Genomic DNA, 72,089 nt, shown 5'->3' on the forward strand with positions numbered 1-72,089 from the left:
CCGAATTTGGTTTATGTTATGGCCAGATTTATCTTGTCCAGCTACAGACCAGCTGTACTGTGACAGAATTGAACACGAGGTCTGTGAAAACTGTATAAAAATGAGTTATGTGAATAAAAAATAGGCTTTTCCTGCATAAAGAAACTGAGTCTTGTTTGCTTTATTGCAACACTGATCTACATAAGAACAACAATCAGTGTTAATGATTTTGTGGCTAATAGGAAATTGAGAGCCATTCTGTTCTGCAAAACTATACCAGACAAATCATGGATGACTTCTTGCAAGGCCGAAATTGCATCTGAAGTTTACTTTTCAATATGTTTCCTAATCCTTAATGTGATCAAATATTATGTTTGGAATGACAGTCCCATGGGCCCAGGCCTGATCTTTACCTACAGGCTGAACTTACCAGGCCTCATGTTCACATATCCAATATCACCCTGACAAGCTGTTCTTATGAAGAGTTTTTGAATACATTTTGGACTAAAGCCACATGGAAATTTTGGGGCCAAACCTGAACCATGGTTACTAACTGTGAAGATAACAGGTACAAAAAGAAAAATTTAAATCACATCACCCTGATTTGTATCAATCTGTTTTCCAGTTGTTTCAGAAGCAGACGTCTTCTTGACTTTGGAGTAGTGAATTCAGGGTCCTCTTCCAGCAACTCTGGCTTCAGAGAAGGTAGTCAGGACTTGGAACGATCCTCTTCGCTTAGCTTGCAAGGGTCATTGTCCCACCATTTAACATAGACCAAATCTCCAGGCTGGAACAGATGAGCAGGTGTGTCTAGTCCTACAGGTCTGGATAACATAATGAATGTCTGGAGCTTTTGCTAAGTGGAACTTAAATCTATTAAATACCTCTGGAAGTTAATATGCAAAGACTAACTTCCCCTCATATGAATTTCTCCCATAATATACACAATTTGATATGGCCTGCCATGCAATATTTCATAAGGACTTTATGTTGTCTCTCTGCCTTGGATGTATGTGGATTCTCAGTAAGGCTACAGGCAAGGCCTGAACTCATGTCCTGGATGTTTCTTGACCAATTTTGCTAACCTGTATTTTGAGAGTTTCATTCACATGTTACCACTTGCTTGGGGCTTGTAGGGAATTTTCAGATCCCAAAAAATTCCCAACATTTGACTTACTTCCCTGATCACTGGGGGACCAACCCCAAAAGAGCCCCAAACCTTGGAATTATATGATTGAACAAAACTTTCTCCACCTCTTTTGCTGTGTTAGTGAAACAGGGGTAAGCCTCAAACCATCCACTAAAGGTGCCAACCAACACCAATACATACCTGAATCCTTCTTTGCTTGATAACTCAGCAAAATCTATTTGCCAGTACTCTCCAAGAAAATGCCCTACCTCTGTTATTTCTAACATAACTCTTTTGCTCATGTTTAGGTTGTTTCTGTAGCAGATTTCACATTTGCTTGTTATAGACTGCACAATATCAGTAATTTCCCTTCCTATTACTAGGTTCTTCAGATGTTTTAAAAGGTTCTCTGTTCACCTATGGGTGCTTTCATGTTCTTGCTGAGGTGGGACTACAGTCTGTCCCATTGGCAGCCCATTCACTTTCTTATATTTCAACTGATGCATATTTCAATCTAGAAATGAAACTTGAGATAATTTTACTATAGGAGGTAATATAAAAGTGGATCTTTATTGAAGCTTCAGCACCAGTTCTGGAAGAATGTCCACAAAAGCCCATCCACACTGGGGGGAATATATTTTTATAGGTTTTAGGAAATTAGCATAACTGATAAAAAGCACCAATTAGGAGGAAAAGTGGTGATACAATTCCTCCCAGGTCAAGCCCCTTCTCTAGAGCGCACACACACACACACACACACACACACACACCCCGCCGCCCTTGGTACTAGCTGTACTTTGTTTCTTGAAGAGCTGTTTTCAACCTTGGTTCTCAGGAAGAACCAAGATAGGATAGGGCCTTATACCCTGCAGGGCTTGGAGCTCTGGAATTTGTTTTGTGTTCCTGTCTAGAAAAGAGCATGGAAAACTAATGGGAAAACTAGCTATGAATGCAATAATACGCTACAGAGCTCCAAATATATGTGTAAAAAATACAGAGAATATATAAAAGAGAAAAGGCAATCACAGCTTTAAGACCACTCAACTGGTGGTCTTTCTGATCATTCTTTGGAACAAAATTGACAAATCAGTTTCCTCTCTGTGGCATCACTGTTGAGATGCCTTTTTCTGCAGCCCATCTTACTACTTCATCAGCAAAATGATTCTCTAATTTGGGAGTTGTTTCCCCATTTTGATGAGCTTTGCAATGCATAAAAGCTACTGTGAAAAACAGAGTTCACTCTTTAGAATTTTTAAAAGTTTAATAAAGGATAAAAGGAGGACAAACAATTAATCCAGTGCTGGGGTGCTTTTGTCAAATGGCCAAAGAGCACAGAAGTAGCTTAAAATAATGTTCTCTCTATATGGTTACATTGCTGGGGTTACATGCATATTCATTAGCATATACATTATTCAAACATTCCTTTGAGTTTTTGATGTTCCAGGTGTTGGAGTCTGAGACACAGAGTGTGTGCACTTGTTTCTGATGCTTAACTGAGATCCAGAAAAACATTGAATTTCATACAATATGAAATTCATGAGCATGTTTCCATGGTGATACATGAAAACAATTGTTAAAGTTAGATAGAAAAGCTAAAAGTGTGAGTGTGTAGATTAGAGTTTTCTTAAGTCACTGGGTGAAAAAGTTAGAGTTTAAGCTAGTTTAGAAAGCAGAAAGCAAGATGAAGGGTTTAGACTGTTGTTTCTTTTCCTTCTTTCTTCTTTATGTTCTTCTTCTAGAGGTTTTTGTGTAATAGTAAATGATTGGTTAGAAAATGCCTCAGTGCAGCACACAGGTGTTGGGTTATTGGGTCATTAAGAAAAATAATATACTTGTCTATTGTTAATCGGATAAGAATAAGTATAAAGATAAAAGAACTGCGTAGTTCTGGGCCATTTTGTGCTTTCAAAGCCAAAGTGAGCCACAAGGCCATTTTGTACCATCAGAAAGAAATGAACCAGATTGCAGTGAATTGAACTTGTGCAGATAGTCTGGAGAGACCTGCCAAGTTTTGTGATAACATCCTAATAAATACAAGAAACAAGATCCTAACAGGCTTTGGAGTTTTTGTCCTGACCCGGAGGACTGTGATAAGCGGGACTCCCCATGAAGGAGTATCCCAAAGGAGCTCAGCTCAGAGGAGACTGGATAATCCAGAAGTGGAAAAAAAGTACAGAAGAAGTGCAGCAGAATCAGAAAGTGAAAAAAGAAACAAAAAAGAATTTTTTTTAAAAAGTTACACCAGGAACTCTCTTGTTTGGTTTAATCTCTGACTTGTTTTCAGGACATTCTGTAAATTAGGTTCATATATTTTACTTCTTCCTGTAGTTTTATCCTGTTGGTTCATACTCCCTGATAGTGCCGAGAGTCAATACATCCTTCCTGAATGCTTATGCTCTGTTTCTTGTCATTGTTATCAGTTGGAGAGGCCAGTCTGCAGATGTAAGAAATAGAATAATTCCTTTACACCATTCTCTGAGTTACACAGAAGTATTTTAGTCTCTGTTTTAACATTTTGCTAAAGCCTACAATATATTTATCACACTACTATTCATATGAACTATAAAGTGCATACATAAACTGACAGATTATATAAAGCAATTAAAAGAAAGTATTAGTTGTATTATATCAAAACACTTGTGATGCAAAAAGCTAATCTATGAATGCAAAAGCCAATATTATTTTATCATCTACAACACTACTTTGCTAGACTTCCATATATTCTGTAGCAGCACATGGATCTGTTCAGTATGTTCGATTCCATTACCTTGAACAGTTGCCAGACCTCTTTCCTTCCAGATGACTCCATGGACACACACAACATTAAATGCATATTCAGAATTAGTCCATATTTTTACCTTCTTTCCTCTGCTCATTTCCAGAGCTCTCATTGACATAATCAGTTCAGCTCTCAGTGATGATAGATCTTGATGGCAAGGCCTTTGTCACAGTTATCTGGTTTGTGGTTGTCGGTGCATAACTTGTCATCTTTTCACCATCTTGCATGAAGCTGCTCTTGTCTGTATACAGCTCCCAGTCTGGATCTTCTGGAGGCACATCCTTCAGGTCTGGTCTGCTGGAAGAGGCCTCTTCGATGGTGTAGTAATGGAAAACTGCTCAGAATATTCACAGAGTCCTCATGGAGGTAAAAGTGAACTTCTCTTTATTTCTATCTTTAGCGCACTCTTATAGGGTCCTACAGGGTTCACACGGCTTAACAAGCTACTATTGGCTAATACATTTTGTTTATCATTCCTTTTCTTGTACACAACATTATTGTTTTTCTTCATTATCGCTGCTACAAGAAAGTTCCAAGGACACTGTCTTTGGAATTGTCATCTGGGTTGAAAGCTGGGTTGTGCAGACAGGCTTTGACTAAAATATCATGCTTTTGCTCTGTTAAAATGTTTTCCTACAGTGTAGGAGGTTGAGCACTGCCCAAATGTCAGTGCACCCACTAAAATTATTTACTCATTTTCTGCTGTGAGATAAGGATTAAGAGAAGGGCAAAGCAGGCTCAAACTTTTAAAATGTATATAGGAAGTTTTATTAAGAGAATTAAAAGAAAAATAATAAGAATCAGAATAAACCATTAGAACACTTTTCCTCCTCCCAATTCTTCTTTCCTTTTCCACTGACAACGTAAAGAGACAAAACCTGGGATTAGTGTCAGTTTACTATGTCTAAAATAAATATTTTCCTCAGTTCATTTAGGGACAGGAGTGTCTCTTGCTATGCCATGGAAACTTTTTCACAAGAAACAGTTTTCTAGTGGCTTTGATTTCATAGCAAACCAATCTGGCCGGGAAAAGGAAATCTGTTCACTATGTGAAAGTCCCTCTCATTGATTTACAGTTTCTCCCACAACTCTTTTCAAGGGCCATCTTAGCTTATGGGGTGCAATTTTTAAGGATGAACTGTTACCTTACCGGGAAGAGGCGGAAAATACTTTCACTATTTGAAGAAAAGCAGGAAGTAAAAGAGAACTTTTTGCACTTATCTTTTCTTAAATATGGTTCATAGGTGCGTGTCCAGCTTCTCTAATTGGTTCTGTCAGGCATGAAAGAAGTTGTAATGTTCCTTACAGGCAAAAATCACTTTGTGGCTGATGGATTCTTTCTTTAACTAAAAACCAAGCTATGTCAAACCACAACAGATGGTCTGTAAACAGTCAGATACATTATCAGTTAGTGTCGAGAGCAGAGAGATACCAGGATTTACAGGAAACATTCTCAGAATGAAATTAACATGTTCCAGTAACATGGCATTGGATACTTGTCATCGATTTTCACAGAACAGTCTTACAGTGAGTTGGATGCAACTCTTAGATGCAGCAATTCTTGACTGCTCGTCAAATGCACCCATTCTTAGCAGCTGCCTTTTCCAGTTCTCCAGTTCCTTTGCCAGCTAATTTCTGAATATAGTTGGGCTGCTCTTTAAACCCTCAGGTAGGACTGCCTTGGTGAGCTGGCTCCTTTTCCCTGTTTCAGGATTCTTCCACTTAACTGCAAAGAGTTCTTGGCCTTTCTTATTTGCAGGAATGCAGAAGAAGGTATTTTTAAAATTTAATACAGTACACCCTCTTAAGTTATCTGCTATTCTCCTGTCTACAGAATTTCAATAGATTCTTCTTAGAAGAATTTGGCAGCGAGAGAAACTTATGTCTCACCTAGTGTTTTCCTAATTCATGTTTCAAAGTTTGGAAGAAAGGTCTTATTTCACCCCTGTGGCACTAATAAAACTTACAGTACCTTGACTCAGTTTCCCTTCTAATGTGTTCATTAAAACAGGACCCTGTTTGCCTTTAGCCTGTCTTAATGGAGACTGAAATGTAGCTTCTTTGTCTTTGGACCCAATATGTCTTGAAAAAGGCTCACTGATCCTGCCAGACCAGGCAACTGGCCCATAACTGGACCCTGCCTTTCCCTCTTGGGTAGCAAAGAGGAGAGGGGAAGATAGGATAGCCCCATTCCCACAGACCGTACATATAGCGGGCACACACTCACCTGGGGATACTCCTGGCACCACAGGTGCCATGTGTCCTCATTTGCCCATGCTGGCCCCTTCTCACCATCCACACCCACTTCAATTTCGAGCCAAACAAAACTCGTTACTATGGAAACCACGAGAGAGCTGTCCATTTTAGTGTTGCCAGAATGATTTTTGCTGTTATTTATTCTCTATATTCTTTACACATATATTTGTAGCTCTGTAGCTTATTACTGTATTTGGAGCTGCCTGCCTGCCACCCCTGGTCCCAGTACTTTTCCCTACCCTGATAGGCAGAAAGACAAAATATGGATGCTGAAAGCAGGCAAGGATCACAAAACCTGTGTGAAATTAAGTCACACAGGCTTCACTCTGGTCTGAGAAAGCGTAAGGAAAAATCTAAACAGTCCTTGGAGAAGGACAACCTTTGCAGGTGCTGTTTAGATCTTTGTTGTTTACTTGTAAGAAACAGTCAAGGGGCGGTGCTCCAATTGTCCAGTGATGGTGATGTGTTGGTTTAATAACCAATGAGGGTTTTACCTCTCAGACCTTCTCGGACCTCTCTATAAAAGAAGATCTGGAATAATAAAACTTATTCTCTTGTGCGACCCAGCAAAGAGGGTCTGTGTCGTACTTTGCCATTCCTAATATAGTGCAACATCTGGTGGACCCTGATGTGATTGCAGCTGAGCCTGAAAATGTGCCACACACTTTTCCTCCGAAGAAAGGTAAGCGAAAAAATTCTCCCGCGCTCTCCTGGAGGAAGCTGGTCTCTTTGACCACGGGATAGAGGGCCTGGCCAGTGAGCGGGCCTGGAATGGCAAATCTCAACGAAGCTATAGCTTACATTTCTGGGATAAGCCACTGCATTTGCCTATTGCATTTGCGGGCCGCTGAGATAAAAGGTTCCTACAAAGGGGAATTGAAGTTCTGCAGAGGAACAAGTTGTCCTCTCTGAATTGGATGTAAGCAGCGCTTAGGACTTGCTCTATCAGAAGGCTTTAAAGCGTTACAGCTGTGGCCATCTGGGCATGGTGAGGTGAGAGTGGATCAGCCGTGGTGGGTCTCCGTTTGATGGATCCCCAGATAGCCTGGTTCCAGCCAGAGCAGCTCGGCCCCTCGAATTGCCTTTGGATGGCCTCCCTGCCCAGCATGTACCATGCTCCCCATGCCAGCCCATCCAGACTTCTGCAGATTTGGACTAGCTCTGCTGATATAACTTTGGATGGAACACTGTGGTTCTGAAGCTGACAGAAAGTTGGACAAAAGATGCTGTAACAGAGGGTTTTCCCCAGGGTCCCACCCCTTGAGTTTCAGGGTGAAAAGTTTGCTTTCTGAGGGTTTTATGCCTTTAACTTTTCCTATGTTTGTTTTAAGGATTGCCTGTGTGCTCTCCTCATGGCCGCGGGTGGCAGCCCCCCACCGCACCAGGGTTGGAGAGGCTGGGGCGGTGGCCGGGGGGGGGTTGAGAGGCAGTGGCTCGGGTTTCCCCCCCTCCCGCCGGGCTCTCACCAGCACTGTGGGATTAGCATGCGACACAGCACGGCCAGGGATGGGCTCAGCTTCCCTGCTCTACGGAGTGGCTCTGTCATCACACCCCCCCTCCCCCTTCCCCTGGGGGTGACGAAAGAAAGGGTACTGATATATTGATTACAGAATGTGAATCTACTGATATGACATGATATTGTTGATAAGTTACAATTTTAGGGGTTCATTTGGGTTTTACACCAGGATTTTGGGGAATCTTATTTTAAAATTATATAATGTAGGAGATTATTTTCCAGTTAGGGTGAGCACTGGCCACGCCTTAGCTCTTTCTGGACAACAACTACCAACAGGCTCAGATATTTCTGCAGCAAAACTGACATGCAAGTTCTTTGATTTGACAATTTGACCTGTAAATATAACAGCTGAATTGGACTTTGGAATGAACCTGAAACCCTTGCCATGGAGAGGTGTTCAGGTCTTTTCACTGGAAAGAAACACTTCAGCTGTTTGCCGTTTCTGACCTGATTAAAAAAAAAAAAAAGAAAGAAAAAAAAGAGAAAGGCATATTTGTATTAGAAATTTGAGAAATGAATTATCAAATCTAAAATTTGATTGAATAACAACAGTAAAGCCTAATTGATTTATTAATTTGGGAGAAAATATGCCTGTGTTTTATTATCAGCAGTTTCAAGCAGTCACATCAAACACCCATCACCTTTGAGGAGTGAAAAGGGACACGTGTTTCAGGATTCAAGAAGACATCTAGTGATGCTAAAGATCAGTGTCTTCAGCTGATGGACTTTTAATGAGAGACCACCAGCTTATTCATGACTCTTCACAGAAGTAAAAGTGAACGCTGTTTATTTCTATCTTTAACGACACCTTTTATAGGTTTTGCCAGGGTCCGCGGGCTAAGCAAGTTACGATTGGTTAATACACACAAGTTTACATTTTTTCTCTTGTACACAAAGATATTGTTTTGCCTTATTCTCTCTCCTGCAGGAAAGTTCCAAGGACTTTAGACATTAATATCACGACTTATTCCAAAGGAGGGTTTGTGCAGACAGGCCTTTATTAATATATCATGTCCACCTTCTCTTAAAATATTAACTACAATTCCCCCTTTCTCTTTTTGCACAAACCAGGCTTTGGATGTGACTCGTTCTACACTTCTACGAAGACAAGATAACATACAACTTAAAAGCATCATCCCAATTAACACTATAAGTAAAGTCCGTCCCCCTTCTAGCACAAGAGACCTCAACCATCCAGTGATACACCAGCTGGCGAACCAACTTCCAATGGGGTCACTATCTTCTTTTAGGGCATGTAACCCATCTTGCAGCTGTTATAGTTGCATATGGATGGAAACTTGATGAATAGATCACACGAACATAGCTCAAGGTGTGGTGAAAGGAAGGGAGCGTTTATTTTTTCTCCCAGGATTTATAGGTTTCTGACCACAGCCAGGGATTGGATGGTCAGGATAACATTTTCCCACTCCACTGTCCATAAGAGATGTCCATCACAAGACGTGTAACAGAAGGAATATATACATATCTCTATGTTTACAGATACTATCCTGGGAAACTCTTAGAAAACTATGTCAGCAAGCTCAGAAGCTGAGTTTTCACGGCGACAGAAACTGAATGATCAGTAAGATTCAAACAGCACATGCCTTCAAACTCCTCACAACCATGTCCTTGTGCTAAGAGCAAAAAATCAATTGCAGCTCGATTTTGTAGTACTGCATGACATACATTACTCACATCGGCTGAAAGTTCACTTAGCATTGTTGATGTTAAGTTTAATTCTTTTCTAGTCCAGCAAGCAAGCCTTTTTAGAGCTGCTAAGCCTTTAGCGGCAGCTGCTCCTGGAATGAAGAAGGAGGCTGCCCATATTATACCACAATTCCAAAAGTCTGGGTCTCTAACATCATTACATTGTAATTCATTCAGGCTTCGCTTTGACTGTTTGATGTTTTTTATTTTGTTAGCTACATTTAGAAATTGTTGTAAGCTTGGGTGGAACAAAGTAAGTTTCCCAAGATAACAGGGTCCTCCATGTGGACTAGCAGGAACTCCATTCCATGCTCTATCTCTACAGATTAGGAATATGGAACTAGGTAATTGCTTTGGTAATTGTCCTGTGAGATTGCACTGTGAATAAAAGGCTTTACTTTCAGTGGTAGTAACGAGATCAACTATAGGGTTGACTGTAGCCCAGTGCTGCATTACTTTGTTAAAATGACTTTTCGTCAGGGGTTCAAACATTATCCATCCATCTGAGGTATTGGTGGAACCTAACAAATCCAGTTCTCTGGGGGCTCTATGGTAACACTGAGAACTTCGATAATTTTTTTGCTTGCCAGCAGGCTTCAAACTGTCTAGATGTGAAGCCAATAGTGCAATTGCACTCTTGCAACATTGCCAATCGATTCAGTCGAGTCTCGTTACTAATTAAACCTTTAAATGCTTGAGGATTCCATTCAGGGACTCCTATGAGACAGGTGTGAAAAGGATCTTCAGGTGTGGCTAGGCTCAAACACATTGATTTTTGACCTGTCAAGTGTGCCAGAGTGACCCATATGTTCTGTCACTTTTGGATGTTAGTCAGCAGACAGTTGTCTGGGACTATACACAGAACAATTACCATAAGCAGTTTGTTCCATGTAAATGACACCATCCTTGCAAACTCACAGCTAAAACTTTAACGTTAAATGAACTTTCAAAGTTGCTTACACTAGCTCTTGTGGGGGGGGAATGCTTATAATTTATACTAATATAACTATTACTACACAGGCTAAATTCTTTATCTTAAACTATTATTTAACTACCTTTAACACACGTGCTCTGGTATATATATTGTCTAAGCATGAAAGCAATTTTCTGAAAGGGTAAATACACAACTACAATTTGTTTTATATACAGTTAGATAGAGTCTCTGTACTCTTCTCAGATCTTTTACAGAATTTCTCTCACAAACAGACTATGATTTAACACGATTCAGTCTTGAAACCTCTGTTGCTCTCCTGATGTCAGCCCGCAGCCGATCAGAGACTGACTGAGGGCATCAATGTTCTGATTGTTCTTCAGATCCTACGTGGCTGGTTTGGTGCATCGACTAGGCATTCATAGTGGCCCAGCATCTGTGGCAACACAACTGTAACCACGCCCATTAAATAGCAATGGATTTGGTCCTTCCCAGATACCTGTCTTCGGGTTTGTCCTAGTTTAGGGCAAATTAGGGAGGAAAACTCCAAATGGGGATTTCCTCAGGGAAATGTCCCTCTTCACTTTCTGGTCCGGGAAAAGAGAGGAAAAGAAAAAAAAAATTCTTTGGAGAGAAGTGGAAAAAGCTGTTTATTTAACAGAAATTGAGTAATATTAAATAATAGTAATAAAACCTCTTGCTGTTCGATGGGGTGGCAAATCTAGGAAGAAAAGTCCTTTTCACGTGGTGAAGCTCGGCTCGCTCAGGTTCTTATCAGTCCCTCCGGCGCTGGAAAAGTGCCGAGGCCCAGGGCCCGGTGGGCCACAGGCTTGTGAGCTCCCGGGGTTTGGCTGGGTGTTCAGTCCAGAGCAGGCTTGCACAGATCCAGAAAAAAAGGAAAAAACAAAAGTCCGGGGAACTCTGCCTCAGCTAGCTAAAACTAACTAAAAACCAGGGAGAAGCTCTGTCCCGCTGTCTGTCCGTGCTGCAGACAACACAGTCCAGGAGCGAGATGTGTGGGAGTGATGTTTTCTTTAACACAAACTGCGGCTTCTTCTACCCCCCTCTCTTGCTCTCAGAGTCATTCTTAAAGGTGCAGAACTTAATATATAACATAAACCAGACGATTGGGGATACCAGTATCATAAAGTCACCCCAGGACATTCCACCCCTTATCCCCATATCGTCAACTTATTATCAAAATTAATATATATATATATTAACTCTACAACACATACATTATATACAGACAAGGGAATTAAGTCATGATCTTCGCTTAACTATCAGATCTCTCTGAGGTACACATTGTGTTGTTTCATCTTTCCGCATTATCCACCATGTGCAACCCGGTCTCTGAGCAAAAACAGCCCCACGTTAGGCGCCAAAAACTATATTTGTCCTAGTTTAAAGCAAATTAAAGAAGAAAACTCCAAATGGAAATTTCCTCAGAAAAATGTCCCTCTTCACTTTCTAGTCCAAGAAAAAAAAGAAAAAGAAAAAAAAAATTCTTTAAAAAAAAGTAAAAAAAGCTGTTTATTTAACAGAAATTAAGTAATATTAAATAATAGTAATAAAACCTCTTGCTGTTCGATAAAGTAGCAAATCTAAAAAAAAAAGTCCTTTTCACGTGATAAAGCTCGGCTCGCTCAAGTTCTTATCAGTCCCTCCGGCGCTAAAAAAGTGCCGAAGCCCAGGGCCCGGTGGGCCACAGGCTTGTGAGCTCCCGAAGTTTAGCTGAGTGTTCAGTCCAGAACAGGCTTGCACAGATCCAGAAAAAAAAGAAAAAACAAAAGTCCGAAAAACTCTGCCTCAGCTAGCTAAAACTAACTAAAAACCAAAGAAAAGCTCTGTCCCGCTGTCTGTCCGTGCTGCAAACAACACAATCCAAGAGCAAGATGTGTGAAAGTAATGTTTTCTTTAACACAAACTGCAGCTTCTTCTACCCCCCTCTCTTGCTCTCAGAGTCATTCTTAAAAGTGCAAAACTTAATATATAACATAAACCAGACGATTAGAGATACCAATATCATAAAGTCACCCCAAGACAGGGTTCTTATAATATAATTTAATTTCTGGGGTAGCTTACATCTTTACTTGACTATTATGAATTACCACTGGGGGTTGCTCTAAATCTCCAACTAAACTGAGGACATTTAGAGTGAATAACACTTGTTGTAATCGAATGGTTGGGTCTAATTTTTCAGGTGTTTTTTGTTTACTTAAATACTCTTTTAGGGTCCTATGGGCTCTCTACAATGGCCTGTCCAGTTGACACATGGGGAATTCCAGTTACATGTTTGACTCCCCGTTTTTGTAAGAACCGAGAAACTCGTGTTCCTACATATGCAGGCCCATTGTCTGTTTTTATTTCTTTTGGAACTCCCATTACAGCAAAGCACGCTACCAAATGTCGAATTACATGTATGCTTTTTTCTCCTACTTGTGCAGTGGCCCAAATAATTTTTGAAAAGGTATCTACTGTGACATGTACGTATTAGAGGCGACCAAATTCAGGCACATATGTTACACCATTTGCCAGATTTCATAGGCTTGAAAGCCTCTAGGGTTAACACCTAAGCCTAGAGTGGTTCCATATTGACTGCACTGTGGACAGGATTTTACAATGCCTTGTGCATCTATTGAGCTGATGTTGAATTGTCTCTGTAAGGCTTTTGCAGTTTGATAAATGAGAGCGTGACTCTCTCTTGCAGCTGCGAAAGAGTCTTTTGGTGCTGCTACAACAGGCCTGACAAGCGTATCAGCTTTTGCATTGCCTTCTCCGAGACCTAATTCTGTTTGATGACTGCAGATGTGAATGATGCAACAAGACTCTTTTCTGTCCTCTTGTCATGGGGTAGCTTAACCTTTAAGACAGCTTGGAAAGAAGGGAAGTTGAAGCTGCTGGTGGCTGATGGGAGTTTTTCCTCCTGACCAATTATCAGTCATTTCCAAGAACTGACAGTCATTCTGACCATTAAAAAGTGAATTCAACTTGTAAACACCCCTTTAAAAGTACAGACAGAGTTCTCTTGCCCTCTTTGATTTCCAGCTTTTGACGAGGTAACAGGCTCTGTCTTGGCCTTCCCCCCCCTCTTCCAGGCCGACAAAGCCGCGGGGGGGGGGGGGGGGGGGGGGGGGAAGAAGCAGAGCCGGTTAGCCGAGCTTGGTTTTTCAGTTTCTGCTGCTGGACTGAAACCTGACACCATAGGCTCTTGCAGCTTTCCTAAAGCTTTTAATTCTTTTACTACCTGAATAGACGTACAGATTACTTTTTTTCTCAAAAAGACAAAGAAAGAGAGACAATCAACATGCAAAAGACATCATAGAACTTCTAAAAACAGTGAGGAAAAGAGTTAAGTTTAAATAAGAAAGAGGGAATAAGAAGATGCTTTACAGCTGAAATATCTTTCTGTTACAGCTATGGAGATGGACAATAGTAGTTTAAAAGACTCCTTTAATTCATGACTAGACTATGGGAGGAATAGAGTGTTCAAAGTGTGGACTTTGGAGAGGGAGAGAAAGTGGTTGTGATACTGTGGGTTGCTGGAAACGAGTAAAGTGAAGATTTTGAAGCCTTGAGGGGGCAAGAGGAAAGCTGTTTTCCAGGAAGGCTCACAGAAACAGATGAAGAGGACTTCTACCTTTGAATAACTTATCCTTAAAATAGCATCCCTAGAGTCATTGACCCATGCACACCTCGGAGTAATGTGAAATGGGAGGAGTGAACTTTAAAAACTCCATGGATTAGCAGAAAGAGACTTCTGTTTCTCTGCAAGGACTGATGAAAAGACTCTAGCAAGGAATTAAGACTGTTTTTGACCACCAAGGTTCTAAAGTTTTTGTCTCTGTGTTATCATGTGTGCAAAAAATGGTCAAGTAGTGAAAGATAAAAGGGTTTTCTGAAAGTTTATTCTTATGTTCTTATTCTTGTAGTTTGTTAATAAACTGTCTTTATTCCTTTTAAGTTTTAAGTCTGTTTTGCTCTTATTCTAATCCATATCTCACAGCAAGAAATAAGTAATTTTTAGTTACTGGTTTAAAACCACGACACCTCTACAGCTCTTTTGATTCGAAAAAATAGTTGACACAGTCGCTTATTATCTGGTGGCTTGATGAGAGCATCTTCAATACGTTGTACCACTCCTACCACATATAATGAATCTGACACAATGTTCATCTTACTGTCTCGCCAATGAGACTGTGCCCATGCGACGGCTGTAAGTTCTAATGTCTGCAGTGAGTCATGTGCATCTCAATTATGGTTTTGCTTCGCCAACTCGAGCCTTCTCGCCACGTACAGACTGCTTTTTTCTGTCAATTTCCTGCGTCAATATACACTGTAAGGCCTTTTACTGGCTGCTTCACAACTTTGGGCTGTTGCAACCATTGCTGCTTTAAGAGGATCTGTAGGCATGGATCTTTAGGTTGCCTGTTGTGTACAGTTCCTGGATAGTTGAGCAGCGCTAATTGAATTGGTTCTGAGTGTCTCAGCATCCACTCAAAGTTTTCTATTTTTATCGGTAGACTGATATGTTCCAGCTCAGCACCACTAATTTCCACAATTCTTGTTCTCGCTTTTTTGATGAGATAAGCAATTGCTTCTGTCCTCTGCCAAATACTCATTGATGGCGTATGCAGCGTAAAAATACACTCAAGGATCGCCAAAGGCTCTGCACATTTCTTTGCTAATTGCACTGACTGTATCTTCTTGTCAGGCTGCTTGGCATCTTGACAGCTCTCAGGCAGGTCTTCTCCCCCTTTCTCTTTTTGCCAAGCAGGCCACTGAAATATGATAGCACATGGGGCAACAGAGTGGTTGCAAATCAGAAGTCCTAAAGGCACATCTGGCAATCTTCTGTCTGCTAGTGTTGAAAGCAGTTTCTTCCCTAGGTATTGGAGACATTTCCTCTGTTTTACAGAAAAGGTAATTGTAGTTTGTGGATCTGTGCCTTTTAAAAGGTCCATTAAAGGTGTCATCTCATCATTTCGGACACCAGCAATGGATCATACCCATTGCAGATCTCCAATAAGTCTTTGTGCATCATTAAGGGTGTTGATCTCAGTGGTCAATTCTAATTTTTGTGGGCGGACTGATGAAGATGTCAGAATTCACCCTAGATACTTCTATGGAGCTTGTTTTTGAATTTTTCCTGGAGCAACTACCAAGCCTTTTGCTGCGAGTTGAGCGGTGATAAATGTAAGATCTTCATCTTGGAATGGATCACGTTGACAAAACAAGATGTCATCCATGTAGTGATAAATAATTGTCTGGGAGAGTTTGCCACGCACAGGTGTCAGTGCCCAGTGCACAAAAAGTTGGCACATTGTTGGAGAATTTTTCATCCCCTGTGGAAGGACCACCCACTCAAATCTCTGAGATGGACTTTCTTTGCTGACTGATGGTAAGGTGAAGGCAAACCGCAGTGTGTCTTCTTTCTGCAGGGGTATTGTGAAGAAACAGTCTTTCAAATCTATAACTAGAAGATGCCATTCTTGTGGCAGCATTGTGGGAGAGGGCATCCCTGGTTGTAATGCTCCCATTGCCCACATCTGGTCATTTACCTTGCTCAGATCATGCAGCAATCGCCATTTTCCAGATTTCTTTGGGATGACAAAAATTGGAGTATTCCATGGGCTGAGCGATGGTTGGATGTGTTTCGCTAGTAGTTGTTCTTTAAAAAGTTCATGTGCAATTGCCAGCTGCTCCTGAGAGAGAGGCCACTGCTCAACCCACACAGGCTCATTAGATTTCCACTGAATCCTTGGGGTCAGCGGCCTGTCACCAGTGACGACTACTGAAAAAGCGATTGATTGGGAAGAGTTAGTGTTGCCCCGAACTGGCTGAGAACATCTCGACCAACGAGCCCTCCAAGGCTCCCAGGCAAAGGCATGACGTATGGACATAAGGTGGTAGTCTGTCCTTCAGGAAATCGAAACTGAATTGGATGTACGCTTCTCAGCAGTGTGGAGTATCCTCCTACACCTTGTACTGAGCTTAAGGCTCTGTGGAGAGGCCACCCTTTTGGCCACCAAACTCGGCTGACGATGGTAACATCAGCTCTTGTGTCTAGCATCACCTTGACTCTTTGCTGTTCTGATCTTTGGCACAGGGTGATTTCAACTACTGGTCAATTGTTGTAGTGTATCAAAAAATCATGGTATATCCCAAAGGTAAAACTCACCTTCGGTCTGTGTAATTTTAGTTCCTACCTGAGAACTTTTTCCCTTTCCCCTGTCCCATTGGCTGTAACTTTCCTGTATCCCCCAATCACCCCCGCCCCCAAGTATAAGAGATAAGACCCAGGGCATTTTCGGTCTCTTTCCTGCCCCGGATGCCCTGGATGGATGACATGCAATAAACTTGGGATTATTCCAAGCAAGTTTGGGCCTCCTGTGTCTAGATACTTTGAGTCCGTGTTGTATCCACTCCAGGACCTCTCCCCCACCTGTGTTCCGTGAAGAGCAGGACTCTCACCATGGGGGGTAGGACAGAGGGGTCCCCTGGGAGCGGATTGAAAGAGTGGCGCCCAGCTGTCGGGCTGAACAAGCCCACGTTCAAAGGCTAATTATAGGCAGGGACAGCCGTTCTTTGGAGACTTTTGGACGCCGTTTAAAATACAGCAAAAAAAGCCAGATATTGAGACGCCGCCAGCTTATTCACAACTCTTTACAGAAGTAAAAGTGAACGTCGTTTATTTCTATCTTTAACACACCTTTTATAGGTTTTGCCAGGGTCCGCGGGCTAAGCAAGTTACGACTGATTAATACACACAAGTTTACATTTTTTCTCTTGTACACAAGGATATTGTTTTGCCTTATTCTCTCTCCTGAAGGAAAGTTTCAAGGACTTTAGTGTTTAATATCATGACTTATTCCAGAGGCTGGTTTGTGCAGACAGGCCTTTACTAATATATCATGTCCACCTTCTCTTAAAATATTATCTACAGACTTTTCCCTGAGTTTCATTTATTTGGACTCTAAGCTAAAATTTATTAATTTTCCAAAAGGATATATTTGTACCTCATGTAATAGCGGACATTCTTTTGGTTTGTTTGTAGTTATCAAGGGCTGTGGTTCAACTTTGTGGTAATTTGGATCATGTAGATCTTTGGGAATCAGGTTCATCAAGCAAATTCCTCCACTGATATTAATGTTTTCAATTCAAATTATCATCCTACAGGTATCATTGGCAATTAAGTGAGGAATGGCTCAATCCTGCAATGGGTCTTTCTAAAACATAAAAGCTGCAAAGCCTATACAGCTTACTCTGGTATTTTTACCACACTTTCTGCAAAAGGAAAAAGTGTAAATGCAATACACAGATATCCAAATACTCTGAAAGGCCTTTGGAGCTTCAAGATTAAATATTTAAGTTTAAATAAATATAAACATGCATTTGCCTTAAAAAAAAAGCAACAATAAATCCAAACAAACAAACAAAAAAAAGAAATTAAAAAGAAAAAAAAAAAGAAAAAAGCAGCACCCATGCTGTCTGAATTAATTGCTCATTTGAAACAATTTGAAAATTGTGAAAAGCAATAAAAGCTATTGATACCTGCAAGGATGAATCTGTCTGGCAAATTGAAGCAATCTTCCCTTTGCCCCCCGAAGTAATCCAGGCAAGCTCTGTCGAGGGGGGTCAGGGAGATTCTTCACGACCAAGAAAAAGACCAAAAAGAGCTGCTTCTCCCTCCGGGGTAATGAAGGATGTTTATTTGGCTGGCTTCCAGGGGAGAGAAGAGACCAGGTATCTCTTTCCCAGACTCTTTCAAACCTCGGGACAGGGGCGGGGAGACATATAACACCAACCAATGGGATAACATTTCAGGGACAGGGAGAGGAGGGGAAAAACACGTCACAGCTGCCTAGAGGGTTTACACAGAGACCAGGTAACTCCCAGAAATATGCACTACCACATCTCCACCTATTTTGATATATATAATTAAATGAAAGGTAATGAGCTTATACAACTTACTGACCTGAAGTGGCCCACCAATTCCCATTTGCAGGCTGGTGAGGGTTACTCCGGTCTGTCAACTCTATATGGTTGACATCTGAGGTAGCTGAGACTAGCTTAATTATGCTTCTGTACAGTATTTTGCTTAGCACTCCGAACACTAACACCGTTAGCAAAACAATGACTAGCAGCGACAGAATAGTCTTCACTACCGAAGCCCACCACCCCAAGAGTCCCCAGTTTTTAAACAGTCCATTGAACCAGTCATCTGCTTCTTGCTTGACTTGGCCGATCATGCTTTTCATCTCTCGGAGCATGGCATGGATGTTAGGAGCTTTCGATGTCAGATTCATGCAGCAGAGACCCTCGAACTCCTGGCACTCGTGCCCGTGGAGCAATAGGAGAAAGTCTATTGCAGCACGATTTTGAAGTGTCGCCTGCCTGGTAATTTCCTCATCTTCTAGGAGGGCACTTATGGCATTAGATGTTAAATTCGCTTGTTTTACCACCCAGCATTCTAGGTGTCCCAATTCACCTAGGGCTTTGGCTGCAGCCACCCAAGAAAGGAAAATGGATGCAGCAATTCTTTTTGATTTGGACCAATGGAAAATCTCTGAGTCACATTTTTCATCTAATTTTGTAACACTTCTCTTGAATTTTTTTGGTCAAATTGTTTTTATGGGTCCACTCGCCAATTAATGTTTGATTGGGCGCTAACAGTGATAGACGCCCTATGGTACACGGCCCTCCGAGAAGACGGGATGGAATTCCTGCCCATGCACGATCCCCACAAATGAGGAACAGTCCTCTGGGGAGGCTTTTGGGATGTGTATGAGCTGAGGAGTGCACTTTGATGTAGCTTAGCACACGGCACCACCTTTTTGCTGTGAACTCTTCTCGATGTTGTATTATATGGTGGAATGTTTCTTTATGAGTTGGAGGACTGACCCTAAAGTGTACACAGTATGATGCTGGAGAGGAACCCAGTAGCTCTAACTCCTGGGGTTCCTGGGTTGCCTTAGGAAAATGGGGCAGCCATTCTTTGACAGGGTTTCTTAACTCTGCTTCTACATGAGTGCTGTGTAGTTTATTACCTGCTTCAGGAGTCAGTGTACTAAACCTGTGTGTGAATTCATCATGCTGCAAAGGAATTCCTACCAGGCATGTAGGCAGGATTTTTCGCTGCTGCAGTAGATAGACATATGTTTTCTTGCTGGTGTGTTTGTGCCAGGGTCACGCAGATGTTCTGGCGTGGCTGTGGGATGATCCAGGCCGCTGTCAGGCTGCTCAGTGTGAGCAGGATGACAGCAGGGTTAAGGCTCATCATGGATTTGAGTAAGAGGTAGGTTATTTCTAAAAAAAAGGAAACAGACATTTTTTAAAACATATTCACAGTTACAGCATGCAGGTCAGAGGCTAGAGAGGTTTCTTCTTGCTCTCTTCAGCGGCATCTTCTTTTGGAAGCAACAGCCACTTGCTTCTCTTTTTTTCTTGCTGGTGCTGGATTCTTTGGAACAAAAGGTTTTACCCATTTCTGAGGAATCCATCGGGGGCCTGTGGGAGTGGATACACACGCATAACCACGCCTCCAGGTGACAAGTTCATAGGGGCCCCTGGTTTGCCAAGTTTCAGGGTCCCTGATTCAAACCAGTGGACGCTGCAACAATTTAAACTGATCACCACTGTTAAAATGCCGAGAAACTGGAGGATTCATGTTTTCAAATGAGCAGTTTAGGAAGCTAATGGTAAACAGAGCTTTAGAGAGTTTCTGTTGTGGAGACATCCACACCGTCTTGCTACCTTGCCTGGCTAGGACTTGTTTGAGCATCTGGTGTGTACGCTCGATTACAGCCTGACCTGTGGGACAGTGGGGGATGCCAGTTCTATGTTCCACTCCCCACTGCTGGACAAATTCCAGGAACTCCTTGGATTTATACGCTGGGCCATTATCTGTTTTAATTTCTTTAGGGATTTCCAATACGGAAAAGGCCTGTACTATGTGTCGTTTAGCATGTACAGATTTTTCTCCTGCATGAGCAGAGGCATACACTGCTCTTGAGTATGTATCAATACTCACGTGTACATACTTAAGGCAACCAAAACTGGGGATGTGAGTGATATCTGTTTGCCACACTTCACAGCTCTTAAGGCCTCAGGGATTAACCCCAATGCCTAATGATGGCACTGCCTGGAGCTGGCAATTGGGACAGGTAGCCACAATGGCTTTAGCCTGACCCCGAGTCAGCTGGAACTGACGCATCAGTCCTGGCACATTTTGATGGTATTGCTGGTGACTTATCTTTGCCTGCTGAAAAACATCTGGGAGACATACCTTTTCAGCTGGGGCAGCAAGGGAATCCGCCTTCCGGTTCCCCTCAGCGATTTCACCTGGCAACGGGGTGTGCGATCTTATATGCATCACATAGAAAGGTTGTTCCCGATTTGAAACCAAATAAATCAGTTTTGAAAGAAATCTAAAGAGATGTTCATTCTCAGTGTCCTTGAGACCTGCCTGTTCCACTCTGGACACCACTCCTGCTACGTAGGCTGAGTCTGTAACCAAATTAATCGGTTCTGAAAATTTCTCAAAGGCTCTCACGACCGCAGCCAGTTCAACTATCTGGGGTGGCCCCTCTACAAACTCAACATCAGCTTCCCAAAGCTGATTCTGTGGATTTCTCCAAGTCATCACCGACTCGTGGGATGTCCCAGATGCATCAGTGAACACTGTGAGAGCTTTCAGTGGCCTTCGGCTCCTTTTCTCACGAGGAATGAGGTGGAATTCCTCATGAAACAATTTGTGTGATGGTGCATGAACTGAAATTTGCCCACTATAGCTGTCCAGAGCTAACTGGAGGTTAGCATTGCCCTGCAGAAGGTGCTCAAACATCTCTTTGGTCAGTCTCTCAGGGGAGTTTTTGCCTTCTCCAGAGAGCCTGACTGGGAGGTGAATACACATCAAATCACAACCAGCCAGTTCCCGCAGCCTTACCCTGGCCTTTTGAATCAGCTGAGCCATCAGCTCTTGTAGCTTGGTGATAGTTTTGGGTTTTTGATGGGAGAGGAAAACCCATTCTATTATTAAGAGTGGGTCTCTCTGCCCCTCAGCCCATTGGAATATTAACGCATGTAGATGTGGCAATTTCCCCAGGACAATAAATTTGAAAGGCAGCTCCGGTTTGAAGCGGTGTGCCTGTCTTTCTGTCAAGGCCTTTTGTGCCTTTTCAATTACAGTTTTTGCTTCTGGAGTCAGCTCCCTGGAAGACAGTAACTCTCTCTCCCCTTTCAATAAATTGAGTAGGGGACTCAGGTCTTCATTAGTGAGACCTAGCCATGGTCTGAGCCAGTTTAGTGACCCTCATAGAGAATGGAGATCTGTTAGAGTTTTAGGATTACCAATAATTTCCAATTTTTGTGGAACAACAGTCCGTGCAGTAATTTCCAGGCCCAGGTATTTCCAAGGTGGCATCCTTTGAACTTTGTCTTCCTGCAATTGGAATCCAGCAGAGGTTAAAACTTTAACCACTAGGTCAAGGGTGTCTTTCAGTATGTTGTTATTGGGACAGCATATTAAAATATCGTCCATGTTATGCAAAATTATAGCCTCTCTCTTTTCAGCACGCACTGAGGACAGCAATGACCCCACATACCACTGGCAGATGAAGGGGCTCGCTTTCATCCCCTGAGGTAATACTGTCCAGTGGTACCGTTTCATTGGAGCTTCCCTGTTAATTATAGGAATGGAAAAGGCAAACCTTGGTGCATCCTCTGGGTGCAGGGGAATTTGAAAAAAACAATCTTTAATATCCAGTACTGCTAGTAACCAATTTTGTGGTAACATAGTTGGGGATGGCATACCTGGTTGGAGAGATCCCATGTCCTGTATTTTTTTGTTTATTTCTCTTAAATCTTGAAGGAGGCGCCATTTATCTTTCCCTGGCTTTTTTATTACAAACACCAGGGAATTCCAAGGGCTGGTTGTTTCTACTATGTGTCCTTTGGCCAATTCTTCTTCTACCAATTTTTCTAGCGCCCCGAGTTTTTGTTTGCTGAGAAGCCACTGATTCACCCAAAATGGATTATTATCTAGCCAAGATAACTTTTGGACAGGACTGTCGCTCTATTATGGAACGGCCGGAAAGAGACGACACAGACTCTCGTGGAGTCAGAACAGGAGAATTCCTTAGTTTATTGCTTCAGCTTTGTTTTATAGACTGGTTCGTGGAAAGTACAGAAAGGAAACTCTTATTGGTTAGTAAATCACTACATCACCATTATTGGTCAGTGGTGTATAACACCCTCTGACCTTCTCTTGCCAAGAAAACAATGGGCAGACAAACAGCTCCTGGCGCGGCTGTTTTCTGTCTTTGAAGATTGTTTTCAAATCCTCCCATGAATTTCTCAGGCTAGCTTTCAGGCAGGACTGAGAAGCTATGGAGCCTGCAGTTTCTGCAGGCTCCCTGCAGCCTGCTCTAAAGCTAGCATCCATAATTCACCCTTTCTGCTTAGGAAAAAATAAAAAATGCACGGTGTTTGTAATTTTTTGTTGAGCTCTTACAGGAAAGAGAACAAACACAGCACAAGAGGTTTCTTTTAACAGAACTTAGAATGGATGGTGATTTAGAATGTTGGTCTATGTTTTGATGTTTAAGGATTGTTTTCTTTGCAAGGATTCGATGGTTGACTCCAATATCCTTAATTCAGTGAACTAATACACACACCACACAAAATACTGTTAGTCTGTTTAAACTGATAGTCTAACATGTCAATAGAAAAGTTTTAAAGAACACCAAAGTGATAAAACTCACATTAAGAACACTTAGATTTAAACTCAGTTAAAGTTCACTTAGTTCTACTATGTAAAATCTACTTTTTTGCTGAAAGGACAATTCAGCTGACTCTGCTAATTGCAGCAGTTTGTGGTTGGGTAGATGATAAACAATTTGTCATGAAGAGTTTTGCAGTGTACTCTGTAATCAGTGAAGTAAATAGGAAAGTCATTTGCGGTGTGGAGATGGCTGCTCCATTAAGTTCAGGCTGCTGTTGCTGCTTCTAGCAGGTTGCCGTGGTAACAAGGTTGCAGCAGTTGATCTGGGCAGGCGCTTTGCCTGCGGCTCTACCTGCCCCCCCCGTGCCGGCCGGGTACGGAGAGGAGGAACTGCACCCGCCTCCGCTGCGGCAGGCGGCACCGCTGCTGCCAGGGGGCTGTCCAGAAGCGGCGATGAAGCCGGGAGGGATGTCCCCGATGAGAATGGCAGCGACGGGGCTGGTAGAACTCGGCCCGGCGCTCGCAGTACGGTTCGCACATGCGCGGGCCGCGCAGGGTGAGCGCAGGGGGAGCGAGATTGCCGTTTCCCCCCCTCTCTTGCCGCTTCTGTCCGCCAGCGCGGCCGAGCGCAGGGGGAGCGAGGTGAGCGCAGGGCTAGCGCGGCCCGCGCACGCGCGGGGCGAGCAAGGCCACCGCCCGCCCCGCCGCCTCCTCGCCGGCACTTTGGACGCTGGGGGGGCGAGTTCTCCCCGCGGCGCTGGCAGGCTCTGTGGGTGGCTGTGAGGGGTTTGCTCCCCCCGCCGCGACGCGGGGGGTTTGCTGTTTTCGCTGTGGGTTTGGCCCTAGCTCCGGCTCTAGAGCTGGGTTTGGGCTCGGCTCTCGCGGCCGGCCGGCGGCCGCGGCCGGGGGGCTGGCGGCGGCAGGCAGTGGTGCCCCGGACTCGCTTTTTCTTCCTTCTTTTCCATTTCCTTTCTTGTTTTCTTCTCGCTGTTGCTGCCGCCGCCGCCGCTACGGCGGCGGTGCGTCTGTGTGTTCGGGTTTTTCAGCAGGGCCCTGCACGCTGGGTGCAGGGAGGGCCGAAGAGAGGGCTTTTCGCGGCTGCACTGGCAGGTTTCGCTGATGGGCGCAGAGCAGTCTCTCCCCCCGCTGCTGCAACGGGTCGCGCCGCGAAGGGCCCTCTCTTCGGCCCTCCCTGCGCCCAGCGTGCGGGGCCGATGAAGGTGCCGTGGAGGGCGCGGCGGAGCTGGAGAAAAGGTTCTCCGCGGCTGTGCTGGCAGGTACTCGCGGCGCCGGCCGAGGGTCCACGGCGGCCACTGACGGCAGTGCTCGCAGCGCCGGTCCTGGAGGGGCCGGCGGAGGCTCCGCGGCGGCCGCTGGCGGCAGTGCTCGCAGCGCCGGTCCTGGAGGGGGAGATTTCTGCTCGCGGCTAAAGTTTTCCAAGGGTCTGGGCAGAGCTGAGGGAGCGCTACGCCGCTCATCCAAAGTTCCATCCCCCAGTCTCTCATCTTGCACAAAGGAGGTACTCCTGGCATCTATGTTTTTCATCTCGGTTTCACTGTTTTCAGGCTGGCACTGTGCCAGCACTTTAAAAATCACTCCCCAGGTTGCTGCCAAGCTGTACGCATTGGTATTTTCCGCAGCTAGCTCAGTCCACAAGTGATCTCTCATTGATAGCCAAATTTCAAGGTTAAATGCATTATTTATAGTTATAGTAAACTCTTGCGCTTTCACCCAGTGGAACAAAGCATGCATATCTTCTTCAGGAATACAGAGTCTTATGCTCAGCAAGGCATCCTGCCATGCAAGGCAGGTAAGCTGTTCATTAGGTGAAATGCAGTTCTCCATTATGAAAATCGTATATCTTAACGGCTCTGCGAATGCAGTTGCGAACGCTATCGGCTCAGACACGGGATTTTTGAGCTTTGCTACGCTAAGATAAGCCGTTCCAAGCCCGCTGTCATGGTTTTAAACCAGTAACAAAGATTACTTATGTTTTGCTGTGAGATATGGATTAAAATAAGAGTAAAACAGGCTTAAAACTTAAAAGGAATAAAGACAGTTTATTAACAAACTACTAGAATAAGAATACCAGAATAAACTTTCAGAAAACTCTTTTACTTCTCGCTACTTGACTATTTCTTTGTACACATAACAACATAGAGACAAAAAATTTTAGAATCTTGGTGGTCAAAAACAGTCTCAATTTCTAGAGTCTTTTCATCAGTCCCCGTAGAGAAACAGAAGTTTCTTTCTGCCAATCTATGGAGTTTCTAGAGTCTACTCCCATCCCACACTACTCCGAGGTGTGCATGGGTCAAATGAGTCCAGGGATGTTATTTTTAAGGATAAGTTATTCAAAGGTAGAAATCTTCTTCATTTGTTTCTGTGAGCCTTCCTGGAAAACAGCCATCCCCTTGGCTCCTTTAAGGCTTTAAAATCTTTACTTCACTCGTAAGTTCCAGCAACTCACAGTATCACAACCACTTTTCTTTTCTCTAAAGTCCACACTGTGAATACTCTATTCCTCCCATACTCCATGAATTAAAGGAGTCTTTTAAACTATTGCCCATCTCCATAGCTGTAACAGAAAGATATTTCAGCTGTAAAACATCTTCTTATTCCCTCTTTCTTATTTAAACTTAACTCTTTTCCTCACTGTTTTTAGTAGTTCTATGATGTCTTTTGCATGTTGATTGTCTCTCTTCCTTTGTCTTTTTAAGAAAAAAGAGTAATCTGTACATCTATCCAGGTAGTAAAAGAATTAAAAAGCTTTAGAAAGCTACAAGAGTTCATGGTGTCAGGTTTCAGTCCAGCAGCAGAAACTGAAAACCAAGCTCAGCTGGCCGGCTCTGCTTCTCCCCCCCCTCCCTGCGGCCTTGTCCGGCCTGGAGTGGGGGGGGGGGGGGGGGGGGAAGGCCAAGACAGAGCTTGTTACCTCTCAAAAGCCGGAAACCAAAGAGAACAAGACAGCTCGGAATGTACTTCTTAAGGAGGTGTTTACAAGTTGAATTCACTTTTTAATGGTCAGATCTGCTGTCAATTCTTGGAAATGACTGATAATTGGTCAGGAGGAAAAACTCCCATCAGCCACCAGTAGCTTCAACTTCCCCTCTTTTTACTCTGTCTTAAAGGTGAAGCCACCCCATAACACCCGCTCACTGGCAGGGTTCCACTATCCCGTTGGTTAAAATACCAGCTCCCTCCAGGAGAGCCCGGGAGAAGTCCACTTACCCCTCTGGGGGGAAGGGCTGTTTTTTTTCCCGCTCGCTGCTTACCCTCAGGGGTTTAGCAGATGTACATCACATCGGTTTTCTTCAGACCTCAGGGGTAATAAGATGCACTTCACGTCGGGTCACCAGATGTTGCTCTATTATGGAACGGCCGGAAAGAGACGACACAGACTCTCGTGGAGTCAGAACAGGAGAATTCCTTAGTTTTTTTCTTCAGCTTTGTTTTATAGACTGGTTCGTGGAAAGTACAGAAAGGAAACTCTTATTAGTTAGTAAATCACTACATCACCATTATTGGTCAGTGGTGTATAACACCCTCTGACTTTCTCTTGCCAAGAAACCAATGAGCAGACAAACAGCACCTGGCGTGGCTGTTTTCTGTCTTTGAGGATTGTTTTCAAATCTTCCCATGAATTTCTCAGGCTAGCTCTATGGCAGGACTGAGAAGCTATGGAGCCTGCAGTTTCTGCTCCCTGCAGCCTGCTCTAAAGCTAGCATCCATACAGGATGCTCTCCATTGGCCTTTATTAAAAATCCTGAGGTGTCTCAGGAATTGTTAATTTCACCCCCCACTGCGACATGGTGTCTCTTCCCCACAGGGGGCACTTGTAGTCACTTACAAAAGGTCAGACACCAGCTATCCTACCATCCGGTCCTTCAATCTGGACGATATCTTTAGCGATTTTAGCCAGTTTCATCCCTCCAACACCCTGTATTTTTCCTGCCACCGGTTGTAGTTCCCAATGTGAGGGCCACACCTTCTCCGGTATGATAGTCACATCTGCCCCAGTATCAATTAACCCTTCTACATGGAGATGTTCTGATTTATGTGTTAAATTACATCCCATAATGGGCTTGTCTTCACCCACTACTTCTGCCCAGTAGACTCCTGGTGCTTTGTCATCTACTGGGACTTCTGTTGGAACAGGTGTCATGGGGTTACTTTACCTTTAAGGAAGTTGAAGTTGCTGGGGACTGAAAGGAGTCTTCTCCTGACCAATTATTGGCCATTACTGGGAATTGACAGCAATTTTAACCATTTAAAAGGGGGATCAACTTGTGAACCCTACCTTAAAGTGTAAAACCAGAGCTCTCTTGTTCTCTCTTTGTTTCCTGGCTGTGAAAGGTAACAGAGCTCCGGCCTCACTCTCTGCCCGGCCATGCGGCCGGGCGGGGGCTGGGCTGGGCCTGCCGCGTCTCCCGGCTGGGAGATGGGGGGGACCTGCGGGGCTTGCCCCGGGCTCTGGCCAGGCCAGGCCGGTCCCTGGCTCCGCTGCAGTTTTTGCCGTGATGGAATTCACCAGAAACTGCCGAGTGAAGAAGGAGAGAGGCTCTGGACCTGCAGTGGGCTGGGGCGGCGACTACACTCTCCAGAGCAGCCATGAGGAACTTTCTATCGCAGACAGCTCCAGCTCCTGCACCGGCCAAGGCCACAGAACTATCTACAAAAGCCTGGGCAAAATTTTAACTCTTTCATTACCCAGATGAGACTTGCAGATTAATCTTTTTATCCAGAGAGAAAAAAGGAGAGTGATCAACATGAAAAGAGACTTTATAAACAACCAGTGACAAGAAAGAAAAGAAGCTTCAGGAAAGGTAGAGAATTAAGAAGATGCTTTAATTAAGCTGAAATATCTTTCTGTTAAAACTATGGGGATGGACAATGAAGTCTTGAAAAGAACTCCTTTAATTCATGACAGAGTATGGGGAGGAATAGAGTGTTCAAGGTGTAAAATTTGAGTAAAAAGTAGAGTAATTGTGATATAGTGAAGTGCTGGAAACAGTAAAGCAAAAATTGGAAGCCTTGGGGGGGCAATGAGAAAAACTGTTTTCTGGTAAAGCTCACAGAAACAGATGAAGAAGACTTTTGCTTTTGAATAACTCATCCTTAAAATGCCATCCCTAGACTCATGGCCCATAACACACCTCAGAGTGATGTGGAATGGGAGGAATGAGCTCTGATAGCAGCAGCTCTGGGCAGCTGATATCAGGGAAAAGGAAAACTATAACAAAAATATTTTTCTTGTGAGAAACTCCGTAAATTAACAGAAAGAAACTTCTGTTTCTCTACAAAGACTGGTGAAAAGACTGTAGAAGGAATTGGGACTGTTTAAACCATCAAAGTTCTAAAGTTTTTGTCTCTGTTGACATGTGAACAAAGGAATGGTGGGTAGTAAGAGATGAAAAGGTTTTTTCTGGAAGTTTATTCTGGTGTTCTTATTATTGTAGTTTGTCAATAAACTTTCTTTATTCCTTTTAAGTTTTATGCCTGTTTTGCTCTTGTTCTAATCCATATCTCACAGCAAGAAATAAGTAATTTTTTTTGTTGTTGTTAGTTACTCGTTTAAAACCACGACAACAGGGATCACCTGGGCTATTACCTGCCCTTTGTCTTTATAGAAAGGTGGTTGGGGGCACCTAGCTAAGAGAATGAGGTGTGTTAGGTCTCCCTTAATTGTCATGGGAGCCACCTCAATCTCTATTGGTGTGTGTGTTGTGTCTCCAATAACAAAATACCTACTATCCAGTCCAGCCAGGTCTTGTGAATTATCCTGTAAGTCTACTCCCACGACTGTCCAACGGTCAGATCTGAAACAAAAAGCTTTAGAAGTTACAAGTCTGAATCGCTTTTGCGGTTGACAGACCTTATTAGGCAAACGTTTTTCACAATTATATTTCTGCAGTTTTTCACCCCCTTCCCCCCTTTTTATTAAAGGACAGAGATTTGTCTCCGCTTCATTTATGTCTGCGCGCTGAGTGGGTAAGCGCTGAGACCTAAGTTTTTTGGCAAGCTTGTATCAGTCTGTTTCTGTTGTTTTAAAGGACAGTTTTTAGCAAAATGTCCCGGTTTTCTGCAGTGAAAACAAATTCGCTGTTGCTGGTCAGACGTCATCTGTTCACTCCTTCTCTCAGATGAAATTGCAACAACAGGTCTTTGGGTGGTCCACAGAGGTCTCTTTTCCTGCGAAAACATCTCTGCTTTCCTAGCACAGGCTTCTGCCATCTGTGCGAGTGTCGGAGGTGGGTCCATAGGCAAACCTAGAATGACTCTACGGCAAGACTCATTAGCATTTCTCTGAGCAATTTCCTTGATTAACTCTGCCTGTACCACAGGGTCTTCTACCTGATGGGAGACTTGTTCTCTTAATCGGTTTAAGAATTGCAGGAATCCTTCTGAAGGCATTTGTTTTACATTAATATAACTGCCCTTAGTCTCAGCTGTTGGTAGCTGGGTGAAAGCTTTTTCTGCAGCTGCAGTGATTTTATCTATCACAGCTTTTGGCAATGCCATAGTTTGGTCCTCAGGTTTTTCCCATACTCCTTCACCACATAAATGCTCAAAAGTAATAGCATTATTTAATAAATCTACATTTTGGTGATTGGTTTTTAATAATTCCACCAGTATGTTTTTTAGAAATCGTTTCCATGTGTTTTCCCATAAATCAAATTCAGATGGTGTAAGCAAACACCTAAAAAGATCTTTAATATCTGTAGGAACTAAATCATTTGAGGTTAATGTTGTTTTAACAATGCTTTTAAATATCTCACTATTACGGCCAAATTCTCTTTGAACTTTGCAAATTTCTTTTTTGTCTTGGTATGAGAAGGGCTTGTAATGCCGGTTCTGTGGTCTTGTTCCAGTAAAAGTTACTGGAGCAGCAGTAGGGAAAAAAGCTGAGTCCCAAATTCCAGGTTCTGCATTCTTGGGGTTTGTATTGAACCGGCAGGGGAAAGAGGCTTGTCCTGCCCAGGAACCGGGAAGGCTCACATTCCCCCATCCCCCAGGGGCACCACGTGGTTCTACAGGGGTAGCAGGCTGAGGGGATCCACCCTCCCATCCCCCAGGGCGTCCCCCGGGGCCAGCAGGGCAGATTGCAGCAGCACAACCACACCTGCCTTTGGAATGCTGTGAGGCAACCTCACCTCCCTGCTCACTCCCGGGCCTGCCTCCTGGACTGTGGGAACTGGGAGGGGCTCCACCCCTCACCCCCGTCCTGGCCCAGCCCCCAGCCCCGCCCCTGGCTCCCACCCTATTTCCAGCCCCTGCCCCGACTCCCGCCCCGTCTCCGCCCCCCGAACCGCTCCCCGTCCCATAAGAAGCAGGCAGAGGGGAGGGGTTATGGGCGGGGAGAGGCTTGGGAGTGGGGACCTGTGGGAGGAAGGGGTTATGGGAGGGGTATGGGGGGGGGAAGGAGGGCACGTGGTCGGCACCATGTTTGCTCGGCACATGTTCTTGAGTAAGTTCAGCCAAGCCCCCTCTCCTTGCAGGGAAGATTTTAAGTTATGCTTTTCAGGGTGTTCTGCGAGGAGGAAAGGGTATGGGGAGGAGTTTTTGTCTGCCTGCACAAGGCAGTCAGGGTCGGTACAGTCCGGGGATTGTCTGAGCCCCAAGAGGTAAGCATCTGCAACTCTCAAAGAATATGCTTCAGACGCACCCTCTGACCGGGGAGCTGAGGGAAGGGGGGGAGGGGAAGGAGCCAAAGGCTTTTGCCTCTGTAGAATTGCTTTCCGAATTAAAAGGAGCAGTGGGATGCATTTTCCAGCCGTGTTATCCCCCAGTTCAACGTGCACAGTGAGTGTTTGCCCAATATTTTCCCAGTCAGACAGGGAATCAATATTCAAATCCGGAAAATGCAAAAAAACACATTTTACGAATTTCGTCAGCTTATTTTTTGAGAAATTGATATTTCGAGCCTTTAAAATATTCTTAATATGGGAATATTTATTCCTTTGCTGTGCAGAAAAATGAGAACCCATGGCCAATAATAAGGTTTTACTACACAGATTGGTCTAACTTTTTTTTTACCACCGAGAAAAGCAGAAAAGATCCAAACTGCAGTCAGGGTTTAAAAACCACCACGGAGCCCGGGACGCGCCGCAGGTACAACCCCCCCACACACCACGTGTAGTGCCACGTGGGCTCCCCCGGTCCTGATACCGGGGAGAGGCTCTGGCACCGGCACCACACCACACCACCGTGATTCGCAAAACCCCACAACAACCACCGGATCTCCCGCACCCCCCGCACCCCCCCCAGTACCTGTTTCCTGAAGGACACGTGGTGTTCGAAGAAAAAAATGTTCTCGGTCCGAGTTGACTCGTGTTCTTACGGAGCTACCAACCCGATCCCCGTCAGTAAAGACTGCGGGGTAGGTGGCGTTCCCTAGGCTTGTTAAAACACCAGTGGGGTGTTTTCCAGCCATCCCAAAAGGGTTCTGAAGCCCCACGTTGGGCGCCACCTGAAGTAATCTTCCCTTTGCCCCCCGAAGTAATTCTGGCTAGCTCTGTCGAGGGGGGTGGTCAAGGAGATTCTTCAAGACCAAGAAAAAGACCAAAAAGGGCTGCTTCTCCCTCCAGGGTAATGGAGGATGTTTATTTGGCTGGCTTCCAGGGGAGAGAAGAGACCGGGTATCTCTTTCCCAGACTCTTTCAAGCCTCGGGACAGGGGCGGGGAGACATATAACACCAACCAATGGGATAACATTTCAGGGACAGGGAGAGGAGGGGAAAAACACGTCACAGCTGCCTTGAGGGTTTACACAGAACTAAGTAACTCCCAGAAATATGCACTACCACAGCAAATGCTAGAAGGTCACGAACCAAGTTTGGTCCAGTTAGGTACTCCTGAATTTGGTCATTGAATCTGCTTATATAGCAGACATAACCAGATGTTTGAATTACTCACTTTTGAAAGAGGTCAGTGGTACAACCTTGTTTCATTATTGAAAAATTTTTCCTGTGCATTCAGAGTCACTCAAATTTACCAAATTTTACTGACTCCTTCCAAGAATGAATAACAAGATTTGATGGTAATGTGCTATAATTTCTAAGGTCTTCTGCCTCTCTGCTACCATTTTCTGCCCGCAGCAGTCAGGGATGCAGGGGAGGTAGATTAGCTTGCCAAAGAAGAACCTAAAAACGAGCTCTTTCCCTTTGCTGAGATGGCAGTCACAGCTTTATTTCTTGGGATCCTTCGGGGTGAGATGGCACGAGGGAAAGAAGAAGAGGTATCGATAAACACCCCTTTTTGAAGTCAGGGGAAAAGGGTGGAGGGAATTCACACAACCAATAAGGGGAACTGGGGAGAATAAGATAAGGGAAAGAACTTACACGTCTACATTTTTGGGGGTACATTTTTTGGGTCATACCATTTTTCCTAACTGCCTTACAACAGTAATGCATAAAAGATTAGATAGCATGTGACAAAGAATCTCCCTGACCATTCTAAGTCAGTGTCCAAGCAAGGTCTCATCTGGTAATTGACAAGTTACTAAAAGGACCTTTAATGCTATGTTTGTTCTCCTTCCTGCTAGGGCCCAGCAGGAGATAACAAACGCTGCCTTTCTTCCCTAAAACAAAAAAGAGGAATTATGGATGCTGAAAGCAGGCAAGGAGCGCAGAGCCTGTGTGAAACTAAGTCACACAGGCTTCTCACTCTGGTCTGAGAAAGCATAAGGAAAAATCTAAACAGTCCTTGGAGAAGGACAACAAGCTTTGCAGTTGTTTACTTGTAAGAAACTGTCAAGGGGAGGTGCTCCAATTGTCCAGTGATGGTGATGTGTTGGTTTAATAACCAATGAGGGTTTTACCTCTTGGACCTTCTCGGACCTGTCTATAAAAGAAGATCTGGAATAATAAAACTTATTCTCTTGTGCAACCCAGAAAAGAGGGTCTGTGTCGTACTTCGCTGTTCCTAATACAGTGTGACAGACAAAACACATTCCAGAGGCTCCAAACCCGAGGGTCCAAGGCCCCTATCCTATCTTGGTTCCTCCTGGAAACCAAGGCTGAAACCAGTTCTTCAAGACAAATTTTCATAAAATTTAGTTCCATCCTAAATGGGGGAAGATTCAGAGAGGGTTGAACCTGGAGGAATCATCTCACAATTTCTGTCTCTAATTGGTGATTTTTCTCAGTTAGGCTAATTTGATAAACATATAAAAATGTATTCACTCCATGTGGGGGTGGGAATTTAGGCATTTTCCATATCTGCCCCCTGGAGGTCTCCAATAAAGACCAGACTTTATATTACCTCCTATACTAATATTATCTCAAAAGTGTGTTGTTTCATTCCTAGCTTTTATAAGGCATCTGTAGGAGCTGTGTTCCCACCCACAAGGGATCTGAAAGGTGCAACTCCATGTTGAGAGTTAGGTGTCCTTTTTTTCTTTAGTTCTGGCTTGCCCGTGGAATTTTTACCCATTAGTTGTGGGGGCAACCTAACTGTGGGTACTTGGTGGGTGCTTGAGAAAAGACCGGGCCCAGGGGGGGAGGGGGCAGGAAGAGGGGAGGGTGGGGACAGTTTGGCCGGCTTTCTTCAGCTTCGGAGAAGGACACTTGGGGCGCGGAGCTGTTATGGTGGGGAGAAGGGAATTTCGCCATCACCCAGACAGAGCTGCTGCTTCTTCCCCTTCTTCCCTCTTCGTTGGTGGCCTCTCACCCCCTGTCCTGCCGGGACGTGTGGCAGTGCCAGCCACCACCGTGGAGCTGCTGATAAACCTCAGCCACTGGCCGGGCATCTCAGCTCATCCCTGCTGTTCCAGCTGAGTATTCCTCAGAGCCCTGCAGGAGCACCGGGACTGCCAGCCAAGGGGGTTTGTGAAGCAAAGCCTCTCCTCCATCCCTTCCCGTCTCAGCCGAGAAAGCTGTCACAGGGTCCCTGGTTCTGTTTTCTTGCTAATGCTGTAGTTATTGTTGTTTGTTTGCCTTGTTATACTAGTAAAGAACTGTTATTCCTATCCCCAGATCTCTGCCTGAAAGCCCCCTTGATTTCAAAATTATAATAATTCAGAGGGAGGGGGTCTACATTTTTTCATTCCAAGGGAGGCTCCTGCCCTCCCTAGCAGACACCTGTCTTCTAAAACCATGACAGATTTTGGCGCCCATCTGTGGGGCACTGAGAGAAAAAGGGCAAAAAAAGGAATAACAGTTCTTAAATAACCTAACTTTTGTGTGCTGGATTTAGAAACCTTGTTAGGTAGAACCATGTTGTTTAGCTTACCCAGGTTCAGGTGGCATGTGGTCACGGCTATATTTCTCACATTTGCTGCACCTTACCTAAATACGGGTCCTATAACTAAGGGTACTGTGGCTATTATCCAGCTTGTTTTGTGGGTTGATAAGGTGAGGAATTCATGTATGTTTAACATCCTCTGGAAGGCGGGCTCATGGATTCAGAGCTATCACACACTAACTGGATGGTTTTGGGGTTGCTGTAATAATGGTACCTACTGAGAGAAAAAGAAAGCTGGGGAAATTTTCTCCCGACCTTTCACCCCGTTCCTTGGGCCTACCCCACCAGTTTTCGACGGGTTAAAATCTTCTCTGAATGCTAATGACATCATACAGTGGCTGGTGTTGCTGATAGGCCTGTTCTACTTAGCATTCAGAGACAAAGGGAAATTGACTGGGGATGCTGCCCCAGAACCTGACAGCCCCAGAGACAGGGCATGCTGCTCCAGAGCCTGCCCCTGCCTCACAGCCCACCTCAGAAATGAACCACCCAGAGTGGGTGGGGGTTCTGGTGAGGAAGATGCATGAGATGGGCCAGATGCTAAAAGAGGGCATTTCCTCAGCTGCTGGGAAACCCTCCCCCTGCCTCAAAGAGGGAGAGTCTGATGGTGCAGCAGTGGAACCCACAGACGTTACAACCGTCCAGGTTCCAGCTGAACCACAAGGGCAGTCACTGCCAGCAGCAGTTGCCCCTGTGGAAACGAGGAAGTCTAAGATGAAATCACAGCACCCTGTTGATAAGGATAAGAAAGGAAGGCCCTCACAACCCACAGGGGAGCCAGAAGTTAAAATCATTACAGAGTCCCTGACATATGACTGTCTCCGTAATCTGCAAAAAGACATTGTGAGGCGGGGGACTGAGGCTTATACAACCTGGTTACTATGGGTCTGGGACCTTATGGGTACAGACGTACAACTGGATGGTGGTGACGCAAGGAATGTGGGACCCTTGACCCAGGACTCACTTGTGAATCAGGTGAGTCAGGGCCCCTTTCCCTCTGGGAGTGGCTTTTGATGAGTGTAAGAGAGAGGTTTGTCCACAGAGAGAGAATGGAAGAGCACTATCATAGAAAGGGATGGAAAACCATTGAGGAAGGGATCCAACAGCTGAGAGAAGTGGCGGTATTAGAGGTCCTTTTTGGGAGGAGTGGACAGCATGATAGTGACCCCAACAAAGTCAGGTGCACTGGGCAGATGTTGTGGAGTCTGGCAAATCTAGGGCCATGTGAATACACCACCTTCATTGCAATGATTAATGCTGATAACAACCGAGACACAGTGGGTTCTATGGCCAACAGGCTTAGAAATTTTGAGAGTATGGTCCATAGCCAGCAGCAGGCTCGGGTTTCTGCTGTGATTAAGGAACTCAAAGAGGAGATGAGGGAAATGAGGGAAGAGATGAGGAAGAGCAGTTCCCATATGGCAACAGTGCGAGTCACAAGCCCAAAACTCCAAGCCCAATGTTCCCCAGCTAGAGAGAGAGGGTACACCCCATGAGCTGAGCTGTGGTTCTTTCTATGTGACCATGGGGAAGACATGGGAAAGTGGGATGGGAAACCCACTTCTGCCCTGGCAACACCAGTGCATCAACTCAGGGAGGGAACCATTAACCAGAAAGGTTCCACTAAAGTGAAGGTAGCCTCAACCTCCCATGACCAAACTGCCAGATATTACAGAAAAGAAGATGATCCCCTTGAAGGAACCTCTAGCATGTATGCCCAGGGAGGAGAGGATGACCAGTGCTAGAGGGGCCCTGCCTCTAGCCAGGAAGAGGCACGGGAAAACTGGATCTTTTGGACGGTGTGGATCCAATGGCCTGGCACATCAGATCCACAAAAATACGAAGCTTTAGTTGATACTGGTGCAGTGTACCCTAATGCCATCGGGACATGTGGGGGAAGAACCTGTTTACATTGCTGGGGTGACGGGGGGATCGTAGCAATTGACTCTGTTGGAAGCTGAGGTGGGCCTGAATGGGAAAGAGTGGCAGAAACATCCCATTGTAACTGGCTCAGAGGCCCCGTGTATTCTGGGCATAGACTTCCTTTCGGAATGGCTATTACAAAGACCCAAAGGGACTCAGGTATGCTTTTGGAATAGCTGCTGTGGAGGCAGAGGACATTAAGCAATTGAACACCTTGCCTGGACTATCAGAGAACCCATCTGCAGTAGGACTCCTGAAAGTAGAAGAACAGCGAGTACCAATTGCCACCTCGACAGTGCACCGCTGAGAGTATAGGACAAATCAAGATGCTGTGATCCCCATCCACAAGATGATCCAAGAACTGGAGAGCCAAGGGGTAGTCAGCAAAGCCCACTCACCCTTCAACAGCCCCATTTGGCCTGTGCACAAGTCTGATAGAGAATGGAGATTGACTGTGGACTATCGTGCATTGAATGAAGTTACTCCACCGCTGAGCGCTGCCATGCCAGACATGCTGGAGCTCCAGTATGAGCTGGAGTCCAAGGCAGCGAAGTGGTACGCCACTATTAACATTGCCAATGCATTTTTCTCCATTCCCCTGGCAGCAGAATGCAGGCCTGTTTCCCTTCATGTAGAAGGGAGTGCAGTACACCTGGAACTGACTGCCCCAGGGGTGGAAGCACAGCCCCACCATCTGCCATAGACCGATCCAGGCTACCCTGGAAAAGGGTGAGGCTCCAGAACATCTGCAGTACATGGATGACATCATTGTGTGGGGGAACATGGCAGTGGAAGTATTTGAGAAAGGAGAAAAGATCATCCAGATTCTGCTAGAAGCCGGCTTCGCCATCAAGAAGAACAAAGTCAGAGGACCTGTTCGAGACATCCAGTTCCTGGGAGTAAAGTGGCAAGATGGACGGCGTCAGATTCCCACTGAGGTCGTCAATAAGATCACTGCAATGTCTCCACCCACCAGCAAGAAGGAAACGCAAGCTTTCCTAGGTGCCATAGGTTTTTGGAGGATGCACATTCCTGAGTACACCCAGATCGTGAGCCCTCTCTACCTGGTTACCCAAAAAAGAATGATTTCCACTGGGGCCCTGAACAACAACAAGCCTTTGCCCAAATCAAGCAGGAGATCACTCATGCAGTAGCCCTTGGCGCAGTCAGGATAGGACCAGACGTGAAGAATGTGCTCTACTCTGCAGCCAGGAACAATGGTTTGTCCTGGAGCCTTTGGCAGAAAGTGCCTGGGAAGACTCGAGGCTGACTACTGGGATTCTTGAGCTGAAGCTACAGAGGGTCCAAAGCACACTACACTCCCATAGAGAAAGAAACCTTAGCCGCCTATGAAAGAGTCCAAGCTGCCTCAGAGGAAACTGGAACAGAAGCACAACTCCTCCTGGCACCCCGACTGCCAGTGCTGGGGTGGATGTTCAGAGGAAAGGTTCCTGCTACCCACCACGCTACCAACGTGTCATGGGGTGACTTTACCTTTAAGATAGCTTTGAGAGCTAAGGAAGTTGAAACTGCTGGTGGCTGATGGGAGTCTTTTCTCCTGACCAATTATCGGTCATTTCTAAGAATCGACAGCATTTTTGACCATTGAAAAGTGAGATCACCTTGTGAACACCACTTTAAGATGTAAAGCCAGAGTTCTCTTGCTCTCTTTGGTTTCTGGCTTCTGAAAAGGTAACAAGGCTCTGTCTCAGCCTCTTCCCCCCCCTCCAGGCCGAACAAGGCCGCGGGGGCAGGGAGAGAAACAGAGCTGGCCGGCCTGGCTTGGTTGGTAGTTTCTGCAGCTGGACTGAAACCTGACACCATGAACACTTGCAGCTTTTCCAAGACTTTAATTTTTTTACTACCTGGATAACACGTACAGATGACTCCTTTTTCTCAGAGAGACAGAGAGAGAAACAATCAACATGAAGAAGACATCATAAAACCACCAAAGACAGTGAGGAAAAGAGTTAAGTTTTAGATGGGGAAGAGAGAATAAGGAGATGCTTTATAAACTGAAATATTTTTCTGTTAAAGCTATGGAGATGGACAATAGTGTTTTGAAAAGACTCCTTTAATTCATGACAGAGTATACTGGGAGGAATAGTGTGTTCAAAGTGTGGATTTTGAGCAAAAGGTAGAGTAATTGTGATACAGTGAGGTGCTGGAACAGAGTGAAGCGAAGATTTGAGGCCTTGAGGGCAAAGAGAAAACTGTTTTCCAGCAAAGCTCACAGAGACAGATGAAGAAGACTTTTTCCTTTGAATAACTCATCCTTAAAAATGACATCCCTAGACTCATGGCCCATACACACCTCAGAGTGATGTGAAATGGGAGGAGAAAATCTGATGACAGATTTCTGGGCAGCTGGCATCGGAGAAATAGAAAGCTATAATAGAAATAGTGTTCTCATGAGAAACTCCATAGATTAGCAGAAGAAGACTTCTTTCTCTCTACAAAAGCTGATGAAAAGACTCTAGCAGGAATTGGGACTGTTTTAAACATCAAAGTTACAAAGTTTTTTTGTCTCTATGTTGTCATGTTGAGAGGAATGACGAGTTTGTCTTTACAAACAATCTGTGGGTCTGCTGATAAGATGCAGCTATCAGTGAGAGACAACAGAAACAATGGGATGGATTCCACTAAAAGTTCAAAGAAGCACTGAAAGAGCCCCATGAATTCCACAAAAGTTAAGAATTAAGAAGGGATTATGCGTGGGGGGGGGAAAGGTATCGCAGGTATCAGGCGTTCCGGGAAGCCTGTACCTCTCAAGTACCTCAGCCTATGGGGAAAGAGAGAAGGGACAAGCGGCCAGGAATTAGGATAAAAAGGAGGCTGTGCCCTCCAAAAATTTGAGAGACCCCAGGGGAATGCCCCATGGCCTCTCCCTTTATTCGAATAAAGTAAAAGGACTCCTCTGTCTCCTTTTTGGACATAAACCTCTGGTGTTTGTGGATTAATTTTCCTGACAATGTGAACAAAGGAATGGTGGGTAGTGGGGGATAAAAGGGTTTTCTAGAAGTTTATTCTGGTGTTCTTATTCTTGTAGCTTTGTTAATAAACTTTCTTTAATTCCTTTTAAGTTTTAAGCCTGTTTTGCTCTTGTTCTAATCCATATCTTACAGCAAGAAATAAGTGATTTTTTAGTTACTGCTTTAAAACCACAACACCCTGCCAAAGTCCTGTTGGATCTTACAAATTACCTTGATATTGTGGTAAGAGAAAGGTTGGTATTGTCTATTAGTTCTTTTTTTACCAGTAAATATCACAGGTGCAGCTGTAGGCATATCCTTGTCTTCCCCAGAGCCTTTGTCTCCAGGGTTTCCCCACCCACCCCCATCGGGCCCAGGGGGCCCTGCCTCACCACTGGGTCGGTGGAGGGACCGAGCTCCACCTCCCCAGGAGCTGGGTGGGGACTCATCTCCCCCCTCCGGGGGGCAGGGCCAGGACACCCCTCCCCTGGCCCCCCCATGGGAGCAGGGGGTAGGACTATCCCTCCCTCCCCTCCCCTTCTCGTGGGGACAGGGGGTGGGGGCATGGGGAGCAGGGTTACAACATTTGGATGTGAGGATGCAGGGTGATGTCATGCAGGGCAAGGTCATGATGGAGGGAGGGGGAATGTGTGAGGGAAGGGAGGGGTTATTGGAGGAGTAGGGGTCATGGGGGGAAAACAGGTGGAAGGGGTTATGGGAGGGGAAGAGAAGTATGATGGTGGTTTCCCTACATGGCTATATGGCACATGGCCAGCGCCATTTTGGATCCCAGCCACGTGGGGGTAGGTGGGTTCATTGCCTTTAACAGTCGGGATAGGAGAGTACAGGGAGAGCCCTCTGATAGCTTGCGCCACTCCATCAGAGATGGGGGGCTGAATGAGACACATGGAACCAGGAATCGCATTGTCAAGATGCAGTTCCTGAGTTTCTGGATCTGTTCTATGCGTCTTTTTCAGCTCAGGAGCAGAGGGTTCAGGGGAAGGGTTAGGGGGAACTAATGGAAACTGCAGTGGCTGTTCTTTTATTTCTTTTTCTCTGTTAATCGATTCTTTCTGAATTATAAGAAAAATCGGGAGATACTTTGAAGCAAATTTGTCTCCCTCCTCCACTTTAAGTGTTAAGAAATTGCCAATTCTATCCCATGCAGGGATAGAATCTACATCTAGCATGTCAAGCTGTGGAGTGTTATGGGACAGCCATGAGATAAAATGTTTCAGTTTTTTTCTAGAAATCTTAACATCTGTGGTGTAATAAATTATTGTTGTATTAAAAATTCGGAGTGTATATAAGAAAGATATGTTTTGTAGGAACAAAACAAAATATAAAGCATAGAAAAGCCTCTCCTCAAAGTAGGATGAGGCTTTTCTCCAAGGAGTTGCTGATTGCCAGCAACGCCCAAGATAACTAACCCAAACCGGCCCATCAACTCAAACAAACAGACAGGACACGGACCATCAAGAAGACAATGGAACTGGCTCGGGAAATTATCTACCTCCGGACCCAAGCAACGCCCTGCAGATTCCAGTGGGTACAGAAACTGATCAGTGAAAAAGACAAGTTCCAAAAAGAAAGACTTCGCCAGACTTAAACATTTCTGTGTTGAAAAAGCAATCAGGAGAGACAAAGGAGAAAACCCGGCCGAGATACCCATCGGCACCAGCCCGGATTCCACCACCCTGTCATGAAAAACCTAACATTGCAACACACACAGAAACTCCTTTACATATGAGGAGATTCTGGCCAGACAGTAGTTAATGTCTTTATTCTATGCCAGGAAATCCATTCACTGGACAATCAAGGACACTTGGTGAATGGAACCGGCCTGGAATTTTAGCCTGAGGACTTAAAAATCCTATAAAACCCCAAGCCTGAGAGCGCTCAGGTGTGGACTTGGGAAACCTACACCTCGGGTGTAGGTCCTGTCCACCCAGCGCTGCGCTGATCATTTTTATTGTGGTTTTTCTCTCTGTTTTTTCCTATGTTGTTTATTAATAAATTTCTCTTTAATTTTATCCAAAAATTGCCTTTGCATTTATAACAGATTGGTGCCGTGGACTCGGATCGGAAAACTGTGGGAGAACCTCGCTGTCCAGGAGGGTACCCCCGCTGATTTCAGCGGCCTGGGAAGCCGAGAACCTCCGCAGTTCACTCCGATATCCGAACCAAATTTAGGCTGAGGTAAAAACCACAATAAAAGAGGATACGGATCCAAGAAGAGCTCGGGAAAAAGCCATGGCTTGGTAGCTCATAAAAAGTCAGTCGTGCACGAAGACATCCTCGCAAGAAAATTGCTGTAAGTACTGCGAGGTTGAGCAGGGTGATTGGGCGAGCGTGTGTGAGACGTGATCTGATCACGGAGCGAGTGCGGACTCCAAAGCCGCGGTTCCATCCTCCCGCGAGGGAATTGGCCGGCCACGGAGGAAGCGAATCGGTGTGAGAGGGCTCTCTCTACGCGTTTGTAAAGCCTGGGGCCAAAGGGGTGCTCTGGGGGACCGATCACAAAGGGCTGGAAGAGGAAGAGGACGTCCAGTAGAGCTCGGGAATGAGTAAACTCTTCTAGCAATCAGGGCCCAAGGAGAGGTCCGGAGGAGAGATCAAAGCGCTAAGAAAGACCCCGGTACAGCAAACCGCGAAGGTGAGTATTAGCAGACTTTTGTCTCTCAAAACACAAACACAACGCAGAGAAACAGGTAAGACTCCCTTTTTCACCATGGGACAGAGAAAGAGTAAAATACAAAAGCCAGTAGATAAGAAGAATCCTTCCATAGAAACGAAGGAATTGTTAGACATCCCACCAGAAAGTCCTTTTAGGTTGGTTGTTAAAATATTGAGAAAATTGCCCTGAGAGAAAAAGAAGTCCAAGGCAAAAATGATCTACTATTGTGCCGAGGTTTGGGGTGGGCAGGAACTGAGACCCCATCTCATTTGGCCAATATTAGGAACGTTTGAAAGGTGGACGTGTAATGAATTGCTCTCTTATGTAGAGAGCAAGGTTTCCTCAGACTCTGAGGAGAAGGAATACGCCAAACTCTGGCTAAAGGCCAGAGTAGGGCTATTTCCAATGAAACTAAAAAGCGAAACAAAAACAGAAACCTGGGAGCCCCTTGATCATTTACCCCCTCCGTACCACGGGCCGGCAGGACCTCCCGTGGTGGATCAAGTGGTGCCATCAGCTCCCACGAGCTCGCCGGCACAACCAGGTGAAGCACACACATCGCAAACAGGGGAGCCGGCACCAGCAGTGGTTCCGGTGGCCCCCCCCTCTGGCTCCTCCTGTGGGGACCGCAGCCGCCGCCGCTTCTCCAGAATCCATGGTGGTGCAAGGTCGGGGATCTCCTTATCCCCCATTGCCCGTCCCGCTGCCACAGCCAGGTCCCTCAAATTTGACAGGGGGAATCCTTCATAATAACCTGGTGGCAACGGACTTTACATCAGTAATAAAGGACCAGACTCTCAAAAACCCCTATTCCCCCCCGCAAGCAGGACTCGTTTTAAGTCTAGGCAGATAAGTGAAGAATGGGAAGAGAATGAGAGTAGGCACAGAATGTTCCCTCTCAGGGAAGTGCCTACTGCTCCGGGAGTGATTGGGTTTGTGAATGTACCCCTAAACTCAGGGGATGTGCGAGCGTTTAAGAAAGAGATGAGACGATTGTTAGATGACCCGTTTGAGGTAACTGAGAGGTTGGACTTTTTTTTAGAAGTAGTAAGCAAGTTGGTATCAGGGATTGAGAACGGCGTAACCCACAGGGGATGCCAGGCAGAAAAATGGCCTAGCGTAAACCCGAGCTGGAACGGCCAGACAGAGGAAGGTAGGAGAAGCATAGTGAACAAAGAATAAGAGAAGCAGTCCCCCGAGGACAGAATATTAGCAAAGTATTTGAGGAATGCCAAAGAAAAGAGGAATCACCCACTGAGTGGTTAGAGAGATTAAGGAAAAGTCTGCAGATATATTCTGGGACTGATCCTAGCCCTTCAGTGGGGGAAGTTTTGCTCAAAAACCAATTTGGGGAAAAGTCATGGGAGGATATTAGAAAGAAATTAGAAAAGATTAAAAGGTAGCAAGAGAAAAGTCTCCAAGAGCTTCTAAGGGAAGCTCAAAAGATTTACATGAGGAGAGAGGATGAGAAACAGAAACTCCAGGCCAAAATACTAGTGGCCGCAGTAAAGGAGGCTCAGAAAACAAGAACAGGCACAGGGCAAATTTAAAACAGCGCCGAAAAAGCCGCAGGAGTCTCAAAAGGACGGCTCCGCCCCGCGGAAAGATCCCCCAGAATGTTTTTACTGTAAGAAAGTAAGACACATTCAGCGGAACTGCCGTCAGAAATTAAAAGATAAACAAGTATTTCAAGAAGATTAGAGAAGTCTTGGACTCTTTCAGATAGGAATGGTAACAGCAAAAGAACCCTTGATAAAATTAAAAGTAGGTCCCCATCACCAAGAAATAGAATTTTTGGTTGACACGGGAGCTGAGAGAAGCACCCTGCAGAAATTACCCAGGGGGTGCGTGGCAAATAAAGAAAAAGTAGTTGTAATTAGTGCTAAAGGAGATCCCTTCAAAGTTTCTGTAATAAAAGATGTGGAAATCGAATCTCAAAATAGAATATGCCTAGGAAATTTATTATTAGTAGAAGAAGCCGATTACAATTTATTAGGAAGAGATATGATTGTCGCATTGAGTATAAACATTGTTGTAAAGAATTCTGAATTAGTAATAAAGATATTCCATTTAACTCCAAGAGATGAAAGGGAGATTGATCCCAAAGTATGGCATTCAAAAAGGGAGGTGGGGAAATTAGATATTACCCCCATCAAAATTGAAATAGAAAACCCAGAGGATCCGATAAGGATCAAACAATATCCCATCCCAATAGAAGAGAGAAGAGGTTTAAAATTAGTAATTGATGACCTCCTTAGAGGGGGTACCCTCGAACCCTGCATGTCCCAACATAACACCCCCATCCTGGCAGTAAAGAAAGCGGATGGGAGCTTCCGACTGGTTCAGGATCTCAGGGCAGTAAATGCTAGAACCCGAACCAGGTTTCCAGTGGTGGCAAATCCTTATACTTTACTTAACAGACTCTCACCTGAGGATGTATGGTACAGTGTAATTGATCTAAAAGATGCATTCTGGACTTGTCCTTTGGATGAAGGGAGTAGGAATTTCTTTGCCTTTCAGTGGGAGGATCCTGACACGAACAGAAATCAACAGTTAAGGTGGATGGTCCTCCCCCAGGGATTCGTAGAATCACCAAATTTATTCGGACAGGCATTGGAGAAATTACTTACTGAATTCATTCCAGAGGAAGGGACAAAGCTCTTGCAATACGTAGATGATTTGCTAATTGCCGGAACCATGGAAGAACAGGTCAGAAAGAGTACAATATCGTTGCTGAATTTTTTGGGAAAAAAGGGTTTGAAAGTATCAAAATCCAAACTGCAGTTCACAGAGCCCGAGGTAAAATATCTGGGACATTGGATTTCTCAGGGAAAAAAGAGGTTAGACCCTGACAGAGTGGCCGGGATTCTAGTACTCCCAGCCCCAAAAACAAAAAGACAAATCAGGCAATTTTTAGGGCTCCTGGGATATTGCAGACAGTGGATTGAAGGATACAGCGAAAAAGTAAAATTTTTTTGTATGAAAGATTAAACACGGATAGATTGAAATGGACTACTCAGGATGAAAGCAAGTTTCAGGAATTGAAAACTGCACTCATAACTGCGCCTGTTCTAACCTTGCCAGACACTAGCAAAGAATTCCAGCTATTTGTCGATGTAAGTGGACAAACAGCCCAAGGAGTTCTGACCCAGGAGTGGGCAGAAAAGAAGAAGCCCATAGGATTTTTATCAAAAATCCTAGAGCCAGTCAGTCGAGGGTAGCCTACTTGCTTGCAAGCAATTGTTGCAGTAGCTCTGTTAGTTGAGGAAGCAAAAAAGATAACTTTTGGAGTCTCTCTAACAGTCTACACCCCACACGATGTAAGGAATATCTTACAACAAAAGGCCGAGAAATGGCTAACTGATTCAAGACTTCTGAAATACGAAGCCATGCTAATCAGTTCGCCAGGCCTCAAGTTAAGGACAACTACTGCCCAAAACCCGGCGCAGTTTTTGTTTGGGGAACCAACAGGTGAGCTACTTCATAATTGCATTGGAGCGGTAGAATTGCAAACTAAGGTAAGACCGGACCTGGAAGATCAAGAGTTAGAAGGGGGGGAGAAATGGTTCATTGATAGTTCATCAAAAATAGTAAAAGTAAAAAGAAAGTCAGGTTATGCCATCATAAATGGTATGACCGGACAGATCATTGAATCCGGTCCCTTGCAGGCATGCTGGTCGGCTCAAGCCTGTGAACTATTTGCGCTCTTAAGAGCCCTCAAAGGCCTGAAGGGAAAAAGGGGAACGATTTTCACGGATTCAAAGTATGCATTTGAAGTAGTGCATACTTTCGGAAAAATATGGGAAGAAAGAAGTTTAATAAATACCAAGGGAAAAAAAATTAATACATGGAGAGATAATTAAACAAATTTTAGAAGCTGTCAGGGAGCCCCAGGAGATATCGGTAGTCCATGTAAAAGGACACCAAACTGGGTGGCAGTTTCACACCAGGGGAAACAATTTAGCGGACAAAGAGGCGAAACGAGCTGCATTGCTGGCGGTAAGTATTCCTGAGATTAGTCCCAAGGAACCCCCAGAAGTATCCGTGCTTCCTTCGGAGAAGGAGCGAGAAGACTTCAAGAAGGTAGGTGGATATTTCAAAGAAAATAAATGATGGTTGCCAGACGGGAGGGAGCTAGTTCCAAAAAGTATAGCGAGAGGAATACTCCGGAGATTGCATGAACAAACCCACTGGGGAACCAGAGCACTGGCTGAACAATTTTTAAAATTTTTCGGATGTAAAGGAATTTTTGAACTTGCCAAGCAAGAGGTACAGGGGTGTGTGATATGCCAGAAAGTAAACCGTTCAAATTCAAAACAAACAAATTGGGGTGGCCGACCGCTTTCGTATAGGCCATTTGAGAGAATCCAGGTGGATTTCACAGAATTACCGAAGACTGGAAGACAGATCAAGGTACTCACTTTACCTCAAAAATCATTAAACAACTGTCAGAAGCATTGGGAATCAGATAGCAATATCACACTCCCTGGCATCCTCAAAGCTCGGGACAGGTAGAAAGGATGAATCAAACATTAAAATCACAATTGTCAAAATTATACATTTTAAGTGTGCTTGCTGTAAGCAGATTTGGGTAGCTCATTGCATAAGGGGTAATAAACCGAGGGAATTGTGCTCTAGGTGCCACGAGAGAGAACTAGACCAGACAAACAGATTCCTGATACTTGCAACTCGAGCGGGCCTTTTAGAACTAGACTCTCCGGAGTAGTTCTTGTTTTATCAAAAAGGATTAGGGGGTCAGCTTGATTGCAAAGCAGAACCCTTGGAAATTGAGTGCCGTAAGACCGTGAAAGTACCGTGCAGATTTGAACCGGTTAAAGCGTCTCGGTGGGCAACCTTGAAGCGGAGGTTTGCCATCAGGACATCAAGGGCCCCTGAAGACAGTCCTTGCTGCCGGGAAGATGGTTATCCCCGCCGTATACTTTTGTACGGGCGGAGGGAATGGCAGAGGGATGCAATTGTGGGGAATCCTGATGTCCCTGAGCCTAGTCATGTGCTTGATCAAGGGAATAGAGCCCGAGGTACCCCCAGGGGAGGTTCCCCAGGGGAAGTGTGAGCAGTGTCAGACTGCCACAAAAATCGAGCGCTTGACCGAGTGCCCTTTAGAACTACACGCAGGTATTTGTTGGTTAAACGGCACTCAGTTCAAATTGTGTAAATCAAAAGAGAAAATCTGGTGCTCGAATTCGAGAGCAAGTATCAAGGAAAAACCCATTCGGAACTTGGAAGAAATAGGGGTTGCAATGACCCACTTCCGAAACAAAAGAGAAATAAAGGGAACTCCCCCAATCGAAGTCTGTGAACAGTGTAATAAAACTGTCTGAATTGGGGGAAAGAAACACTCGACATTTCTGGCTTACCACCGAGTTAACCCTACCTGCTACAGTAAAGCAAACTTAAAACCATGCATGATGGGGGGAAAATTGTACTGGGAAGGGAAGAATGTGAAGCACGAGGCAAAGCTGACATTCAATAATGAACCCATAATTTTAGAACTATTGAAGTCAGATGACGAGAACTCATGTCTTCAATTTAACCCAGTGTTCTGTTTTTCAAAAAGATGAAGAAGGATTAGACCCAGAAAGTAAAATAAAAGAAAAAAATGATAATGAAAAAGAGTAAGAAAAGGATACTTTTCTTTAAAAGAAAGTGTGAAAGTAACGAATTTTTAAATGTGATAAATTATTAGGTGGGGGACTGTAATAAATTATTGTTGTATTAAAAATTCGGAGTGTATATAAGAAAGATATGTTTTGTAGGAACAAAACAAAATATAAAGCATAGAAAAGCCTCTCCTCAAAGTAGGATGAGGCTTTTCTCCAAGGAGTTGCTGATTGCCAGCAACGCCCAAGATAACTAACCCAAACCGGCCCATCAACTCAAACAAACAGACAGGACACGGACCATCAAGAAGACAATGGAACTGGCTCGGGAAATTATCTACCTCCGGACCCAAGCAACGCCCTGCAGATTCCAGTGGGTACAGAAACTGATCAGTGAAAAAGACAAGTTCCAAAAAGAAAGACTTCGCCAGACTTAAACATTTCTGTGTTGAAAAAGCAATCAGGAGAGACAAAGGAGAAAACCCGGCCGAGATACCCATCGGCACCAGCCCGGATTCCACCACCCTGTCATGAAAAACCTAACATTGCAACACACACAGAAACTCCTTTACATATGAGGAGATTCTGGCCAGACAGTAGTTAATGTCTTTATTCTATGCCAGGAAATCCATTCACTGGACAATCAAGGACACTTGGTGAATGGAACCGGCCTGGAATTTTAGCCTGAGGACTTAAAAATCCTATAAAACCCCAAGCCTGAGAGCGCTCAGGTGTGGACTTGGGAAACCTACACCTCGGGTGTAGGTCCTGTCCACCCAGCGCTGCGCTGATCATTTTTATTGTGGTTTTTCTCTCTGTTTTTTCCTATGTTGTTTATTAATAAATTTCTCTTTAATTTTATCCAAAAATTGCCTTTGCATTTATAACATGTGGTACTTAAAAATTCTTGTAATTTGGATTCTAAATTTGGTTGGGGGGTAGATAGCTTTTTTTGTTGTTAAAAGCTGTTAGCAGAAACTCTTTTTAGTTTGTTTTCTTTACACCGCAAAAGGAGCAAAGTCAGGCAGGCTTCTGTCAGTTTGCCCCCCCCCCACTCTCTCATTGAGGTACGGCACAAACTGCTAAGCCCAGAGGCAGTGATTCCTGCCAAGCTGCTAAAAACACGTGGCCAGGCTGTGGGGGATGGGAAGGAACGCCGCTCGCCCACACCTCGGCCTGGAGCCGCGGGGAGAAGAAATGCTGCTGCCCGTCCCCCGTGCCTTGGTTTGCCGCTCGTACCGCCTGGGGCCATCTCCTGCCGCAGCCGCCAGCTCCGCGGCGGCCTGCCACCGCTCCAGCTCTGCCCCTACTGCACCCTAGCTCTGCTTCCGCAGCTGCCGTTTGGGGGGGACTCTTCCTTCCGCTCGCTGCTGCGCGCTGCGCTCGGCAGCGACCCCGCCACCCTACCCGAGCCTGCCACAGCTCATGGGGAACTGCACTTGGATCTGCAGCGCCTCCTGGTCACGGCTCGGGATTGAAACACTCCACTCTTCCTGCCTCCGCGCTGGGACAGAGATGGGACCAGCGGTGGAGCCGGCCGGCGGGGGAGTGGGGGGGGGGCAACTCAGTGCGTTTTGCGGCCACCGGTTCTAAACCCGCCATGTTGACTTACCTGTTTACGATGCAAGAAAAACTCCTCTTCTCTGGATCCGACCTTCTGACGATTCAAAGGGCTATCAGATCCTTCCTTGTGATTCCACAGCTGCGGAAAACTGTGTTTCCCAAGGTAATTGATTACCCTTGATAGACTTGTTTGAACCCCACTAACAAAGTTCCAGTTGCTTGTGGGGAGTTCTAAAACTCCTCTAACCGGGGCACCAATCTGCTATATTTTCTATATATGTTCCCTACCCCTCTACTGCCACTGTCCACTCCACTGTAGCCAGGGATGCAGGGAAGATATTATAGCATGGACCAGAGGAACTAAAGTGAGGCTCTCTCCCTTGCTGAGATGGTATTCCAGCTTTATTCCGGGGATCGCATGGGGAAAGAGGAAGAAAATTGATGATGCGCTCCTATTTGAAGTCAGGGGAAGAGGAAGGGTTACATTCTTACAACCAATAAGGAAAACTGGGGAGGAAGAGATAATAGGGGAAGCTAACATTCTGTATTTCAGGGGTACATCTTGGGTTATACCATTTTTCTAAACGCATTACAACAGGGAGGGATTGTAATATATGTTGGTATATGTTGGGTTTTCAAGCAAGGCAGGCGTCCTGGCCAGCTCCAGCACGGCGGCTATCCTCAGCCGACGGACCACTACCCACAGCATCAATGTGATGGATGGCGTTAATGGCGATTTATTGCAGGGAAACTTAACATTTTATAGCCTAGGTTCACTGTGTTACTCCCATCTGCTTACATCACACTTAGGTGCTATTGGCTAATTGCAAGAGGTTTTGCTATCCTAGAAAGAGGGGTGGGTTACTAGCTTTCCGTTACATCCCGAGTTCTTCCGCACCGCAAGGCCTTAAACTACAGCATATTCCCCCCTTTCTATGAATAATTCATTTGCTAAAATATAAGGTGTATTAGTCTTAAAAATGAATAATATAAAATTGAGTAAAATGCAAAATACACTATACTTAACTAGAAGGCTAAAAGCTTATAAAATAGATACTACAATTTTCATTGGTAAATATAAAACACATGCAGTAACTAAGTATATTCTAAAGCATCTGTTGCCTTTCTATAAACAAAATGTTAACTTTTTCTAGTTGGCTCTTAACAAAGGACACAAGCTTATTTAAAATACATGGTCCAAAGATCAGCACAAGTAAAATCATCACAACTGGTCCAATCAGGGTAGACACCAGGGTGGTTAGCCATGGAGATTGATCAAACCAGGATTGGAACCAGCTTTGCTGGGCTTCTCTCTCTGCCTTTCGTTGAGACAGCCTGTCTCGTAGCTCTGCCATGGTGTCTCTCACTACTCCGGTGTGGTCTGCATAGAAGCAGCATTCTTCGTTCAGGGCGATGCAGAGGCCTCCTTGCTGCATGAATAGAAGGTCGAGACCTCTCCTGTTCTGCAAAACAACTTCAGAGAGTGAGGAGACTGATTTTTCTAGAAAGGATATGGATTTCTCAATTCTCTGTAGATCTTCATCTACAGTCATTTGAAGCTGAGAGAGACTCTGACTCTGGGTTACCAGAGCGGAGACACCTGTGGCTGCTCCGGTCACTCCCAAGCCGAGCAGCACTGCTATTGACAGTCCTGTCAACAGCTCTCTTTTCTGAAGGTGGCCTGCTCGCTCAAGGTACTGGTTCACTTCTTCTTTGGAGTGGTATAGGACCCTGGGGATGATAATAGCTAATACACAAAAGTCAGCAGAGGAATTAAAGCTTTGGGTATAAATGCAAGGGCTTAGCCCACTGCGGTTGCAAACCCACGTGCCAGACAAGGGGGCGATTGCCCATCTCTTGGACCTGTCCACCTGCACGGTGGTCACACAAACTTTTTTGTCAACAACAGTGGCTTTGCCCACGCAAAACCCTTGCCCTGTCATGTGGCTAATGGTGATTCTGCGAGAAGGTGACTCACTGCGGCACTGGACTGGGGCTTCTGCATTAACCCACAACGGCCGGTTGTTAAGGGCCACAGCCTCATAGTAAGGGGGCTGTGTGTCATAACACAGCCAGCAGGATTCTGTGGCATTAGGGTTGGATTGATTCAGGGGTAAAAAAGTGGCATCTAACATTCGATAGAGCAAATCGAAAGCAGCGGCTTCAGATCTTTGGGGAGAAGCTTCTTGCTTATGCAGCGGGTATAGACCATTAGATTGTGGGTTCTCAGCCTGTACTACAAGGTTGGGGCCAACTGCTTCAGGCGTTATAACTGGGAGCTGGATAATTTGTACTACTTCACCGGGATTTTTACCAGGCTTGTGCAAGAATACCGACCACATTCTTCCGGTGGTCCAGCCCACATCTGCTGGCTGCAGAACCTGCATGATCATTTGATGACAAACTTTAGATTGGTCATCATAAAAGCCATAAAACACTTGCCCTATAGAGTTGAAACTGGGATGCATACAGCCTGCCAGACCCCAGGTTACCTGCAGAAACTCGTCTGGTTTTGGTGGTGCCCACCTATTACTCAGGACTATTGTTTCGCATCCCCAATAGCCACAGAACCAATACCCTGGTTGGTGGCAGTAGTCTTTGCCTGGGTTGGTGGCTGGGTACCAGTATGACTGGTACAGCTCAAAGCGAGGGTGGATGTTATGAGTTACTATACCAGGGAAAATGTCTCGGATGAGCACAAAAAACTTTGGGGTGCCTGCTGTGACTACCTCTTTGATCACTTCGTTTGAGGCACGGCGTAAGATCCACCTGAATGGTTGATGGGGGTTATATTCTGCATCAACCTGCTCGCTGTTAACAAGTGCTAAAAGCAAGATTACACACAAAAGTTGTCGCTTGGGTTTCACAGGCTCAGGAGTTTTGGGCGCCTTCGGGTTGTCTGGTAGTTCATCGCCTCCTTCTGGCAGTGGAGCATATGCATCACGTGGGCGCCCAATGATCAGGTCCTGCAAACAAAACTTCAGAGTTCTTGTCAGTTTCATTTTTAAGGTCTGGTTTTATTGACTTAAGTGGACACCACTTTACTTTACCATCTCTTTTCACTGCAGCGTACCCTCGCCCTGAGAGTATTAATCTCCAACCTTGCTCCCACTCCCCTAACTCATTTCTGATTATGACCTGCAGGCCCTCTTCTAGAGCTCGAGTGGCCCAGTGTTTTTGGGAGGGACTGTTTATTTCATCTCCCCTAGGGAATTGGTTCAGTGCTAACAGTGCAGTTGCTAGCAAGCGCGCCTGGTCTGCCTGGGGAATGGAATTGTTAAAGCTTTCTGACTTTGCCAACACTTCTAGCTTGGCTTTCAAGGTTTGGTTTGCTCGCTCAACGATGGCTTGTCCTGTGCTATTGTACGGGATGCCTTGCACCAGAGTGATACCCCATTTGGAGGCAAATTCCTGGCTTGGCTTTGAGATAAAATTTGCACCATTGTCCGTTTTGATTTGCTTGGGGATGCCGAGCCAAGCCATGGCTGTTAGCCAATGCTGGATAGTTGCTTTGGAGTTGGTTTTCAGGTGCTGCGTGGCTACAATCATTCCGCTGTATGTATCTACTGTTACTGCAAGCCATGCTCGGGGTTTTAACAGCTGGCACAATGTAAAGTCTGTTTGCCATATCTCTGAGGCTTTTAGGCCTCTGGGGCTGATTCCACAGGACTGCAGTGGTGCTTTTTGGCAGTGGGGGCAGGAAGCTACTACATGTTTTGCATCAGCAACTGAGATTTCACATCTCTTTGCTAGTGCTTTGGCTCTGATGTGCAGGGTTTCGTGTAGCTGACGAGCTTCTTGTAGGGTCCACAATCCTTTTGCGGCAGCACCTGCTTTGTCATTGCCGACTTGGAAGAACCCTTTGATTGGATTGTGGCTGTTAACATGGATGACTGATATGGTACCTTTTAGAGAGGAGAGCGCTTCTTCTAGCATTAGAGCTGCTGTAGATGTTGATATGCCGGGTCCTGACATAGCCAGGCAAAGCTTGGCTACAAACATTGAATCAGTTACAATGTTAAGATGCTCTGTTTGGAACAGTCCGCATGCCAGTACTACAGCTGCTACTTCCAGTTGCTGGACTGAGAGTGTACGGATCAGTCGCTTTGACACAGTGCCACTCGTCCTCTGATTGCCACACTGCAGCTGCAGTGGAGGTTGTTGAGGATGCATCTGTGAAAACTGTCGGTCCTGTCTGGGGCCGGTCCATGACCTTTTGTGGTAGATCCATGTCGACAACAGCTAGCATCTGAGTCCAAGGGGGCTTTGCAGAATACTGAATCTCTCCGCCGAACCCAATTAGGGCTGTTGCCAGGTATTCTGACATCACTGTTGACTGTGTAGAGAGTTGCTTGCGGAAAGGCAAGAATATTCTGGCTGGTTCAATGCCAAGATGTTTCAGGGCAAGTTTTCTGCCTTTCATAATGAGGCTGCTGAGGTATTCAGCTCCTGGGGAAAATGCAGGTGTCTGTTTTCCCAGGACTATCCACTGTATTGGGTGAGCTTTTTCTGGGGGGCCTTGAGCCAGTGCTCCTACCTCCCCTCCCTTTGTGAAGTGCACATACAGATCGAGTGGTACCTGGGGCTTCCACCTGGCGAAAGAACTTAAAGATACCTGCTGTTCGATAAAGTCAAGAGAGTTCATTGCTTCTGCTGTCAGGGCTTTGTGTTCCCATGGATTTTTCCCTCTCAGGAGATCATACAGGGGGGTCATCTTCTCAGGTGGGATTAGGACGATGTTGCGGAGCCATTGCAGGGATCCCACCAGCTGCTGCACGTCATGGAGCTTTTTGATGTCCCGACGGATCTTTATCTGGGGAGGGGATATGTAAGAGTCTGTGATCCCCACCCCCAAAAAGGTTACACATGGCCCCTTTTTTATTTTTGCACTCTCAATTTCAAAGCCATTTGCTTTTAGAGTCTCTGTGATTGTTGACACTAACTGGTCTACCTGACCTCCCGAGGGTGCAGCAATCAGGATGTCGTCCATGTACTGGATGATGGTCGCAGTCGAGTTGCTATGACGGATCGGTGTTAGCGCTCGATCGACTGTGATTTGGCAGATTGTAGGTGAGTTGACCATCCCCTGAGGCAGCACTTTCCACTGGAAGCGTAGGTTGGGGAGCTGGCTGTTTGGAAACACCACTGAGAAAGCAAACCGCTCCCTGTCTTCTTCATGTAAGGGTATAGAAAAGAAACAGTCTTTGATATCAAGAACAGCACAGGGTTGGCCTTTCGGCACCATAGAGTTCATAGGTAACAATGTTTGAACAGGTCCCATGGGTTGAATTTTCTTATTCACTTCACGTAAATCTTGGAGGAGGCGAAACCCTTCTCTGGATCGCTTAGGGATTACAAAAACAGTAGTATTCCACGGGCTAGTAGATGGCTCTATATGACCTTGTTGTAATTCACGGTTAACTAACTCAAGAAGGGCATCTAATCGAGGCTTGGACAGGGGCCACTGCTTGACCCACACTGGGTCAGATGATTTCCAAGAAAGCTTGATTGGTGGCAGTGGGTGCACAGCAGCAGCCCTTAGGGTAAATTTGTCACCCTGGCTTTTAGCAAGGCTAGGGCGTCTCTCCCCAGCAACGCTGGGATTCCTGTCATGACATACGGGAAGAGGGCAATAGTTTTTTCTGGCCCTTTTTCTGTTTGGAGTGTAATGGCTATTAGCTGTGCACTTCTTCGAGCTCGTGACAGCCCTCCAACCCCGCCCACCATGGGGGCATCCTCTAGTTTCCAGAGAGGAGGCCAATTTGTCTCCGGAATGACTGTGACATCTGCCCCAGTATCAATTAAAAAGGGAACACTGATGGACCCAGAGGGGATACTTTGATCACCTGAGGTGTCATAAAGAGTGCAGATCCCCCATACGACCAGCGGGTTGTCACACCTTACTTCCAGGGCCACCCTGGGGTCCTGTCCCCCAAGTGTGAACCCTGCTTTCCCTGAGGCAGATAAGGCAGGGTTGGCTGAGTAACTGGCTGGGTTACAAAAGTGGTTGCCTCTCAGGGGGGTAATGGGTTCGGGAGCAACTCGGTTCTTGCTGGATTGGCATAGTTGGGCCGCCTCGCATCCCAAGTGGGAGAGAACTGGATGCGGCCCTGCTGTCCTCTCCCCCTCCCGTTTCCCTGAGCCTTGGATCTGCATTCTCTGGCAAGGTGCCCCTTTTTCCCATAAGCCCAGCATGGTCCTTTAAGCTGGTTCTGCTGTGAGGTGGGCGCTGCCAGGGCCCCCCCCTTTTTGCAATTTGCAGCAACATGACCTGCCTGACCGCATTTGAAACACACCATCACGTTAGCAACTGCTGTGCAGATTGCAGTTTGAATCGGAACTGCCTGTTCCTCCCTTGCGACATGTTTAATCATCTCTGCGATATTTGCCCCTGCCGGTAGTGATCGAAGGATTTCCTTGGTTGTTGAATTGCATTGCTGACGCAGGCAGTCTGCCATGACTGGGCCTTTTGCCTCTGGGGGCAGGGAAGAGGAGTCAACAGCTACCTGAAGGCGGTCTACAAATTGTGTAAAGCTCTCACTTTCTTTTTGCTTTATGGTAGCCCACGGTGATGGCTTAGCAATAACCCTAGAGGCCGAGCAAATAGCTTCTCTGGCTGCACGAGTGGTTGTCATAACTTCATGGGCTCGCATACCCTGGGCTTGTGCCTGAGGTGTAGCCATGGCTGGGTCTGTGCCCATTAATCGTGGCAAGCTGGAACCGTGTAGTGGATGGTCTGCTCCATTTATTTGGGCTAGGTATCTGGCACAGTTGTCTTCCCATTCTTGTTTAAAAACAATCATCCCTGCTCCATCAAAAAACATTCTGCAAGTGTGTTTTATATCAAAAGGGAGCAGGTCGTCACCTCCAAAAAGACCATCGATAAGGGAGGTGACCATGGCTGAATTAAGCCCTTTTTCTGAAACTGCTTTAACAAGCGTTTTAACTTCTTTAGGATTTATTGGTGAATAAACCCTTTGCCCCCCCTCAGACACCCTGACTGGGAATACTAACGCATCTGGAGGAACCCAGGTGGCACATTCTGCTCTTATCTGTCCCCAGTCTGTGAGAGGGGTGTCCTCTCTCAGTTCTTTTTTAATGTGGGGGGGATGTTCTTGTTTATCTTTATTGTTTCCTCTTCTGAGGACTCTGGCTCTGACCCTTCATCGCTCATATCTCGGAGTCGGAACTCGACTGGCTGGCTGCTTCCTGTTTGCCATGCCTTTTTCTTGGGCTCCGGCCCCACCTACCACCCCTGTGGGTGGGCTGTTCCCTCCCCCCTGGCTCTCCACGCCTTTCGTTCCACCCTCCACTCTGCCTTTCATCCCGCCTTTCACTCCACCCCTTACTCCAGGCTCTTTCTTGCCCCTTGTCCCCCCCACTTTCCACTGCCTTCACATTCCAATCATTCTGTACCCATCCCCCACTGTCCTTTACGCATTTCTTATCTCTCTCAACCTCACTGCCGTGCTCATCCTCCAAGGCCAGCTTTTGTTCTTTGTTAGAGACATATTTTTCCCGCTCTACAATTTCTTTCTCTGCGCCATCTTTAAGCCTTTCAGGGGATACTTTCCCCCTTACTATCTTTGCTACATTTCTAGCTTCTTCTGTTAAATTTTTCCAAAAATCTCTTGCTTTCTGTTGCCCCTCTGGGGGTAGCTCAGGGTTTGGGGTTTTAGGGGGCATATCGTTCTCCTGTGTCCCCTTCTGCTCAGCTGAGCTGCTCTCATCTGGAGGCTCTAAAGTTTGTGTTGTAGCACTCACTCCTAGTTTTGGGGTGACCAAGAGACAGTCTTTTGCTGCCATCCAGGTTTCTTGCTTTTGTCTAGCTTTTTTCAAGGCCTTAACGACCTTACCCCATGACTTAAAATGCTTCATATTACCAGAATCTGCAGTTTCATTAGCCAGAGCTCTGGTACATTTCTCCCACACCTCAGGGTGAAGAATGTCCACTGGCTGCTCTATAACTCCCATTTGTAAAAGCTGTGTAACAGCAAGCATAAAATCCTTAGATTTGCAATCTATCCCCCACTGCTTATATAATTCAGATACGACCTTTATCAACGATTCCATCTCCTTCTGGGCCCAGGATTTCCTTGCCAAGAACAGTCCAGCTATCTTGGCCGCTGTCCGCTGGTCCAGAGTATTCTTGCTTTTTTAATTTCTTCTCACGTTTCTTCCCACTTTTCCTCCCGGGTTTCGTGCACCAGATGTTGGGTTTTCAAGCAAGGCAGGCGCCCTGGCCAGCTCCAGCACAGCGGCTATCCTCAGCCGACGGACCACTACCCACAGCATCAATGTGATGGATGGCATTAATGGCGATTTATTGCAGGGAAACTTAACATTTTATAGCCTAGGTTCACTGTGTTACTCCCATCTGCTTACATCACACTTAGGTGCTATTGGCTAATTGCAAGAGGTTTTGCTATCCTAGAAAGAGGGGTGGGTTACTAGCTTTCCGTTACATCCCGAGTTCTTCCGCACTGCAAGGCCTTAAACTACAACAGGTATAATTAGTGTTTTATTGTACGCATATAAGATCAAGTATAAAGCATGTTTTATGTATAAAACACAAACAACTTGAGATTGCAAAAGCAGCTGCTGGAAACCCAGGAATTTTCGAGAGAACAACACAGCAATTAAGATAGCACCGAAAAGAAGATGGGTCCACCCAGGCAAGACGAGCTACTAACGACCCAGCAATCAATGCCTGATACTGATCCAGTTGAAATCCTCAAGACCATACATCTCAATGCCCAATTCCCAAAAAACTACTCAAACTCTCTTCCCTTCTCAGAAAACTCATCAACAGACCAGCAGCAGAAATATGAATACGTAACAACACAAGAAGGAGAAAAAAACTGAAGCTGCATAGCCTCAGGCCAAAAAAACTGTATAAAACTCGGCACTCCGGCACTCCGAAAGACAGTTTGTGAGCTTGGGGGAGCCAGTGCGACAGAGGCTGGTTCAGAGTTCACCCAGCGCAGACCCCGGGCTCGACGGGCTTTGATTGTGGATGTTCCGAAATTCGATTTTGCAAATTTTTCAATAAAATCCTTATTGATAAAATTTGGCTGATTTCATTTATAACACATACCTAGGCGAACACAACAATCAAAACCCGCACGTGCTAAAAACGAAAACCTCTGCAGGGTCATTTGCTCTTTTCCACCAATAAACAAAGTCAGCCGATGTTAAACACACACACACACACACACACACACCCCCCACACACACACGCCCCGCCTCCCCCCCAGCCAAGCTGGGGTGGGCTGTGAAAAGCTGTGAAAGGAAAAAAACTCTTGATAAACCACTTGAAAAGCAAGTCCCCCTCCACAACCCTCTGGACCAGAATAAGAGGCCTAACAAACCTTACAAAAACAGTGGGGTCCAGCAAAAGATCGAAGTTTGGTTCCTAAGCACCCAGACTTTCTGGAAATTGCTAGCAATTACTGATATTACACAGATACACAATACATACACAATACACTTGCAATTAACAATTACACAGTACACAATACACAACACACAACAAAAAAAGCTGCTTTTGTTACCTCCTGTGGGGTTCTGGGACCATGGCTCTTCACCTCAGGCCGTTGCAGGGAAATTGTTTTTAAAAGTTGCTGGCAGGGAAGAATCCCTTGTAAGAAGTTTTTGATCCGGTCTAGAGGCAAGAGGAAGGCTACAAGGTCCCAGTCCCATCTGGAGTGCCAGAAAACTCATGCCTTAAGGACCTAGAAATGAAACAACATACTTTCGAGACAATATTACTATATGAGGTAATATAAAGGCTGGTCTTTATTGGAGACCTCCAAGGGGCAGACATGGAAAATGCCTAAATGTCCACCCCCACATGGGGTTGTAATAAATTATGTGTAAATAAAAATTCGTAAGAGATATAAATAAGATGTATATGTTGAAATAATAAAAACCAAAGATGTGTATGTGAAAAAGACAGAAACCTCTCTCCCAAGCCTGGCTGGGAGCTCTCCTCTGAAAGAAAAAGGATTGTAGCCAACACCCAGATAACAAACATTAACTCGGAAAATAAGGCAGAATGGGAGCCATCAAGGATAACAAAAGGACTAGCTCGGAGGAGGAACCCAACTCCGGACCTGACCAACGTCTCTGCAGACCTCGATTGTGAAACAATCAAAGTCGACAAAGATGGGCCTCAGAAAAGTATCTGCCGCTAGTCTTGGATCGCCCACCTGCCAGACCAGTGTTGAAGATACAATCACTGGGAACAAAGGGGGAGACTCCGCCGAGATTCCCATCGGCACCAACCCCGGATCACATCACTTCATCCTTGTGTCATGGGGTTCCTTTACCTTTAAGAAAGTTAAAGTTGCTGGGGTCTCCTGGGAGTCTTTTCTCCTGACCAATTATCGGTCATTGCTGAGAATTGACAGCAGTTTTAGCCATTGAAAAGTAGAATCAACTTGTGAACCCCACCTTAAAGTGTACACCCAGAAGTCTGTGGTTTTTTCTTTGTTTCTTGACTGTGAAGGGTGGCGGAGCTCTGGCTGGCCTCCGGTCTCCTGCCCAGGCCATGCGGCCGGGGGCGGGGAGGCCGGGCCGGGCCTGCTGCGTCTCCCGTCTCCCGGCTGGGAGATGGGGCTTGTCTCAAGCCAGGTCGGGCTGGGCCGGGCCCGGCCCGATCTCTGGCTCAGCTGCAGGGTTTGCTGTAACTACATTCACTAGAAAACTGCTGAGTGAAGAAAGAAAAGAGCTCTAAGCTTGCTGCAAGCAGAGACGGAGACCACGCTCTAAAGCAGCTATAAAGAACTTTCCATCACAGATGGCTCTAGCTCCTGTTCAGCAGAGATCACCGAACCATCTACAAAAGTTTGGGCAAGATTTTAACTCTTTCTTATCCAGATGAAACTTGCGGATTAATCTTTTCATCCAGAGAGAGAAAAGGAGAGTAATCAACATGAAAAGAGACTTTATAAACTACTAGTGGCAAGAAAGAAAAGAAACTTCAAGAAAGGTAGAGAATTAAGGAGATGCTTTAATTAAGCTGAAATATCTTTCTGTTAAAACTATGGAGATAGACAATGAAGTCCTGAAAAAACTCCTTTAATTCATAATAGAGTATGGAGAGGAATAAAGTGTTCAAAGTGTAAATTTGAGTAAAAAGTGAAGTAATTGTAGTATAGTGAAGTGCTGAGAGATTTGAAGCCTTGAGAGGCAATGAGAAAACTGTTTCTTAGTGAAGCTCACAGAAGCAGATGAAAAATACTTTTTTGCCTTTGACTAACTTATCCTTAAAAATGCTATCTTCAAACTCATGACCCATAACACATTTCAGAGTGATGTGGAATGGGAGGGGTGGGCTTTAATAACAGTAGCTCTGAGTCAGCTGATATCAGAGAAACGAAAAACTATAACAAAAATAGTTTTCTTGTGAAAAACTCCATAAATTAACAGAAAGGAACTTCTGTTTCTTTACAGAAACTGATGAAAAGACTATAAAGAGAATTAAGATTATTTAAACCATCAAAATTATGAAGTTTTGTCTCTGTTGTCATGTGAACAAAAGAATAGTGAGCAGTGAGAAATGAAAAGGTTTTTCTAAAAGTTTATTCTGGTGTTCTTATCCTTGTAGTTTGTCAATAAACTTTCTTTACTCCTTTTAAGTTTTATGCCTAGTTTGCTCTTATTTTAATCCATATCTCACAGCAAGAAATAAATAATTCTTTTTCCCCCTTGTTTGTTAATTACTGATTCAAAACCACGACACCTTGATATCGCAAAATTAAAATACATACAGAGTCTCTTTGCATATGAGGAGACTCTGTCCGGACTCAAGTTAGGTCTATTCTTCCAAGCCAGGAAATCTATTCACCGAGCAATCAAGGACACTTGGTGAATGGAGCCTGCTTGGAATTTTTAGCCTGAGGACTCAAAAATCCTATAAAACTCCAATCCCGAGAGCGCTCAGACGTGGATTTGGGAACCCTACACCTCGGGTGTAGACCCTGTCCACCCAGCGCTGCGCTGACCATTTTTATTGTGGTTTTTCTCTCTGTTTTTTTCTATGTTGTTTATTAATAAATTTCTCTTTTGATTTTATCCCAAATTTGCCTTTGCATATATAACAGGGTGAATACATTTTTATAAGTTTAGAAAATTAGCATAACTGACAAAAATCACCAATTAGAGACAGAAATTGTGAAGTAATTCCCCCTTTTGGTTCCACCTCTGTCCTAGTTTAGGGCAAATTAGGAAGGAAAACTCCAAATGTGTGGGAGTGATGTTTTTTTCCTTAACACACTGCGCTCTTCTTCTTCCCCCTCTCTTGCTCTCAAAGCCAGTCTTAAAGGTGCAGAACTTAATATATAACATAAACCAGACGATTTGGGATACCAGTATCATAAAGTCACCCCAGGACAACCTCTTACTGTAGCCCCTGTTTAAATAGGAACTGAACTTTGTTTATGAAAATGTGTCTTGAATACCTGGTTTCAACCTTGGTTCCCAGGAAGAACAAAGATAGGATAGGGGCCTTGGAGCCCTGGGTTTGTAGCCTCTGTAATGTGTTTTGTCTTTCTGCTTACCAGGGTAGGGAAAAGGTGGGGAAAATACTGGGGCTAGCTATGAACTATATAACTATACAACAATAACCTACAAATATATGTGAAAATAATATAGAGAATATATAAAAGCAAAAAAGCAAAAATAAATTCGGCATCACCATTACTCAAAAAGCACAACCAAATCCTCCATCCTTTCCCCACTCTCTTTATATTTTAAACACCTTTGTGCAATTAAACATGCAGAACAACACCTTCTAAATTCTCCCTTACCTTCCTTTTTTTAATCTCTCTCCAAAGCTAGCACAAAAGGATCCCTTTGGGCCAGATAAAAACCACATTCCCACTGAAACTCAGGATGTTCCCTTAAGAAGAACATATTCAAGTACACAACCTCATCCCATTTACCCTCTCTTCACAATAACAACATTAGCTGTGTCGTTCTAATTGGGAACGGCAGGAAGAACGACACGGACTCTCAAAGGAGTCAGAACAGGAGAGAATCTCTAGTTTATTGCTACAGCCATGTTATATAGACTGGTTCGTAGAAAGTACAGAAAGGAAACTCTTATTGGTTAGTAAAGTACTACATTGCCATCATTGGTCAGTGGGGTTTACCACCCCCTGACCTTCTCCTGCAAGGAAAACACGGGAATCAGAAAACAGCACCTGCAGGCTGTTTTGTGTCTTTGAGGATTGTTTTGAATCCTCCCATGAATTTCCCAGGCTAGCTTCTCAGGCAGGGCTGGCAGGCCATGGGGCCTGCAGCTTGCTCTAAAGCTAGCCTCCATATAGCTGTAAGAAGGTGTTATAGCTAAGGTTCCCATTTGGTGGCCAGTTTTCCCTGTCATCTAATTTATAAAGGGTCCACCATTGATTGCAATATTTAGTAAGGGTTTTTTGTTCTCCATTCCCCCTGGGGCCCGTCTTATCCTTTTCTGCTGTTTCAATATGCATTCCAGGTGGCTCTGATCTATCGGCTTGCTAGCTGATGCCCCCATCCTCTATTTCCTCTTGCACTTTCCTGATTTTTGATGATATCTAAGTCTCCACACTGAACACTATATATTATTGTTTTCTTTCCCCTCCTTGCTCTTATTCCTTTCACGCCACAGTTGGTACACACAGGGCTCCCTTGAGCTGCATTGCACCAATATTTCCTCCCACAATTTTGGCAACATATATAGATAAAATGGCCACAATCTCTATGTCCCTTATAACAAGGGATCAAAGGGTTCCAAGGGGGATAAGGCATTAGTCACTTCACTTTTCTCCGGCCACTTCCATTGCCAGAGAGTGGAAATGCAGATAAAGCTACAGCACTTGTTTTGTATCAGGTGATATGTCTCACATATATCAGTTTCACTCTGTTCTTTCTCACCACGCTTTGTCCTTCACCAGCCAGGTCCCTCCCAGGACAATGGAAACACAGTTCCGGACTCCCACTTGCTTTGTGCCTATGGCATGTCTTTTTCACATACTCATTCACACTCTTTCACACAACATAAGAGGGTATTTAGGGAGGTGTTACCTTAGCATCTAAAAGATACCGACCCACAATTGGACAAAGCTCCCAAGCAGGTTGTCACTGTTCTATATCTTCCAAAACCTGTTCACAATACCCTGACTTCTGTAGATGTTTAATAAATTTCTGCTTCCACACAGAAAACTCATATAACACCCTTTCCCTGTGGGATTATATTTCTAGTTCTCTAGGAGAAGGTGACGCAGGGCTGAGTGCATTCCCTTTCATAGGCAAGGAATAAATGATGTTGCACTGACAGACTTAATGCATGAATGCACACAATATAATAACAGACAATAAGAAAAACCCCAAACCAGCTCCCAGTCCGAATTCTAGTCACATTTAATTAATACCAGTAAGTCTACCACTCCTGATCTGCAGGACTTTAACCTTTGTCAGTGGGAATCTAACTCACTGAGGGGACTCTAACCCCTGACCCAGGACCACATAAGTGAGACTTTAACCCACTTGTAAAATCTCCTGTGGGTCTGTCCTGGGTTGATTATGATGTTAAATTGTATCCCCATTCGTCCACCTAACCCAGACACAGGTTTTGTATTCTTAAAATTTCATCTAAGAGTAAAAGTGAGTGGAAAAGAAGCACCGAGTCTGTTATCAGAGACTGTACTTGCTCCCCCCCCCCGCATCGGGAGTTTTGACTACAGCACAGACAGACAACAAGACATAGATCGCCTTGCCTTTCCATCTAGCCGAAGCAGAGAGGTCTTCCTGGACTGTTTTTTTTCCCTTTTTCTGAAACGAATCGAACCTGCTCTGGACTGGGGACTCGGGGGAGCACCGGGAGCTTGCACCCGTGGACTACCGGGAGCCCAGCCTGGGCAGCGGCATTTTCCAACGCCAGAGGGACTGATAACAGAGCGAACACTCACAAGAAAGAGACCCTCTGAAGTTTGTCATCTCTTCTGAACGGCGAGAGGTTTTGTAATTTGATATCATTCATTTTTATGCTGTGTAGTGCTGTACCTGTGAAATAAACAGGTTTTTTCCACTTCTCTCAGAGAAATCTCTTCCCAAACCGGTTGGGGGGTGGGGGAAAAGGGCCACGTGGGTTTGCTTCCCGGGGGGGGAGCCCCACTGAAGGTCTTCTGCCAAATTTGCCCTAAACCAGGACAGGTCTTTAACACATGCCGTGTGAATGAGCCGTATAGGTGGAGCTCGTCGTCTTACGAGTGTTACCTTTACTGTGGCAAACAAATATAACAAATGCAGAAATATTATTAATGCATTTTTTATATGATGTACCTCAGGTCCTTGTCTCTCTCCATGTAGATCCTGTGTCCAGGGAGTCTCCTATTCAGGCTCAAAAGAACCTGGGGTGCCCAGCTGAGTCCTCAGGCCCTGAGGTCTTGCAGCCGGACAGAAAGTCTCTATGGGAACTGACAATGGTCAAATAAGATTTTTAGGCTTCAGGCATTGGCTTGAGCCTGTGTGAAACTAAGTCACACAACTTTCTCACTCTGGCCTGAGAAATCATAAGGAGGAATCCAAACAGTCCTTGGAGAGGGAAAACAACCTTTGCAGGTGTTGTTTGTCGCCTTGTTTACTTGTAAGAAATGGTTAAGGGGTGGTGTTCCTAACTGTCCAATGATGCTGATGTGTTGGTTTCATGACCAATGAGAGTTTTACCTTTTCGGACCTTCTTGGAACTGTTTATAAAAGTAGATCTGGAAGAATAAAACTTGCTCTCTTTTGCAACCAAGGCTAGAGAGTCTGTGTTGTCACTTTGCCGCTCCTAATACAGTGCGACAGGTCTCTTGCCTGGCTTGCCAAACAGAAACAAAGGTCAACAGACAAAAAATTTTTGTCTGTTAAAAACACATTTATTAGGCCAGTTGACAGAGCATTCAAGCCCATGATCTACAAAATGTTTCTCTGTTCCATATAGATTCCAGTGGGTTTATATAGCATTTTTATTACATTTCCTTATTTCCTTTTTTGGTTAGTATTCAATAAACAAGCAGTTAGGTATACATTGAGTCAAGCTAATATATTTTTAACTTATTGTTCATGCAAAAACATCCAGTCTTCCTTATCTCTTCCCTGCACAGGAGTATAGGTATGCATTACATCTAGCTGCTTGTCTTCCTTTTTTGCCAGTTTTTCTTACTAAATTTCCTGCCCATTGTTAGCTATTCTGGTATACTGTATTTAAAGTCTTTATTTTGTTAGGTTATAGTCATGTCAATACTTTAATTCACATGTGTTAATTACAAGCTCCTGGTTTCACCTCCTGCTGCAGCAGCACCCTCTGAAGCCCTGGAAGGGTGCCCAGCAGCAGCAACCCCAGCACAGACAGGGGGCCTGGTATGGCCCACCTTGCCTGCTTCATCCTCACACCACTTCACACTGCTGCTGCGGGATGCAATGGCAGTGCAACCCCACCACTTGGCCGCTCAGCACAGTTCTGGCATATGGCTGCGTGCTGGTTCTGTAGGTTTTCTGATGCTCTTCAAGAGGGCAAGGATCTGTTCAGCATGTTTGATTTGATTACCTTGAGTGTTCAACAGTCCCCTGTCCTTCCAGATGTCTCCATAGGAATGGACAACACTAAATGCATATTTTGAGTCAGTCCATATATTTACCTTCTTTCCTTCACTCTGGTCTAGGGCCCTCATCAGTGCAATCAGTTCAGCTTTCTGTGATGACACATCTGCTGGCAGGGCCTATACCTCGATCACCTTGTTCTGGGTTGTTACTGCATAGCCTGTCATTCACTTATCATTTTTCATTAAGCTGCTCCTATCTGTAAATAGCTCCCAATCTGGATTTTCTAGGGGCACACCCTTTTGGTCTGGTCTGCTGAAATAGAGCTCCTTGATTGTCTGCAAACAGTCATACTCAGGCACATTGTCAATTAAGGTGGAGGACAGAAACATGGAAGGGCTAACAACAGAAGTTGTTTTCAGAGTAACATCATCCTGTTCCAACAACACATTAATATTTAAGCATCTGATTGCCAGACAGCCAATGTCCTCCTTTTTGTTCGAGTACAGCTGCTATGGCGTGGAGTAGAGACACTATGTCTTGGCCAAGAGTGAGTTTCCGGCTTCCTGAATCAAGATGACAGTAGCCGTCACGGCCTTCAAACACCCAGGCCACCCTTGGCTAACATTGTCTAGGTGTTTGGAAAAGCAAGCCACAGCCCTCTATTGGTTTCCAAGGCGCTGCACCACTACCCCCAAAGCAACATTTAGTCTCTCATACGTAAAGAGTTAAAAAGGTTTAGTTAAATCTGGCAATCCCAGTGCTGGATTGACAGAGAGTGTTTCAGCTGTTTAAATGCAGCCCTTGTGCTCTCAGTCCACATAATGATCCCCTTTCTGGCTGCTTCTGGTGCTCCATACAGGGGTTCTACCAGCAGTCCATAATTTGCTATGCACAAACGACACCAACCTACCATTCCCAGGGAAGTTTGCATCTGTCTCATAGTGTAGGGCTCTGGAAGACAGCAGATGGCTTCTTTCCCATTCTGTGCTGAGCTGTCAATGTCCAAAAAGATCTTAAGCACCAAATAAACTACAGCTTCCTTGGCAATCTGTCCCTTGTCTTTGGAAACTGTACCCACTCAGTCCCAAGAAGTTTAACAAGCTTACAGTGAGTTGGATGCAGTCATCTCATGTTTTAGCTGCAATCAAGATATCATCAACATATTGAAGAATAACAACTCCTGGTTCTTGTCTCCTTCAATCTTCAAATTTCTTTGCTAGCTGATTTCCAAATGTTGTTGGGCTATTCTTAAAGCCTTTGGGTAGAACTGTCCAAGTAAGCTGACTTTTTCTCCCTGTCTTGGGATTTTCCCACTCAAAAGCAAAAAGCTCTTGGCCGTTTTTATGCACAGGAATGCAGAAAAAGGCATCCTTCCGGTCTATGGTAGTAAACCACCCTAATTTGTCTCTCAGTATGGTCAAAAGGGTATAGGGATTGGCTACCACTGGGTGTATGTCTTCTGTAATTTTGTTAATTGCTCTTAAATCCTGTACTAAATGATAACTCTTACCATCTGCTTTCTTTACTGGAAGGATGGGCATGTTAAACCTGGACTCACATTGCACTAATAACCTATGTTGGAGGAATTTTTCAATTATAGATGCCAATCCCCTATGGCTTTCTAATTTCAAAGAGTATTGTTTTTGCCTTACCAGTATGGCTTCTGGTTTGAGTGCAATACTCACTGGTTTTTCTCGGTTGGATCTTCCTGGAACATCACTGGCTCATACTATTAGGTTGACAGCATTTTCAGTTTCAGTGGGGATTTCACCACATTTTTTCCTATATAAAAAGGTGCAGCAACTTTGACAAATTTAGACTCGGGAATTATAATTTGTACACCCCTTCCCTTTTAAAATTTAATTTCTGCTTCAAATTTCTCCAGTAAATCCCTCCCCAGCAATGGTTTAGGGGAGTTAGGCATATAAAGGAAATGATGAGCTATCCAGTGCTTCCCCAGCTTGAATTTTAAAGGTTGGAAGTAAGGCCATGTTTTGCTTACCCCTGTCACCCCAACAACATGAACAGTATCTTGAATCAGTTTCCCTTCTAAAGTATTTAACACAGAATACACTGCTCTGGTATCTACCACAAATTCAGTGTTGTCTTTCCCCAGCTTAGCTACAACCAAAGGCTCTGCTGGGGGAGATGCCTTCAGTCCTTGTCACTCTGAGTTCTGTCACACAGTTAGTTGGGGAACTGGGGATTTCCTCATCAACATCGGACAGTTTTTTTTTCCAATGTCCCTTTTTCTTTCAAAAGGCACACTGATCTTTGTCCAGAAGGGAAGAAGTTCTCTTGGATGACTTCTCCTGAATAACCCTCTTACTAGGATAGCGTCTAACTTTGTCACTGTCCCAATATACCCTCCAGGCTACCTCTAAGAATTTGCTCATGTCCTGGATCCTGTCTAACTTTTGCAGCTTTCTTCTTCTATCATTTATAGCTTGACCTGTAAACAGGAGAGTTAGATGTGCTTTCCTGTAGAGAATATTCTAGCAGACCAAGGACACAATATTTTATTCAAAGCCTGTTTGCACAACCCAGCTTTCAGCCCCAGAGGCAGTGTCCTTGAAGTCTCCTGGAATAACAAGAATGAGGGAGAAGAGTGAAGTTGTAAACAAGAAAGGATGATAAGCAAGATGCACTAACCGCAGAATGAAGGAGGAGAGATGGATGTAGAGGTGTGTGCAGATTTGCATATAACCATTAATGTAAAAGTAAATGCATGTGATCAAGTTAGTTTAGCCAATAGTAGTTTCACTTAAGTCATGTGAACCCTGTAAAACCCTATAAAAATGTACTGATAACAGCAATAAACAAAGTTCACTCTTACCTCTGTGAGGACTCTGTGAATATTCCAAGCGGTTTTCCTTTACTTTCCCTTCAGTTGAATCAAGATCTAGGTTTGTATATTTGATTGCAGCTTCTTTCAGCCTATTTAAAAGATCAGTGGGAGATTCATCTTGATTTTGCCTTATTTCATAAAGCTTTGACTAATTTAGAGCTTTAGGGACACCGTGTCTTAACTTATACGTTATGAAATTCTGATATCGTTTTAGCCTTATCAATTGTTCTGGCACATTAGGGTCCCACCCTGGTTCATCCGATGGGAAAACCTCAGCAACTGTGCTCTGAATAGATCCACCTGCAATTTGTGCCTCTACAGAAGCTATATGAGCGTTATTAACCATCTCTCAGTGTGATCAAGCAATGTGTCCATCATAGATTTCAAATCACTTCAGTCAGGGTTCTGTGTGTTAATTGCCCTTGCTACCAAATTGGCTACTTTTTCTGGATTTTCTTTATATTTTCCAATGGTGGTCTTTCACTGATCTAACTCTACAAGAGAGTATGGGACATTTATATATATAGGCCCTTGGTTACTGACTATCTGTCTCAGAGTAGCTTGCAAAACTGGTTCTTCCCTTTTAGGTCTGGTACGACTGGCTATAGGGCTTCACTCTCTTATGGCTCTTTGTGCTACTTTTCCCCTTCTCCGTCTGGTCAAAAAAGCTGTTCTCTCATCCTCCTCTCTGGTGGAGCTACCTGAATTAATAGTACTGTCCACTTCCTCTGGACAGGACCTACTATGCGGTGGAAACCAATCAGCCTCAGCTCGACTCACTTGGCCAGGCAAGACATCATCTTTTGAGCCCATACCCAGGCAAGCAGTGTTGCCATGGAAACTCGAGCACACGTGGTTACCTCTGAGAGTGGCAGAGGTGCCGGCCCCTTGGTGGCAGGTCCCCGCTCCACTATGTGCCCACCCTCTCAATCGGAGGCTCTGCCCTCCGGCTCCACCTCTAGGGGCGGTGCCGTTGGCTGCACAGGCTGGCTGTTCCCCCCCCACTCTCCCTGATTTGGGAGGGATCGGGGGAGGGGGAGGGAGAGGAAAAGGATAGGGCGTCCAGAAGGAAGCCCGTGGGTGTCGCTAGAGGACATGAGGTATTGGGCGAAGGTCCGAGCTAGAACACCACATGCAACCAGTTTTTCATGTGACGAAAAAGCTTTTGTTGTGGGGTTTTCTCAACCCTTATATAGTTTTTCCAACCAGGTTACCCTGATTGGTAGAAAGAACAACAGCCCCTTTGGTCCCATTGGTGGGACCAGACAAAACACACCAAAGACATCTGATCAGTATTGTTTTGAGAAATATTATCTATTTACAATAACACAATCCGGGAGAGAAAATGGTCCCAGGAACTTTTCCCCTAGGAACAGATGAGCCCCTGACAGGCCGAAACTCTCTCAGGCTCAGAAATCCTGTCCACACGTGGGTCCGTTTCCACCAGCGTCATCTTTGGGCGCACGAGCTTCCCCTCCACTCCCCCCAACTCGGGAGGAATAGGAAGCAGGGAGGGAGAGGAAGGGGGAAGAGGCAGCCAGAACGAAGCTGGTGGGTCCACTTTCGCTAGTGCCGCTGTCTTCCGCAAGGGTGGAGGTGGTACATAACATTCGTCTTTTCAGTCCCATTCCTCTTTTAACAGAGGGGGCATGGCTAAAGCTGCATCCCCACTCCTGGCCACCTCTGAATGCAGTGGAGGCGGTGGCAGGGAGGGGGCTGGAAAGGCAGGCGGCCCTGCCCTCAGAGCAGGGGCCACTAAATCCATTTCCACCTCCTTCCTGTCCCTCACATATGCTGGACTGAGAACTGGCTCTTTCTTTTAATCCTTTTTCCCCTTCTTTCTTAAAAGCATCGCATAATGTTCTTTCTTAGGTCCTAGTAGCCTTACACTACATGATAAAAGCATAAAAAGCCTAGTATACTCAAATTCTCTGAAATACCACACTTGATGTGTGCGAGACATCAAATTTGATATTAATTCTTTATCTAAACTGTCAAATTCAGGCCATGCTTCATTGTTGTCTAATTTATAAGCTGGCAAAATTACTCTCGAGAGTCTGATCAATTCGAATTTTGAAAGCAATGAATTGTTTTCACCTGTTAATTTTTGCCAGTTTTTCAATATTAAGCCTAAGGGGGTATCTTTGGGTATTTGAGTCGTATTTTCACGTGAGAAGACATGCTCCATGTCCACTTACAAACAAGAAAGATCACATAAATAAAGCAAAGCAACCTAACCACACACTAATAAGCAGGTGTTATAGATACATATTATATTATTGTCTTTTTGCAAATATTAAAATTAATGTTATATGTATAATGTTGGAAAACTTTGCTGTATTAATATAGTTTCTTTTATTTCTGCTATTGACGAAACTTAGAAATAGTGGTGTGATACATATATATTTTTCTTAGGCTGTAGCATAGTATTAAAATAAAGGCTGCTTTTGTTCATATAACCCAGAGAATGAAAAGATAATCAGAAAAACCCTCTCTGCATTCCCAGGTTATCTTATCCATATGAAGACAGCAGCGACCAGAGCTCCAAGGGAAAAATGTATTGAACCACTGTTATCAGAGAGTGTGAGACTCAACAGAGCCAAGAAGACTGATCTATTGGGGAGAGTTGAAACTAAACAAAGGAACATCTAAAACTTAAGAGGAATGTTTGAATCATTGTAGTGGTTTAGATTTGTCAATTCCATTTCCCGGCCAACGCACCAAATAAATGCCGTGGTTTTAAAGCAGTAAATAAAAAAAATTACTAGAAAACTTACTTATTTCTTGCTGTGAAATATGGATTAGAACAAGAGCAAAACAGGCCTAAAACTTAAAAGGAATAAAGAAAGTTTATTAACAAAACTACAAGAATAAGAACACCAGAATAAACTTCCAGAAAACTTCTTTATCCCCCACTACCCAACCATTTCCTTGTTCACATGACAACATAGAGACAAAAAAGTTTGGAACTTTGGTGGTTAAAACAGTCCCAATTCCTGCTAGAGTCTTTTTATCAGCCTTTGTAGAGAAACAGAAGTCTTCTTCTGCTAATCTATGAAGTTTCTCACGAGAAAACTATTTCTGTTATAGCTTTCTATTTCTCTGATGCCAGCTGCCTGGAAAAATCTGCCATCAGATTTTCTCCTCCCATTTCACATCACTCTGAGGTGTGTATGGGTCAATGAGTCTAGGGATGTCATTTTTAAGGATGAGTTATTCAAAGGCAAAAGTTCTGTTCATCTGTCTCTGTGAGCTTCTCTGGAAACAGAAATTTTCTCATTGCCTCTCAAGGCTTCAAATCTTCAACTATTACTTCGCTTCACTCTGTTCCAGCACCTCACTGTATCACAATTACTCTACCTTATGCTCAAAATCCACACTTTGAACACTCTATTCCTCCCAATATACTCTGTCATGAATTAAAGGAGTTTTTTCAGGACACTATTGTCCATCTCCATAGCTTTAACAGAAAAATATTTCAGCTTAATTAAAGCATCTCCTTATTCTCTACCTCTTCTGAAGCGTAATTCTTTACTGTCTCTGATAGTTTATAAAGTCTCTTTACATGTTGATTACTCTCTTTTTCTTTCTCTGGAAAAAAAGATTAATCTGCAAGTCTCATCTGGGTAATGAAAGTGTTAAAATCTT

Source organism: Poecile atricapillus, chromosome W, assembly GCF_030490865.1.
Source record: "Poecile atricapillus isolate bPoeAtr1 chromosome W, bPoeAtr1.hap1, whole genome shotgun sequence".
NCBI lineage: Eukaryota > Metazoa > Chordata > Aves > Passeriformes > Paridae > Poecile > Poecile atricapillus.